General features: G+C 36.2%; 5 protein-coding genes and 1 long non-coding RNA gene across 11 annotated transcripts; 2 read left to right on the top strand and 4 right to left on the bottom strand.

The window, feature by feature from the left end:
* Positions 1–11,628: 11,628 nt before the first annotated feature.
* Positions 11,629–14,621, top strand: LOC109192863 (elongation factor 1-alpha-like). The gene is made up of 3 exons (XM_019343575.1): positions 11,629–11,836; positions 12,863–13,344; positions 13,446–14,621. The coding sequence occupies exons 2-3, from the start codon at positions 12,883–12,885 to the stop codon at positions 14,325–14,327; spliced, it is 1,344 nt and encodes a 447-aa protein (XP_019199120.1). The 5' UTR covers positions 11,629–11,836; positions 12,863–12,882; the 3' UTR covers positions 14,328–14,621.
* Positions 14,622–14,827: 206 nt separating this feature from the next.
* Positions 14,828–18,077, bottom strand: LOC109192865 (protein disulfide-isomerase 5-1). The gene is made up of 4 exons (XM_019343577.1): positions 17,831–18,077; positions 17,091–17,149; positions 16,502–16,677; positions 14,828–15,105 (listed from the first exon to the last, which is right to left on the bottom strand). The coding sequence occupies exons 1-4, from the start codon at positions 17,936–17,938 to the stop codon at positions 15,008–15,010; spliced, it is 441 nt and encodes a 146-aa protein (XP_019199122.1). The 5' UTR covers positions 17,939–18,077; the 3' UTR covers positions 14,828–15,007.
* A 6,767-nt stretch (positions 18,078–24,844) lies between these two features.
* Positions 24,845–40,022, top strand: LOC109192859 (E3 SUMO-protein ligase SIZ1-like). 6 transcript variants are annotated; one of them, XM_019343568.1, is made up of 18 exons: positions 24,845–24,952; positions 25,106–25,172; positions 25,963–26,043; positions 26,581–26,623; positions 26,739–26,805; positions 29,334–29,565; positions 30,513–30,649; positions 30,924–30,992; positions 34,354–34,441; positions 34,517–34,592; positions 35,103–35,176; positions 35,621–35,728; positions 36,046–36,204; positions 37,131–37,235; positions 37,372–37,452; positions 37,534–38,734; positions 39,092–39,516; positions 39,613–40,022. In XM_019343568.1, the coding sequence occupies exons 1-17, from the start codon at positions 24,927–24,929 to the stop codon at positions 39,235–39,237; spliced, it is 2,760 nt and encodes a 919-aa protein (XP_019199113.1). In that variant the 5' UTR covers positions 24,845–24,926; the 3' UTR covers positions 39,238–39,516; positions 39,613–40,022. The 6 variants fall into 6 exon arrangements, with proteins under 6 accessions (XP_019199113.1, XP_019199111.1, XP_019199112.1 ...); XM_019343566.1 differs by having other exon boundaries at positions 26,733–26,805; XM_019343567.1 differs by having other exon boundaries at positions 24,855–24,952; positions 25,112–25,172; positions 26,733–26,805.
* Positions 38,731–39,080, bottom strand: LOC109192866. Its single transcript, XR_002056161.1, has 3 exons — positions 38,896–39,080; positions 38,818–38,825; positions 38,731–38,764 (listed from the first exon to the last, which is right to left on the bottom strand). It is a non-coding gene; the product is annotated as an uncharacterized LOC109192866 (long non-coding RNA).
* Positions 39,998–44,566, bottom strand: LOC109192860. The gene is made up of 7 exons (XM_019343572.1): positions 44,230–44,566; positions 43,393–43,448; positions 42,433–43,307; positions 41,989–42,184; positions 41,706–41,891; positions 40,490–40,860; positions 39,998–40,349 (listed from the first exon to the last, which is right to left on the bottom strand). The coding sequence occupies exons 1-7, from the start codon at positions 44,415–44,417 to the stop codon at positions 40,209–40,211; spliced, it is 2,013 nt and encodes a 670-aa protein (XP_019199117.1). The 5' UTR covers positions 44,418–44,566; the 3' UTR covers positions 39,998–40,208.
* Positions 44,567–50,010: 5,444 nt separating this feature from the next.
* On the bottom strand, positions 50,011–55,644 carry LOC109193152 (auxin response factor 4-like). The gene is made up of 12 exons (XM_019343992.1): positions 54,768–55,644; positions 54,479–54,535; positions 54,065–54,262; positions 53,865–53,949; positions 53,641–53,731; positions 53,344–53,508; positions 52,799–52,918; positions 52,635–52,710; positions 52,264–52,426; positions 51,421–52,148; positions 51,142–51,332; positions 50,011–50,494 (listed from the first exon to the last, which is right to left on the bottom strand). Exons 1-12 carry the CDS (start codon positions 55,134–55,136, stop codon positions 50,302–50,304), a joined length of 2,436 nt encoding a protein of 811 aa, XP_019199537.1. The 5' UTR covers positions 55,137–55,644; the 3' UTR covers positions 50,011–50,301.
* Between the last annotated feature and the right edge of the window lie 7,896 nt (positions 55,645–63,540).

The following is a 63,540-nucleotide window of genomic DNA, read 5'->3' as shown; positions in this document are numbered from 1 at the left end:
TGATAAAAATTGCATAGTCAATGTACTAAATTAATACTTTTAAAAGTCTGATACTAAAATTAACAAAATCCCTATTGTCATATGACCCAAATTGTAATTTTCTCTAATGAAGTTGCTCGACTAATGGTTAAACTGTCAGTGTAAACAAAAGAGGTGCCTTTAAACTTATTTGAAGTGTATTACTTTTCAGAAACCAAGGCGATGGGTTAAGTGGTTGTCTTTGGCGGAGTATTGACACAACATTAACTTCCATTGCTCCCTGAAAGCTATTTGATGTAAACACATCAGAGAATTGAATGAAGTATTTTGCTATAGGTTGGGGATTGGGCATTTGGGCCTATCTAAAGTTTGCATCCTTATATTTAATAGTCAAGTACCAATGACGGTTAACTTATAAATTTTATAAAATATATAGTTTATTTATTTATAACTTTATATTCTGCGTAGTTTATATAAAAAATATACTTTTATGTTATATAATTATATAAAATAATTAACTTGACCATTATTTACTCTCAATTTGTTATAGATTGCTTGACTTCTGATTTGTATTTTAATACGAGTTAATTCCAGCAATGGTCCTCCGACTATTGTGATTTTCCAAAATTGGTCATTGTCTTTTAATTTGGACAGAATAGACCCTTGACTATCAAATTTGTTCCAGCATTAGTCCTTCCGTCAACTTTCAGTTAGTTTGGTGTTAGTGTAGGGACTAAAATGGTCATTTCATTAGCTTCTTTCTTCTTCCTCATTTCCTTAACTCCACTACCGGCGAATGTGCAGAAAATTAAAGAAGAATGACTGTGAGTATCAAAATGGTAAAAAAAAAAAAAAAAAAAAACGGGGCACTGTACTCTCAATGATGGTACTGGTTTATGCCTCATCTCTTCGCCTTTCATCCACCAAAGCCGCCCACCACTGCGTTTCACATTCATCACCTCTGCTCAAATATCTTCTCTTTCGCCGGAAACAATATGGAGACTGCTATTTCACTCTCCATCTTCACCCACTTCCTTTTCTCCTATCTCCTTCCATTGTCTCCGATCACGTCCCTCTATTTCTCTACCTTCCAACCTCCCCGCCACCGTTACCGTTCTCCACCCAGTTTCGCCTCTTTCCGCGTCAAAACTTCCTATACTCGAACATAAACCGCTCATTTCCGCCCTTCCCAAGCCAATTTCGAAAGGCCCATTATCACTTGTCACGTGTTTCTCATCCTCTGGGGATAACATCTCCACCGCCACTGAGCTGAAGCGGGAGCAACAAGGTGCAAAGATGATTCCTTTTATTATTTCTGTTTTTGTTGGGCTGCTGATCTGGTTCTTAGTTCATTGTCGGTCGAGGGATGGGAAGACCGTCGGGATAGAGCACTGCAAGCAGTGCAACTCGTTCAAGACTCGGGCTTTGACGGTGAAGGAGGGGTTGGAGAAAGGCGTTGCCGGCGTAAACGTGGTGGTCAACTCGGAAAAGCCCCGGCGAGGATGCTTCTAGATCCGCGGAGAGAATGGAGAGAAGTTCATCAGCCTTCTGGATATGAAGAGGCCATTTGCACTCATATTGAAGGCTCTCGACATGGATAAGGTTATCTCCGACATCATTGAGAAAATCAATTGATTAAACCAACCCCCCCCCCTAACTCTCTCTCTCTCTCTCTCTCTCTCTCTCTCTCTCTCTCTCTCTCTGCTTCTGGAGATTTGGGGTTTCTCTATTATCAGTTTGGGACTTTTTCAGTTTTTATTTTTTGGAAATCTTTTGCAGTCGAATTCCTAATTTCAGGGTGTTCTTGGCAAGTTTTGGAGAGTGAAGTAGTCTCCATATTGTTTCTGGCGAGAGAGGAGATATTTGAGCAGAGGTGCTGAGTGTGAAAACGGCGGAGCGGTGAGCTTTGGTACGGTGGATGAAAGGCGGAGAGAGGATGCGTAAAGCAGGACAATCATTGAGAGTGTAGTATTTTGTCGCCATGTTGCATTGCTTTGTTTTCCATTTTGACACTCACAGTCTTCTTCTTTAATTTTCTGCACATTCACCTGTAGGCTGTAATGGGCGCTAATGAAAAGAGGAAGAAGAAAACAAGCTAATGAAATGACCATTTTAGCCCTTGAACTAACGCCTAACTAACGGAAGGTTGACGGAAGGACTAATGCTGGAACAGATTTGATAGTCAAGGGTCTATTCTGTCCAAATTAAAAGACAAGGACCAATTTTGGAAAATCACAATAGTCGGAGGACCATTGCTGGAATTAACTCTTTTAATACTACCTAGTTCACTTTGTTATTGCATGATATATAACATAGCTCCAAATCCCATATGGAACGACATATTTCACCCTTACTCATCACTATACATGTGTCACGTACCATCATGCATACATTTTAAGCTTAATTTGATCAGTTTTTATATTCATTATTGCACACAATCGCCCACTTGCACAAATATATTCAAGTATAATATCCAAATTAAGATTCGTTGTTCTTGAATAATAGAGGTCATTGCATGAGACAATAAAAATGATATATATTTTTAGCACCAACTCTATAATTTTAGTAGTGTTAGTGATGTTTGTGTTTGGAATTAGGACATGTAAGCTTTAATTTACATTTTTTGTACTTAATTTGTTACGCTTTGAGCATGTATATGTTATAACTTATAACCTAAAAGGGTTAACGACTTTCATATAAAAAATGACCAATAATATAATTTTGTTAAAAGTTTTTTTTTTTTTTTTTTTTTTTTTTTTTGGTAGAGAAAACGAGGCTAGGCCCCGGGTTAGACAATTCTACGAGTGAAGGTGCCTCCCAATTAAGTCGCGAGTGAGGAGCATATCGAGACCCTCCGGAATGTCATTGAAACATCTAGTGCCCCAATCCTTGCTTTGGGCTAAGTTGGCCAAAAAATCAGCGCATTGATTTCCCTCTCTGAAAATATGATTGAATGTGATTTCCTCAAAATTCTTCACCATATTGATGCAATCCACCAGGAGGGTGCAGTCGGTGTCTTCAATCTCCTTGTTCCCCTGCAACAAGTTTACCACCGACTTGGAGTCCATTTCCACGATAATCTTTCTGAACCACTTCTCAAGACAGAGCCGTTAACCCTCCCTTAGGCCCCACAGTTCTGCCTCGAAGCTCGTTGTGATCCCAATTTTGACCGTGAAGCCCCAAACCATGTTCCCCTCGCCGTCACGAGCCAACCCGCCCGCTGAAGCCATCTTAGGTTTTTTTTTAGGGCTCCATCCATATTAAGTTTAATCCAACCAGGAGGCGGAGGTGACCACTGAACCCAAAAGGTTTCGCAGCAATCACATTCCCGTGCTCCCTCACCGCAGCCGCTTCCTTCGCCTGAACAACTGTCCATCTCTCTGATTCCAAATGAAACCATTGTTTGTTGTTGAAGACCACGTTATTTCTGTATTTCTTCCATCTAGCCCACAAGGTGAAGCAGAAGATGAGAGGCCACTGCGCATTAGGCTGGTTGATGCAGTTGGTCTTGAACCAGTCTTCCAGAGTCCAGTGGGTCGGGAAAGAGGTTAAAAGTTTAGAATAATTCGAGTTAATTCCTTTTTTTTTTTTTTGTCCTAGACTTATTAGCCATTGGGCAGTTTTAATCCTCCATAAAAAATTGCCAATTTGTAACTACATTTATTGGTCGCTGGACACTTTTAGTCCTCTGTCACTTGTGTCGGCTGTTGACCATGAAAATGAAGGGCATTTAGGTTATTTTATGTCTTCTTATTCTAATAGTCAGTTATCTTCGCTGGAAGGTAGAACAAATCTAAGGATTATTGAAAATGCTCTCGGCGAAAACGGTTTCGGATGGCAATCGGAAAACTAATACGACAGCGGTTCGAACGGCGGAGGACCAAGATCTTCTCGAGAGAAGCACAAAAAAATCCAAAACCTCTGGGGATTCGGCCAGCATCCATGTGGAGGAGGTGGCTATGGAAGGAGTGGAAGTTCAAGCAGAGACTACTGGACAACAACACGCTCCAAAGGTGGCGCAATCTTACAGAGACTCAGTGATGGGTAATAATCAACCTGCTGGCAAAGAGGAAGACTGGGTGTCCGACGAAGAAGATGATGATCTGGATGAAGACCCGGAGTGCCCAGTGATCAAGGTCACAAAGGAGGATAAGATCCGCATTCGCAAGCCATGGCGGCAAACACTTATAGTGAAAGTGTTTGGAAGGAAGGTAGGGTACACATACCTTTCAAAACGACTCAATACTCTGTGGAGACCTAAAGGAAGAATGGAAGTAATAGCATTGAATGATGAATACTACCTCGTTCGCTTTAGCTCAATTGATGATTACGAATTTGCTAAATACGGCGGTCCTTGGTCAGTAATGGATCATTACTTGATAGTTCAGGATTGGAGGCCAAATTTCAATCCTAAAACTGACAAAACGGAGAGGGTTCTTGTTTGGGTTAGTTTCCCAGATCTTCCAGTTGAGTACTACGACACGCCGTTTATGGAGAAGATCGGAAGTCAGATTGGGGTGGCCAAATATGTTGATCAGGCGACAAGCATAGCATCCAGAGGAAAATTTGCGAGAATGTGTGTGGAGGTGGATATTACTAAGCCACTTAGATCTAAATTCACCCTCTGCCGGAGAACATGGCCAGTGGAATATGAAGGTATCCATCTCATTTGCTTTAAGTGTGGAATGTATGGGCATTCGGCTGATAAATGCAGCACTGGAGCTATGGCGGATGATGGCGAGGGAGATAGGCAGCATGGCGGTGCAACGTCGGAGTCCGGCGAACGAGTGAACAAGGAAACTGAGCCTTCATTGGTCATTAGACCGGAAATCACGGAGAGGTATGGAGCATGGATGCTGGCACCCAAAAGGCAATACAGACAAAATCTTGGTCAGAAAGGAAAGAACTCCATGAATGGAAACAAGGAAGCTCAAGGGAATCAAGGCTCCAACGGCTATAACAATGCTACGAAAGGAAAGAAGAATGAAATTACTAAAGGTAAAGAGACCATTGACCAATTTGTGGGTTCTGAGTCAAGATTTGAGGTGCTTAGAGTGGAGGAACAGGAGGAGATCTTGGAGCATATGGAGGGGTCCACTGTAATTGGTGGAACAGCAGAGAAAAATGGCCATGCAGACCCTAGTTCGAGCAAAAGAAAGGAGAGAGGGAGAAGACCCAATGTACAGGTTAATGAGAAACAAATTAATAATGGAACCAATATTAAGAAGGCTACTGTTAATACAAATGATAAGGCTCAAACGGGGAAGAATCTGACTACAATCGAACCAAGCCGCAAGTCCAAAAGTAACCAGGCAGCAGCGGAAACCTCTCATACCGTGGCTCGTGGGAACCTTAAGGACAGAACGACGGTTAGTATGTTAATTAATAATGACGAAGAACTTCCCCTTGCACATGGAATGGCGAGTGGGGAAGGTTCCGAACACTATGGTGATCCCCCTGATCCTCTTGAGAATCAAATGGAGGAGGAACCTTGGCATGACTGTCCGGATAGAGATCCTAGTGGTGGTGCCCTGAATGGGGTTTCTGCCTGAGTTTTCTTTCTCTTGTTTTTTTGTGTTGCTCGCCTTTGTCTTGGTTCCCATGATCATTATAACGTGGAATTGCCAAGGGGCGGCCTCTAAGAGGTTCTTGAGAGCCGCCATGTCTATCAAAAGGCAGCATAAACCTGATTGTTTTTGTCTGTTTGAGACTAAGTGTTCAGGTGTTGGGGCGGATGAAACCTGCATCAAGCTTGGATTTGATCAGTGGTTAAGAATTGAAGCTGTGGGTATGAGCGGGGGTATCTGGATACTCTGGAATAATGGTTTCCAGGTTCAAGTTACCAGAACAAATCCACAGTTTGTTTGTATGGATATTAAAGATGGGAACAGAAGACATTGGACTATTGCTTTTGTGTATGGGAGTCCCACTCATGCCCTTAGGCGCAACCTTTGGAAGGATTTGAGAAGGAGCCAGAATCCTACTAATCTCCCTTGGATGGCCATAGGTGATTTTAATTCTGTAGCCAATAGTGAGGAAGTTAACCGCCCCGAAACTTTTAATGACCGTCGATGTAAAGATTTTATTGAATGGATGAATAAAGAAGGTCTAATTGATATAGGCTATAGGGGTTCCCGGTTTACTTGGAGAAGAGGGCTTAATGCTGATAATTTTAAGGCAGCACGGCTTGATCGAGGTGTTTGTTCAGAAGATTGGATTGACTTGTTCCCAAACGCAAGTGTCACGCACTTAAATAACCTTACTTCTGATCATAACCCTCTCAAGTTGAATTTTTCAGAGCACAGGCGCTCAAATACTGCAATAAGATTCCAATTCCGTGCGGTTTGGGCCAAACATAAGCAGTTTGACAACATTATGCACCAAGCATGGAATTCAATGCATGATGGTGACTTTGATGAAAAGTTGATGGTAACTAAAGAAACTCTTACTTACTGGAGCAAAGAAGCAATAGGAGATCTTGAAAAAAGAAGGCGTCACCTTACTGCAAGGCTAAATGGAATACAGAGAGCTAAGAATTATGGGCGTAATGGCGGTTTGATTAAATTAGAAGCCAAGCTTAATAAAGAGTTGGAAGATGTTCTGTACATGGAGGAACTAAATTGGCACCAACGATCTCGGGCTGATTGGATTGCTTCTGGAGACCGTAACACCAAATATTACCACGCCATAACAAAAGTTAGAAAGGCAAATACTTTTGTTGCAGGGCTTAAAACTATGGAGGGGAACTGGATTGAGGACGATCGAAAGATGGTGGAGATGGTGCAAGATCATTTCCAAAAATTTTTTACGGACGAACCAATCTCAGCTGACCTAAGGTATGTGAATTATAATCATGTTAAACTTTCTGATGAAGACCTAAAATATTTTTGCAGGGAGGTCACAAAAGATGAGGTTAGGAAAGCTCTCTTTGAAATGGCTCCGTACAAAGCCCCCGGCCCGGACGGGTTTCAAGCCGGCTTCTACCAGAAGGCATGGAATGTTGTTGGTCAAGATCTCACAGATAAGGTGGTGGAATTCTTTTCAACGGCAAAAATGCCAGAGAATTGGAATGATACCCTAATTGCCTTGATCCCTAAGGTGAAGCATCCGGAGGTCGTTACTCAATTTAGGCCAATAAGCCTGTGTAACGTCAAGTATAAAGTTATGACTAAGGTCATCACTAACAGGCTTAAGGTTTTCATGAATAACATTGTTGGTGAAGAGCAGAGTAGCTTCGTACCAAATCGACAAATTATTGATAATATAGCGGTGTACCAGGAGCTCCTTCACACGATGCGAACCAAAAGAGGGGGAGTCAAAACGATGGTTATGAAAATCGATTTGGAGAAAGCATACGATAGAATTTCCTGGAAATTCCTTCGTGAAACGCTTAAGGAATTGGGTTTGAACGACCACTGGTTGAATATCATCATGGAATGTGTGTGTACGCCGCGTCTTGGAGTTCTTTGGAAAGGTGACCAACTTAACTGGATTATACCTAAGAGAGGACTTCGGCAGGGGGATCCAATATCCCCATATTTGTTTGTCTTGTGCATTGAAAGACTGAGTCGAATGATAAAAAATGAAGTGATCAACAAGAGGTGGAAGGGAGTGAAGTTATCCAGGTATGGCCCTGAACTGTCCCATTTACTTTTTGCTGATGACATGGTTCTTATTGCAGAAGCCTCTGTCGAGCAAATGAAGGTTCTAAAAAATTGTCTACATAATTTTGAAATTATGTCCGGACAAAAGGTGAGCCCCAAAAAATCCCAAATCCATTTTTCCAAGAATGTTGAGACTTGGCTTGCCCAAAAAATAACAGAAGAAGCTGGCTTTGCTAACACGGAGAACCTTGGGCGGTACTTAGGTGTGCCGTCGATTCATGGAAGGGTTACCCTTAATCTTTTTACTTCTCTCATTGAAAAAGTGGATGAAAGAATAGAGGGATGGAAGGGACGCCACTTGACATTAGCAGGGCGTGTGGTTCTGGCTCAAAGCATTCTTTCTGCTATGCCTTATTACATGATGCAGTCAATCATTCTACCGAAAGGAATTTGTGACAATATTGAACAAAAGATCAGGAAGTTCGTTTGGGGTAATGGGATGCACCTAGTAAGCTGGGAGAAGGTTACACGACCAAAAAGTCAAGGGGGTCTAGGGCTTCGAAGACTTCATGAAATGAACCTTGCGTTTTTAACGAAGATGGGTTGGAGACTAGTTACGGAGAGCAGACAGCTTTGGGTGAAAGTCATCATGGAAAAGTACATGCATGGTAAGGACGCCACCCAGGGATTTACGTGGAAACAAGGAGGCTCAAACCTGTGGAAGGGGATTTGCACTGCGAACAACATCCTTCATGAAGGCATTAGAATTATTGACTTCACTCAAGATTTCACAGCAAACCTTCTAGTGGACACCATTCCACTAGAAGACAGATTATACTGGAAGGAGGAGAGCAGCGGGAGATGTTCGGTGGCATCAGCATATGACCTGGCAACCAATAACCCACATCTGGAAACTAACAAGGTGTGGAACATGATCTGGAAATTAAAAATTCCAAAAAAGATAAGTGCTTTCATCTGGACAACCAAACATGGAAGGTTGATGACAAACTCGGAGAGGAAGCGTAGAGGTTTCACCTACGATGCAAGTTGCCCTTGCTGCAATGCTGCGGAGGAGAATATGATTCACTGCCTGCGTGACTGCATTAAAGCCAAGGAATTATGGGAAGTTTTCTTACCTAATGAGTTTAGCAATAAATTCTTTAATTTGGACTTTGATTCTTGGATCAACCTTAATATGACAGGAAAGACGAATAAGTACAAGGTTGGCAAGTGGAACGAACATTTCGCTGTTATAACTTGGTGGCTATGGCGATGGAGATGCAACGCAGTGTTTAAAGATGAAAACTGGGAGAGAGGTGCGAAAGTTATGTGGATCAGACAACAAATCAAAGACGTTCAGAATGCGTTTGAGAGACAACTACTCCCTGGACTTGTGGATAACGAGGAACGTGAGTGGTGCAGACGTCTGGAAGGATGGACTCTTTTCCAAACTGATGCATCCTTTATCTCAGGAGACCTGCTGACAGGATGTGGAGGAGCTCTACGTACGCATACTGGAGACTGGCTAGGTGGTTTCAGCTGCACCACCAGAACGACAAACTCGACAGAGGGTGAGCTCTGGGCTGTTTACATAGGGCTCAAGTGGGCCTGGAATTCAGGGAACAAGAAAATTCAAGTGCTTTGCGACTCGAAGAATGTTGTTGAGTGGCTACAAGGAGGAAACAAACCCAAGGGCGAATGTGGTATCATTGTAGAGCTGTGCAAGCAATGGTTGGCGAGAGAGTGGAGAATTGAGATAAATTATTCCCCACGAGAGCTTAATAGTGTGGCGGATCAGCTGGCCAAGATTGCTCCTCAAAGATCCTGCGACTGGATTGAATTTAATTCCCCTCCCAGTAGCATTGATGCTCTTTTGAGCAATGATCGTGTCTTGCTGTTTACTGAGAGAAGCAGCTAGCTAGCGGGGTATACCCCCTCCCCCTCTCCCTAAAAAAAAAAAATAGTCAGTTATCTTCTTTTGTTGACCGAGGATAGTCAGCTAGCTACATCTATCGTCTCTATTTCTTCAAACACCTTGCGAGCGTGATCCAGGTCCCCGCATTTCGCATATGCATCGAGCAAAGTTCAGCATGATATTAGAGCTGAACCCCAACCAGACAACGCCGACATGGATTTGGGTCGTCTGTAATCGTGCAAGGACACAGGCGCAGGCCTTGAACGTAAAGGAGCAGGGGTAAGGGGACGCGTTGAAGTTACCAGGTAAGGGGATGCGCCAGAAGATGAAGACATCTTATTGGAAGCTGCCGCCAGAAAAGATATTTCTTTACTATTGAGTTTTGGGGGTAAAATTGCGAAACAGAAGCAAAATGAAGAGCTCAAATATCCAGACTACATCAATTAGCCATCGACAGCTGAAACCACCATTGCCACCATCATCTACATACTCCAATTTCTTCGTGAGATTTGCCTATTTTGCACAAAGTTATGCATTGAAGCAAACCTTATTTTTCACAAAGATTTGCCACTAGGCATCCTTGCCGCAACCGCCATAGCTGCCACCGCCGGAGAAGACCTCCACTTCTGCTACTACCACCGCCTCCATAGCCACAACCGCCATAGCTGCCATCTTTGAACGCCTTGGAACTCTAGATGTGAAACCAGACCGAAAAGGTGAATGTTGAGTTCCTTGAAAACAGAGGTTTCCGAGACAAAAACATTCCTCTTCTTCATCCAGAATATGAGAATGCCGCATTTTGGAAAAGTGGTCTAGCAACATACTCTCTCTCCACCTGAACATTCCAAGCGTTCTTCCATCTCTCTGGTTCGGCGTACATCAGAGCACTAGATGTGGGGCATATACTGCTTAGATTCACATCGGAGAATGATTGCGAGCAGGTCTTGGTAAAAGAAATCACCTGTTGAAGCCTATATCTGATTAAGGTTTAGATTGAAATTGCGAATGGAGAAGGAGGGACGAGGGGTATTTAGCAGGGGATTGAATACGAACATGCGAGATTTGGGCTTCTATTCTAGGTGCTGCAAATTGTTGAAGCCTTATGTTCGAAGAGCTGCAAATTTGGAGGCTTGTCGAAGGCAGATGAATGCGAGAAAATGTAAGGGATGGGGCGACGGTGGTGTAGACGATAGATGTAATCAGTGGAGCAGGGGAGGCTAGGAGGGGGCTTGAAGAAAAAAATAAGGTTTGAGAAAAAGAACACGTGAAATGACAAAAACATCATTCATTTTAACGGTGAACAAACGAGAAAGTTGACAGAGGACTAAAAGTGTCCAACAACCAATAAGCGTGGCTACAAATTGATAATTTTTTTTATGGAGAACTAAAAGTGTTCAACGCCTAATAAATCTAGGACAAAAAAAAAAAAAATAACTCCAATAATTCAATAACCAAAACTATTTTTTCTTTTCAATTTTTAAAAGGGAAAATTGTAAAAAATGCCCCTATATAATATGCCATTTATCAATGTCACCCCTGAATTATGAGTAGTGTAAATATTGCCCCTCAATTATCAAAATGGTGCACATATAGCCCCTCCCGTAACGGACCTGTGGTTCCCCACCGCTGTCCATCGCTGGTACTTCGAATCAAGAGAGGGAAAAAACAACTAAATTACATATTTACTCCGACTTAACGGTGTCATACACTAACGGGGAACCACATGTCTGTTACGGGAGGGGCTATATGTGCACCGTTTTGATAATTGAGGAGCAACATTTACACCACTCATAATTCAGGGGTGACATTGATAATTGGCATATTATAGAGGGGCGTTTTTTACAATTTTCTCTTTTTAAAATAATTGTATAAGATAAAGGAAAAATGGGTTCACCGTTCATGTTGAAAACGTGGGAAAAAGAGAAAATTACTATAGGCCAAAGAGTTTAAATTGATCAATTAGTGAAATTATAAGGGTTAAATTGAAATTATACCCAAAAGGAAAGGATTAAAAGGAAAAGAAAACATGAAAGAGGAGACCCGCATGATAATTAGTGATAATTATAAGGATGTGATAGCAATTTTAGAGGAATTAATACAAACGAACTGGGAAAGCGGGATACTGTCCAAGCGGCTGACCAAAAAGGCATCGCACCTGTGGATCGTCGATCATTCAATCCAACGGTCCATGAAAAACCCTAATCTCATCTCACCCCCTGAACTTGATTTATAAGCCCCGCATTGCCTCTCTTCATTCTCTCCCTCTTACGGACTCTATATCTTTTCTTGTGCTCTCCAGTCTAGAGTCCTCTCACTCTCTCTTTGCATCTTGATATCGGTATGTGTTTCTGTTATTTGATTTTCACACTTAGCCGTGCTGTTTATAGGTTTTAATTCCATATCGATATGTTTTGATAACTAGATTTATGCTTAATTACTTGAATTAATGTTAATGATGTTGATTTTCTCGCTGTTTTTTAGGTGAAATTCGTGTAATTGCATATCGATATGTTTTTATAACTAGATTTATGCTTAATTACTTGAATTAATGTTAATGATGTTGCTTTTCTCGCTGTTTGTTTGAGGTGAAATTCGTGTAATTGCATATCGATATGTTTTGTTAACTAGATTTGTGATTAGTTATTTAAATTAATGTTAATGACGTTGCTTTTCTCGCTGTTTTTTTAGGTGAAATTCGTAGTTACTGGACTAGATTATACTTTAGCTGATTTGCATGTTACTTTTGTTACTTATCGATAGATCTGCTTAGATTTGGGTTATTTGATGAATTTGCTCTATTGATATCTTCTCTTTGAGGTTCATTTAATTAGCTCTATTGATATCTTCTCTTTGAGGTTCATTTAATTAGCTCTATTGATATCTTCTCTTTGAGGTGATAAGTGTAAAAGATTGTATGGAATCATGTGGTTACCATTTGAAATCTATGTATAATGGTGTTAATGGATTTGTGGCCAGCTTTTAATCGTGTTTAAATTGTTTGTTATAGATATTGATTACTGAATCTAATTTCATCATTAAATTTGAAGCTTTTATTGTTTGATTCCTTAGAGATTTTTGAATATTCATTAATTGAATTTGTTCACTGCGTATAACCTTTCTTTGTGTGTAGCCAAATCTGTTTAGTTGAGCCTTGTTCAGTTATCAATTAACTTTTCTTCATAAATTATTAACTGCTGCAACCTATTCTAGATGCATTATTACTAAAAGTGTTGATTTTATGTGTATTTGACCTTTGAATTTTTTTATAACAGTCACTTAAGTTTTTGTTTTACTTATAATGTTGTATTTCATGTGCATCACCCATTAACATGTTTTTTAAAAATGTTTTTTTTAACCATGGTAGGTTTTGCTAAATAGAACAGAATGGGTAAGGAGAAGGTTCACATTAACATTGTGGTCATTGGCCACGTTGACTCTGGTAAGTCGACCACTACTGGTCACTTGATCTACAAGCTTGGAGGAATTGACAAGCGTGTTATTGAGAGGTTTGAGAAAGAAGCTGCTGAGATGAACAAGAGGTCATTCAAGTATGCTTGGGTGCTTGACAAGCTCAAAGCTGAGAGGGAACGTGGTATCACCATCGATATTGCCTTGTGGAAATTTGAGACCACCAAGTACTACTGCACTGTCATTGATGCCCCTGGACATCGTGACTTTATCAAAAACATGATTACTGGTACCTCACAGGCAGACTGTGCTGTCCTCATCATTGACTCCACCACTGGTGGTTTTGAGGCTGGTATTTCCAAGGATGGACAGACCCGTGAGCATGCTTTGCTTGCTTTCACCCTTGGTGTGAGGCAAATGATTTGCTGCTGTAACAAGGTTAGCTTTAGTTTATCTATGAGTTGGTAACATATGAAATGTATCTACTATCCATTTTATTAAATGATGATATCTAACCTTGTTTACTTTGGTTTCTGCAGATGGATGCCACTACCCCCAAATACTCAAAGGCCAGGTACGATGAAATTGTGAAGGAAGTCTCATCCTACATGAAGAAGGTGGGATACAACCCTGATAAGATTCCATTTGTTCCCATCTCTGGTTTTGAGGGAGACAACATGATTGAGAGGTCAACCAACCTTGACTGGTACAAGGGTCCAACCCTCCTTGAGGCTCTTGATCTGATCCATGAGCCCAAGAGGCCATCTGACAAGCCCCTCCGACTTCCACTTCAGGATGTGTACAAGATCGGTGGTATTGGTACTGTCCCTGTGGGTCGTGTGGAGACTGGTGTCCTGAAGCCGGGTATGGTTGTTACATTTGGACCTTCTGGTCTTACCACTGAAGTTAAGTCTGTTGAAATGCACCACGAAGCCCTTCAGGAGGCACTTCCCGGTGACAATGTTGGGTTCAATGTGAAGAACGTTGCTGTGAAGGATCTTAAGCGTGGTTATGTTGCCTCAAACTCTAAGGATGACCCAGCCAAAGGAGCTGCGAGCTTCACCTCTCAGGTCATCATCATGAACCACCCCGGGCAGATCGGTAATGGATATGCTCCTGTGCTGGACTGCCACACCTCCCACATTGCAGTCAAGTTTGCTGAACTTTTGACCAAGATTGATAGACGGTCTGGTAAGGAGCTGGAGAAGGAGCCCAAGTTCCTGAAGAATGGTGATGCCGGTATGGTGAAGATGCTTCCCACCAAGCCCATGGTTGTTGAAACCTTCTCTGAGTACCCACCACTTGGTCGTTTTGCTGTGAGGGACATGAGACAAACAGTTGCAGTTGGTGTTATCAAGAATGTTGACAAGAAGGATCCAACTGGTGCCAAGGTCACCAAGGCTGCCCAGAAGAAGAAATGAGGATTGTTTGCTTGAAGGGATTTATTTGCTTTTGTTATTTAAAATTTTGTCAGACTTTTATGTTAGTTTTGTATTAGGCTCCAGATGTTCCTCCCATTGTGCCTTTCTTGCCCATTTTGTGGGTTAGTGATGGATTTTAGTGAGTTGGTGTGAATCTCTCCCTACAATGGGCTGTCCATTTGTAGTTTATTTTTAGGCGTGCAATAGTTTTTCAATTTTGTATGAGTTTAAAGTTTGAACTGCTAACTGATTGTGCTTGCTTTTCACATCTTTAAAAATTTCTAGCTTTAATTTGTAACTCTTCCTATGGTTGTGCCTCACAGTCAAATCTTAGCCTCGTGTTTTTCTGTGATCTTCACTGATTCGCTGAATAATACATTATAAAAATTAACCACAACTAATTGTGACTGCAACATCAGAGTAAATTACAAGGTCCAAAAGTATTCATGTCAGATCTCACGGTTCACATTGGTATAGATGGGAATATGGAATTAGAATGCAAAAAATACCGCAGAGAACTAACTGAATTTGATTTAATAAAACGTGATATCTAATCTATTTTAACAAGAAAATCTGTAACCAGAAAAAGAAGCAAAACAAAACTAAAGGCATTATCCAATCAATCTAAAGTGCCATGCTTGGCCTAGAAAATTCTCATCCCCTGTTCTCGTATCCATCAATTATAATTCTTCTTTATCCTCGCCGCTTTCTGCTTTCCTTTCTGCCTTTTCTGCTTCTTCTAATGCAAACAGTTTGAGTGACTCCACATCCCTTTGACCTATTACAACACAACGTGAAGAAGTAGGGCATATATGTAATGTCAGATTTTCTTCTACTCATAAATCCATCAGCACAAGCAAACATAGCAGATAATGTCCAAAATATCATCAAATTCCACAAATACAACAATTCTCAATCATTGGTTTGATCTGAACAACACACTTCTACAATTACCACAATAAGTTTTCATTTATCTTAAGCCTTGACAATTATTCCCTACCCTACAATTTTTGGTCTACCAACCCCTACATGATCAGTAATTAATTAGTTACATAATGACTTATCTTTAGTATTTGGACTCCGGTATTAGCTAACCATGAATTTACTTGAGGTTTTAAGACTTGCATATTTTTGACACAGCTCAGAGCATAACATTCCAATTTCCAAATCCATACCAGTGTAGAAGGCTTTTTTTTTTCATAACATTCGACATTGTATATGCAACTTTTAGGGGGCAAATGTCTCCACTTTTTTAAAGGATGAAGCACAGGTACATTTCCATTGTTTTTTAATTTAAACGTTATCTGGCCAAAATTTTCCAGGAGACAAGGGAGGGGGAGGAAAGTTAGAAATCACATGCATCTTAATTCTTACATATATGTTTTCATTAGATTCTGAAGCAGTAACTAACAGATGGTCAAAGGGTACAGATGGATGAAGGAAGGTAATGTTGAATGGAAGAGGAATGACAAGTGGGTAATTTCTAAAACTAGGGTTTAGGCTGTCATGACGGGTAAAGAATAGGGACCACAGTGAAAATACTCCCACAGAGAAAGCATGAAAATTACCAGTTTTAGCAACATGGCAATGCATACAATTTGCAGTTCTTAATGGTTATAATGGATGCAGAACTCTAGCAAAACATAATTAACTATCTCTGTTAAATCCACAATCTCTGTTGGGCTGGGGTGGTGGTATCAACCCCCGCCCCCGCCCCCGCCCCGCCCCAACCCAAATAGGGTGCCATGAGTTTGGGCTTGGAATTCAGGGTTTTCAGGCTCTACCCAAATAATGCACACCATAAATGACAGAAACAAAAGTAAAAGGTTCTCAACCTCTTGCTGATTACATGGATTTAAGCAGGAGGGAAAAGGCTATAAGAACTAGAATGACATTTCTCTACAATAATTTGCAAAGAACCTGTCCCCTTACTCTATAACACTACGGCAGTAAATATGTGGTCAATGCAAATGACTAATGTCCCATCTCATATAACCCCTCTTAAACAAATAACCATTCTTACTCAAATTGGCACCATACTAACTGAGAAAATAATAAATAAGTCAATTTCTCAGTAAGAACCAACTATAACAATGAAAGAAAGCCTTACAAGCACCCTCAATAGTCAATATAGAAATCTTGATGCAATTAAATGAAAGAAAGCAATTTCTTACCTTGATATTTGGCAACCTCTTCTCCATTGTAAAAGAGCTTGAATGTTGGATAAGAATGGATATCAACCTTTTGACATACAGGTTTATTTGTGCCACAATCAACCTCTCCAATCTCTATCTCATCCTCTCCTTCTGTTGCCTTTCCTACATCTTCCCATAATGTTCCCAAGTTTTTACTGGAAAAGTTAAAAAAAAAAAAAAAAAAAAAAAAAAAAATCAGGTTAAGGCTTACACTAAACCTTCTTTGATGCAGATATATAAGGATGTCTAGGAAAAAAAACTAAAGAGTATTACAATATCATGTGGTCAGGTCTTAAATTACTTATCCTAAAAGAAATCTGCATCCTCCCTTCACATTTGCACTACCCCACAAAAGGTAAGGGGAAAAACTCTATAGTCCAAAGAACCTATTTTAATAAGATTTAATCAGACAACCTAAGGTATCCACTCCATCACATAATGTCCTAAACATTACATTCCTGCTAGCTAATTATTTCAAGAGAATAATGATAACACAGAAGTCACATATCTAATCAGGATAATCTTAAGCACAGATATGAAACAAAGAGATGGAGACTGAAATTCTTACCAGTGCTTGCACCAAGGAACACAAAATTTCACGAACCAAGCAGTATGCTTCTCATTTATCTAAATGATGACACCATTTAAAACATATCAATTAGGGATCAAGAACAACGTAAGTAGAATTAATAAACAATTAAATAATGGCAGTGAGGATACTAACACCACGTACCATGCATCATTCTAAAGAAATGAACAAAAAAAACACTCATAAAAAATAGTTTAAAGCAAATAACTTATATAACACTGCATCCCCATCATTTTAATCATTCAGTTCTACACCTTAAATCTACTCTAAACCAATTCTTAGTACCATGTTGTGTAGCACACAATTGGTGAGTTCATATTCCTTTTTCTCCCCAAGTTGGGAAATCCTACTAGTCTACTACATAGTGATTCCGGAACTGGCTTGGGATGGAGGAATTAGCCATCTAGTATTTTCCCTTTTTCAGCATGATGTAAATCTATATTAAACCATTCCATTTGCTCACTCAAAAAAAGAACTAACAGTTCAACAATCAATAATGGAGAATGTGACACTAATGATTAAATTCTAATTTAAAATCAAAAGAACTAAATATCAAATTTCTCAAAGGAAACTGGCTAAAGCCAAATATGAAAAGCATCTGGAATTAAACCATAAACCCTATCTATTCCTGAAGTAAAACGTTCGATCTTTGACAAATAACAGTACCATCAGCAACTGTATGAACCAAAAAATCAAAATCATAGCTTCTTTATTGTTACCTTATCATTGAAGGTTTCAGCTGTGAGCGTAATGACCTCAGCTTTGGTAATATGCATACAGCTGTAGAGAAGAATTGAAGAAATCAAAAGAATGTAAAAAGATCTCATCACTGCTCTCTTCTATTGGTTCTCAGAATTTCTTCGTTATAGTCTAAGCCGATTGGTGTTGCAGTATTACACGAATTGATGAAGATGGAAGAGGGTGTTTGCGAAGAAAATCAGATCCCCCCAAAACCTCTGAATCCACTGTTAATTACTTTGGACACCCCGTTATTATGTATCAGTGTCAAAAATACCCTCAGCCTCAAAGACACTGCCGGATGGGTTTAGAAACCTGAAAAATGATTTCTGAAAATTGTTTTCGGCTTTCTAATGTTTGGATGTGCTTGGAAAATCAAGTCAATAGAATTCATTTTTCGTTGAATTTTTTTAATAATATTATTAATATTTTTATATTCTAAATTCTAAATAAAACAATTAAAATGTTTAATTATACTATTTTACTTATTTTTCAAATGAACAAAACACATCAAGACAGTTTTTCATAATGCAACCAAACATTGAAAATGAAGCTATTTTCTAAAAAAATAAGTCATTTTTTAGAAGTCATTTCCCAGGTTTCCAAACACACTTATAAATGAAAAGGTTTTAGGGAAAATGACTTATTTTCTAAAAAATCATTTTCTTGATTTTCAAACACATCTACATTTTGGTCTGTTTGCATTTTTGAAATTTTCTAAAAACAATGAATGATTGATTGTGTTAATAATCTAATCTAAAAACATAATATGTGCCAATACAAGTTATGTCCTTGATTTTTGTCCCTTTTTTATATACTAATAAATATATACATTTTGCTTTAATTGTTGTACATTTTATTTGTATTGGACAAAATCACTCTTACACCGTTATAACACCGTTAGTATTTAATATATCCACCAATCTTACTATACATCTACATCTATCATATCTTTTCCTATTTTTAATTATCATTTTATTAAAATTATCATATAACAACTAATTTAATTATAAATTATATTTTAATTAAATATTTATATGAATGTTAAATTATATATATATATATATATATATATATATATATATATATATATATATATATATATATATATATTGTTTTGATCACTACATTATTCAAATATATGATAATTCAAAAAGTAGCATCACTTTAAGGAATTGGCGAAATATAATTTTAAAGTAACTAATTTTTTAAATTTAGTTACTTAACAATATTTTAATATTGGGCATAGGTTTTCGTGCATCGCGCGTACAAAATGCTAGTAAGCAAATAAAAGTCAATAAAAATAATATAACTAAAGGTGTTAATATCACAATAGTAAATAATTAAAGCTCCGTTTGGAAAGCATGAAAATGACTTCTGGAAAATATTTTCTGAAAAATTAGTCATTTTCCAGAAAATATTTTCCTTTCTGGTGTTTGGCTACACAATGGAAAACTGTCTTTATGTGTTTAGTTCATTTTCCAGAAAATGAGTAAGAAAATAAAAAGAATTGAATACTTCAAAATTTTAATTGTTTGATACTTTTGATAAAATTGTTTTCTAAATAGCACTTTTTATATATATACTAGTTTTTTACGCGCATTGCGCGATTGGGATAATGCCTAATGTTTTTTTAAAAATAAATACTTTAAGGTATATCAAGACAAGATTATATTGGAATTGTTCATGCATAGATAATTGAATGTTGAATTTGTGTATTTAAATAGGCAATTCTAAGTTTACACATGCAAGATAATATAGTCAAGATTGATTATAATTGTCGATCAAATACGTGACATAAAGGAGAGCAAATAAAAATTAGGACATAAAATATTAAATATATACTAATATTGAAGAGCTAACTGCTGATTGCCAAACATGGACACTTCAAATATTAAATATATATATATATATATATATATATATATATATATATATATATATATATATATATATATATATATATATATAATAACATTTTAAAAATGTAACTTTTTAATTTTTAAATACAAAAAATTTAATATTATTCATATATTTTTTTTTTAAACTTTGAATTAAAAAAAATATCGCGAATCGGCTCGCGGGGCTCGCCGCCCCATGGCTTTGGTGGCATGAACCCTAGCCTGCAGGTTTGGTGGGCCAACTCGCAAAAAATTAGGCCCGAAAATTTTGCATGTGCATCCCTTGGAAAATGACTTCCAAAAAAAAAAAAAAAAAGGAAAAGTCATTTTTCCCCAAAATATACATATTTTCCTTTGACTAGTGCATCATTTTCCATTGACCACATTTCCCACCCTCTTGCTTTTTTTTTTTTTTGAAATTTTTCCCACCCTCTTGCTAAACACTGAAAACTTTGAAAACATTTTTCGGAACTCCTTTTTCGGGTTTTCAAACGCACCCCAAAAGTGAAATTTGCTCTTACATTTGGGTGTGTTTGGAAATCCGGAAAATGATTTATAGAAATCATTTTCCGGGTTTTTGGTGTTTGGCTAAGCAAGGAAAATAGGAGTCAAAGGAAAATAACTCAAAGTTAATGGAAAATCACCCCACTTTTCCGGAAAATGACTTCCCCTTTTTTTGGGGAAGTCATTTTCCATCTTCATTCAAATGTAGCACTTGCCATCTCCATGCATCCATCAACGCAAGAACAAGCTCCAACAACAAATCCATCACCAGAAAAACTCCACCGGAAACTTCCTCATCACTGGTTCCCGCATCGGAACCAAAGGCTCTGGTTTTCGATGCGAAACCCAGAGAGGTTTCCGATGACTGGTTTCTGCAGTACTGGTTTCCGATGTGGAAACCAGAGAGGTTTCTGCATCAGAAACCTGTGATGGTTTCTGGCTCGCAGCTGGAAACCAAATTCACTGGTTTCCGACTGCAGACAGAAACCAGTGATGAACTGAGATTTTTTTTTTTTTTTTTTGTGAAATAAATTCCTCTGATTTGTGTAGAAATGGAAGTGGTTGTTTTGGGTTCATGTGCTTATTTGTTTTGATTGAATTACTCTATTTTTCTGAATTGCAAGTCAAAAAAAAAAAAAAAAAAAAAACAACAACAACAACTACAGAGCATAACATTTTAGGAAGAAAAAGTGGTAGAAGAACACATCATGGTATAAAATTTTAAAAATGAACTTATCAAATAATATAAAAAGTAAAAAGTAATTGAAGAAATAAAAATAATTGAAGTATACAATTTTGATCATTTTTCTATTTATTTTCTGGAAACTAAACCAAATATACAAAGACAGTTTTCCGTTGTGCAGCCAAACACCGGAAAGGAAAATGTTTTATGAAAAATGACTCATTTTCCAGAAAACATTTTCCTAGTTTCAAACGGACGTTGAACTTTATAAAATAAAATATGACTAAAGTTTAACATAAATATTAGAATACAAATATGACTCATATATGTTTTTGAAAAAAAGTGTAAAATTGGCCCCCTAAGTTAAATGGATAGTGTAATTGGATCCAAAGTGAAAAAAAAAAAAAAAAACTTTATTCAAGTCCTTTAAATCGGTAAAATTGTTCAATTAAGTTCAATTTAACTTGTTTATCATGTTAAATCGATATGGTGTTGACATGTGTCCTTTTTATTTTTTAAAACAAATATTTGTTATTTATTAAAAATTAAAAATAGTATTTATTATAATAAATTAATTAATTAAAAAAAGAACAACCGCCAGCTGTCCGGTGCGTACAACCAGTGGCTGTTTTTTTTAAAACATTTTTAAATTAATTAATTTATTTATAATAAATAATATTTTTAATTTTTAATAAATAAAAAAGAATTGTTTTAAAAATAAAATAAAAATGACTCGTGTCAACACCACATCAATTTAACGTGATAAACAAGTTAAATTGGACTTAATTGAACAATTTTATCAGTTTAGGGGACTTAAATTAAGCTTCTTTCACTTAGGGAACCCGATTGCACCATCGACTTGACTTAGATGGTTAATTTGACACTTTTTCTTATATTTTTTAATGAGTAACTTAATAAATAGACATGTCATATATATGATTTATCTATTTCATTTTATTGAGGATAGTATAGACATATGCTATGGTTGGCAAACATAGCTGAAAAAAGTAGCTGAAAGCTGAAAAAGTATAAGCTACAAACGGAAGAGTTGTTAAACTAGTTTATTATGCTTAAATGTGTTTCGTAAAATTAGTTTTTTGATAAACTGATAAATGTAAAAAGATTAAAAAATACATCTCCATAAAATGTAAATAGTTGTAATTTTAAATAGGTTTGTTTACATATTAAAATTTAACATTTTGAAATGAAACTATTAGCATAATCATGATCTAGCATCCCATAATGAAGTAGCAATATTGTTACGAATCTCCTTCATCTCAATAGAGGTCTCACTTAAATTTTCGTTGATTGACATATTACTAAACTTTTATAAGGAATCAAATTATATGCTTTTTATTTGAGTTAAAGTAATATGAATATGATACCTTGTGGGGGTTTGGGAAAGTTCATTGATAGGGTATTAATTGCAATAAAAAAATACACGTGTATCGTGTGCTGATCATTCCCATCCAACAAATATAAAAGTAAAACGCATTTCAAAGTCATACGCTGTCATAACAGTGAAAGTAGGAATTCCTTTTCTCCCTCCTTATATATCGCACTTGATCAACCTCAAGGATGCACTGCACGCTACTATATGAGTACCATCAATACGACAATACATCTAATACAGTCCTTTAAAAAAAAGTAGTTAAAAAGAATGGTCACATTTTACCTTGAAATATGTGAGAAGAGAAAAATACCAAAAATGATTTAATTGGGAGGGGTAAATGATGTCATTGATTAAAAATAATAAGGATAAAGAACGTTACATAAGATATCGTTTCAAAATAAGCTATTATTTTAAGCTACTAGCGTTTCAAAACATTTTTCATAAAAAATAAAATATCACGGGGGAGGGGGAGGGGGCAAGGAAAATGTTTTCCAACAATCCAAACAAAGGAAAATACAGTTTTCTTCAAATTTAAAGAAAATATTTTCATTGAAAAACATGTTCCATCCAACAAAACACCTCCTAAATGAAGATTCATTGAGTGGGTCTAATGGACATAACGTTCGCTAAACCTAAACTATGTGCATGACAAGTGGACGTTGGACCCATATTAACAACAATTATGTTATGGATATGGGTCTACATTGCAAGGTGTACCCGTATTCAAAATAAACAATTTACATACTGAATGTTCACAATTTAAATTGTGAATATTCAGTATGTAAAATTGTTAATATTCAGTATGTAAATTGTAAACATTCAACATGTAATTTGTGTACTTTTGAACGCGAGTCCACCTTGCAAGGTAGACCCAAGTTCATAGAAAAATTTGCCCCATACTTAGGGACGGAGCCAGGGAGGGGGGGGGGGGGGGGCAGCTGCCCCCTTACCCCAACCCTACCCCATATATAATTTTTGTATGTATATATAGTACATGTGTTAGTGTTAGTATTAGTAAAATAAAACTATTGAATTGAATGCTAATAAGAGTTGATTTAAATTAGTTGGTTGAGCACATGTTGAGTTATGGTAAATGATAAGGGTTCAAATCTTGGCATTAACATAGTTTTAGGCTTCAACAGTTTTTTTGACTCCTTCCCTGGTTTCAACACAGTCACGTTTTTAATAGCTTTTTAATACTTAATACACGCACATATATATAACATTCTTTTATATTAATAATGAGATGTTTTTTTTTAAAATTATCTCTTTTGTTTTAATGTTTCGCCTTTACTGAAAAAAATTTCTAAATTCGTCCCTACTTCTTCGCTCCCCTCAACCGAATTTCTGGCTCCGTCCCGACCCATACTAGACCACGAGATCCTCTTCATGGATGGCAAGCTATGCAACCCAATGAGGATGATATCAATCTTTATACCATGAATCAGGTTTCACAGTGCACTATAGACCATATGTTGCATGTGTATGTGTCTTATATTATGAGTTTTTGAGAAATAAAGTACTTAATTCATTAAGTCATAACATGAAGCGATTACATCAAAGATCGGTGAAATGGTAAACCATTTCTAACAGTCAGACGTAGAAACAATTTTTCTACATATGCAGAAAACTTGATTCGCAAACTATATTACAAATTGGAAGCTGGACTCCTTGAAGGTCATTAAAGCTTCTTTAAATACTATATTATGAGTTTTTGAATCTTGTATTATAAAATTTTGTATCTTAAGAGTATGAAGTATGTACTTGAAACAAATTAATAATTGTGTCTTATGTTATGGATTTTTGTATCTTGTGTTGTGAAATTTTTGTCTATGAACACAAGTTATGTACATAAATCAGATTTGAAAAATAAGAATATATAACATGTACATGTGTCTTGTGTTGTGACTTTTTTGTGATTGTATTATGAAATTCTGTACCTTATGAGTATGAATTATGTACCTCGTTGTTTCAATTCACGGTCCATAATGCTATGTGGTCCATCCATGATATCAATTGCTGGAGGAGAGGTATATTACGAGATAGTCACCTTTGTCACCCCAAATACGATGCTTAGACGGAGGTGTAGCGAAAAATTTGATCAAATCAATAATTCATTTTTTGCGGAAGAGCAACAAGAGGAAGCATGAATTACATTAATTAATAAGATTTTGTGTTGTAAAAATTATGCTTTAAGTACTATCCAATGATGGTGACTCCCTATACAACCGTTATTATATGGTTTAAGTTTATGAAAAATTATGTCACATGTTATATTTATGCATTTTAAAAATATTTTAAATATGGAATATTGTAATTTTTCGTAGCAAAAAATAAAGAATTTCCTACCAAATTCGCGGTTACACTGGCACGACAGCGCTGGCGCAGAAAAAAGTACCTAAGTGGAAAACAGCACGAAATCGGCACGTACGCGTGAGAGCAGAGAATCCAAACCCGGTTTTGTTTGCACAAAATAAACCGGATTTGAGAAATCCATGATACGTCCGTAACAAAGCAAGGCAAATGCGACCCTACCCTCGACCCCGAGTCCGAGTCCCTGAGTCAGAGTCAAATAAAAACCTCAAAATTACCGATTAATGTCCCACAACACCTCCCATTCACTGTAAGTCTTCGCATCGTTACTCTATGCATGTATGTGAATTTGATATGGATTTTGCTCTTTCGTCTTTAAACTCTGTGGATTGATATTGAATTTTGATCAGATCAATTATTTGTTTGGGAGTTGATTTTTGTTGCTTGATTAGTTCATCTTTAGCTGCAGAAAACCATTCATTTCTCGGCAGGAGGGAGGTGTGAACATGGATTTGGTAGGAAGCTGCAAGGTAATCAGCTCTGGTTTAACACCTTATTTTTTTTTTTTGAATTATTATTTTCAATAATTTTTTTAGGTGAATTTTAATTTCGCTACCTGTTTGTGAATTTTAGACTCTTGACTTTGTGATGTGGATCGTGGTGCTTTACTTTGAGCAGAGCAGAAACAATTTAAAGTGAATTTTGGGCCTTGTGGAATTGCTTAGTATTGGGAGTTTTCTTGATTTTGCATGTATTCGTCCAAACAAATCTATTTTATCATATGGCAGATATAGTTATTTCTGTATTAGTACAGCAGAGCAGAATTTTGTATGAGACTATGAGTGGTTGATCATAATGCTCCAGATATGATGATATGCTCATAACAGTTTGTTATTGAATTTACATTTCTTTATATTTTAGAATTTGTGGTGAATCATAGTTTGTTTTATTTTTATTTTATTTTTTAATTAGGACTGCAAATAGATGTAGTCATGGTTTTGGAAGTGAGATGGAATGCTATTGCTTCATCTTTTAACTCAAACATTCTTTTCTTTAATGGAGTACTTGCTAATTTTTCTTTCCATATCTTTTGTCACCCTCCTTGGGAGGAATATTATTTAAATAAGTTTATTTTATTTGATTATGGTTAGGCTTGTTTCAAAAAAAAGAGTGAAAGCTATTTGAATTGTAAATGGTAAATTGGAAATGATATTGGGGTAGAATGACTACTTTAATGAAGAAATGCTTCAATTCCTGGGATTTTTTTTGGTTGCTTATAACCTAAAAAGCTACTACTTTGTGTTTAATCATCTCTATTAGGACAAGTTGGCATATTTCCGGATAAAGGAACTCAAGGATGTTCTCACTCAAATTGGTGTATCAAAGCAAGGAAAGAAGCAGGTATGACTCTCTCTTACATTGTGTAGAAAAAGATTGTATATCTACTTTTCCCAATCCTGAAGTGCATTGTATCATTTTCTTTAAATAACTTTGGATGGAGGCTTGTCAGCCTTGTACTACAGACCACTTATATTATTGTTCATTTGTTTGTCTATGTGTTTATGGTAAGAATACTGTACTGAAAACCTATAGTTGATGAGGTTTTCTATGGGAGCCCTTTTTGTAGGGAACCCTCCTTCTATTTGCATTCTATTTTAAGTTTACGTTGCTTTAACTTTTAGGAGTTAAAAAACTGTGTCATGGTGCCCTCACCAACTATCTTTTCTGTAGTGAGTCTTGCAAACTGTGATATTGAGACCGTACTTATACCATTGCTGGAATAGCCTTCATCCTTCATGAGAGAAACTGGGGTTTATGGTGCACTTACTGTTAAGCTGAAATCTTTGGCATCTCCACCTGTCTGCATCGTTGCCAGTAATGCAACACAACATATGTTACTGCTACTTCATGTCAATAACATCTTTATTTGTTTTGTAGGACCTTGTTGATCGGATATTGACTATCTTGTCTGATGACCGGGGTAAGCTGTCAAGGAAAGTACTTTCTTTTGTACATTAGTGCAAGGAAACTTATACAGGGTGACCTAAGTTGTGTATTTATTCTTTGCTAACGTAACCGACTGGGCTTAGTGTCAGGATCGTGGGCAAAGAAAAATGCTGTTGGCAAGGAACAGGTGGCAAAAATTGTGGATGATATTTACAGGTATGTTATAGTTATTGATGTCTACTTTTAGACTAAAGAACATCAAGGTCTAGTTAAAAAGAAAAAGAAAAAAGTAAAGGCCTAAATGTGAAGATTTTCAGTGGAAGTTATGTGCTTTGTATTTTTAATTTCAGCTTGTGTTTCTGGGCTATGGTCTTGTACACTATCAGTTCTCTAGTGATTGGAGATGAAAAAGTTTTTAAACTAGCTATGTAATATTATTAAATTATAATGATATGACCTATCTAAGAATATTGAATTAAGTATTAGATTATACATTTTGTCTCTTGTTATATTTCTTAATAAAAAGTATTATGAAGTTTGTTAATATTGATTTTTAAAATTATGTAAAAAAAAAGATATGAAATTTTATATTTTCGTTCCAGAGCTTAATAAGTATTTCATTTCTACATTTTTAGGTTGAGTGGGGAGAAGTGTATATTACATAAGCATGATGGGTTAAAATGTTATTGATCCCTATATAACAATGGGGAGTGTGAGGGGTCTGAAATTACCCCTCTTATGTAATGTTATTATATATCTGTTTTTGGCATGTCACATCCCATAATATTCAGGCCCATTTTAGATGGGTTTATTTTCAGCTTAGTTGGGCTTATCTGGTACTATACACACTTAAAAAAAAAAAAACCATTTTTCACTATAAGCCATTTTAGACCTGGTGTGTAAGAGTCCTGCATTATGCATGGCTTCCTTTTTTTTTTTTTTTTTATACTAGAAATGCTTATGTATTATTAATACTTGGGAAAATCTATAAAAAAAGCACTTGAGTTATACAAGATTGTGCAATTAGACCACTAAACTCCAAAAAGCTCCATTTAAACTCTCCAACTCACCAAAAAAGAAAAGGTGCAATTAAGCACTTTTAGCATCAGGTAACCTGTTGACTAGACTCTTTTAGCTTATTTAGTACTGATTTGGCACACCGAGTTAGCTTCTATGTATATTTTAAAGCTGATGTGGTGAATGTTAAATTTTAACAACAATAATACTGTAACTTAAAAAAAAAAATTCTATGAAGAAGAAGAAGAAGAAGAAGCTGTGAAATTTATGGTTGCTGACAACACTGTCGCTTCTACCTTTGATGTTCCTCTTCTCCAATATGAAGCGCTCATAAGTTGAAACTACACACTGGTTTTGCAACAATAGGAGACAAATGACTTATAAAATCTGAATCTGCCTAGGCATCTCATCTATTTTTAAAAAATAGCAAAAAATTCAAGAGGTAATGAAACTGAAACAATTGAAAAACAAAAAAAAAATGCAAACAAAAAGTTTTGGAAATTACTCGACTCAGGTTGCCATGGTAGAGAACATCAGAGAAGCTTAAACTGAAAACGAGAATAACAACCACCTTACTCTGCCTGGTGCCCTGAAGGGTTTCTTCCTTATCTTTGACTGTTGCCAGATGTGTATAGTAGTCTCAGATCTGGTATTTGACTGTTGCCAGATCTGGGAATGACTCGACAGTGGCTCAGGTGAGAACAACAAAATCTGCTATAAAAAATGAAGGAAGATGGCTATAGCTGGAGGAGTCAAGTTTGAAAATCCTAAATTTGAGCAGCATGATGCCAATAGTTATTGAGCTATTTGTTGATGGTGATGTTGGACCTCAATAAATAACAAAGCTTTAGCAGGAGAAACCCATCCATTTCAAGTGCTGTGTTGTTCATCACTGGAAAAATTCAGTGATTTTGGCAAATTGTGAACCATGTTTCATTGTTATTGGACCAAATAAAGTAGCGTTTTTTTTTTTTTTTTTTTTTTTTACCAGATTTTGTTAATGGAAAGCTTGAACCAAGTGAATACCTTCTATTTTTTGTTAATTATTAATATTAAAATTTAAATATATGCCATATTAACCCTAATGGTACAAGTGGATGCAACTCAATGGCTTTTAACCCTTTACCTAATGGTAACCTACTAAAAGCGCTTAATTGTTTTTTTTTTTTTTTTTTTGGTGAGTTGGGGGTCTAAATGGAGCTTTTTAGATTTCAATGGTGTAATTGCACAATCTTGTATAGTTAAGAGCTTATTTGACCCTTTTCCATTAATACTTTGCAATGTTTAATAATGTAAATATGTATGCATTTTTCACAATTCTTCCAATGATTAAACTCTTAGTATTAGTTATTCTATAAATGTTTATTTGGAGATTTTCACAATTCTTCCAATGATCAAACTATTAGTATTAGTTATTCTATAAATGTTTATTTGGAGATTTTCATAATTCTTCCAATGATCAAACTCTTAGTATAAGGTATTCTATAAATGTTTATTTGGAAGTGTAAAAAACGTTGAATCCAAGATATTTTATTAATGATGAAAAGTTACGAAGTATTATTATACTATAAATTATGCCGAGTAGTTGTTAGAATTATAGTGATTGAAGCATTTCTGCCCTTCTATGATACGGAGCTGCAGATAAGTGATGTGTACTCTGAATTATTAATGTTCTTGGTTATACTTCCATATATGGTTACAAAATGATCTTCTCTTTCTGTTTCTAGAAAAATGCAAGTCTCTGGAGCACCTGATCTGGCATCAAAATCGCTAGTCTCTGGAGCACCTGATTTGGCATCAAAATCGCAAGCCTCTGGAGCACCTGATTTGGCATCAAAATCGCAAGGATTCTCAGATAGTAGCAGTGCAAGGTTTAAAGATGAAATAGAAGATTCTTATAAGATGGATAAGATTCAATGTCCCTGTGGAAGTACCTTACAAACAGAATCAATGATTAAGGTACTAGATACTTGTATATTCCCTCCCCGTGTAAGGCTCCATTTGGGAGAGCGGTGATATTATAGTGGTTAGAGTGGTGGTGGTTAGATTAGAGAGGTTAGAGTTGTTAAAGATGTGTTTATTTACAAAAACAGTGGTGGTGGTAAGATTGAAATGATAAATTATCATTATGGATATTTTCATAAATATATTATTAATAATTTTTATTTAAAGTTCTAACAAATAAATAAAAATAAATTCCATTTAATGTATAATATAATAATTTTAACACACTTCTATTCTTTATTTATAATATTTTCGTAAAAATAATTTATTATAATCAATGTAGTTACTGATATATTAATATAATATAATATAATATAATAATTATATATAAAAAAAAACCTAGAAAGAAGCTGACATTGCCCAAGTTTCCCTTTGGGAGCATGAGGCTTCTCTAAAAAAAGAGGAACCTCATGCTCCCAATATCACAAGGGAGGTTGTGTGCGAAAAATCATGGCTTCTCGAAGTAATTTTTTAATAATAAAAAATAATTTAATTAATCAATAGTTGAATGGGCATTTTGGAGATTTTGTCTCCAAAAGGGTCTAGTGGGAATTTGGCCTATGGCTTTTGGGGCGGTGCGGTTGGCCAAATGACCACCCCAAATGGACAGCATCCAAATGAGTTTCTTTTAGCATTTGGAGACTGGAGGAGTGAAACGCTCCCACCGCTCCAAAAGCTGTCCCAAACAGGGCCTAAGCTATACCACATATAAGTATACACATAGATCTGCATACAAAAAAGCTCTTCATTGTATATACATACACACACACATACTCTAAACTGTTTGCTATGACCTTCTTCCCTTAATCTCAGCTTTGGATGTGTATACTTGTGTTGCATATATAGTATTTACATTTGAAGCATTTGTTTCTTTTATCTAGCTTCTCTACTTTCATTTGCAGTGCGAAGATCCCAAATGCCATGTGTGGCAACATATTAGCTGTGTTATCATTCCAGAGAAAGCTGGGGAGAATGGTATTCCACCAATACCACCTGGAACTTTCTATTGTGAACTGTGCAGATTGAGTCGTGCTGACCCGTAAGTGACACCATTTTCTTGGTTCTTCTTTACTCTTGAGATTATCTATTGAATTAATGGACTAGAATTGCTAATAATCCTTATTTAAGTGATGGAAGCCTTAACCTGGAGTTTCTAACTGTAACAATAGTATTTTTGTGTCTGAAGAAACAGATCTTCAAATCATAATCTATTCCTAATACTTCATTTCAATGCTCTTCAAGGATATCTCTCTTACATGCTTGCTTGAAGTTAAAATAATTTTAAATTTCTAAACAAATATTTTTTGGTGCAGCTATTGGGCACCAGTGGCAAATCCTTTACCTCCAGTAAAGCTGACTATTACAGATGTCCCACCTGATGGGTAAATATCTGATGTCCATTGACAATCTCCTAAAGTTTGCTTCTTTTAGATTTATTTGGCTTTATCTTTTTCTTCTTCAGTTGTGATTTATCTTTTCCTTTTTGGTGTACGCAATCTTTTTGGATTACTTTTCTGATTCATAAGGGGATTGGCTACCAGCTTTATAAAGATGATTCATTCTATGTACTTCCTTTATGGATTGTTTTGTAATTTTCAGTGTTAATCATATACAAAGTCTTATTTGATGTTTAAGTTTTGTAATTTTCAGTGTTAATCATATACAAAGTCTTGTTTGATGTTTAAGTTGTATTGCCTACTCACCTAAATAAGTTGGGTTGTAGGTTTGTCTTAGGAAGTGTTGTTTTCTCTCTTTCCCCTCCCCTTGTATTTGGTCTTAAAAATGTTATAGTTATGTGTGACATTATTAAAGGGGGTGTTTGGCAAATAGCTGTTAGTAGATTGGGTTAGCGGGTTTGACTATCTGATAATATTAGTTGGTTGTAGAAAGATGTTTGGTAAATTAACTGTTAGCTGATAGTTGATTACATGCAAAATGACCTTTAAGGGTATAATTTATTTTCTCAAAAAGTTGTTCGAAAAAACTGCTTTGAGCAACTTTTTGAATTTTAATGTTTTGGAGCAATAAGCTGTTTCAAAAAACTAATTAACCAAACACTCATATTGACTGTTTAACCAAGTCAAACAGCTAATAGTGGTCAAACAAGCAAAAATTAGCTGATAAGCTAACTATGTTACCAAACATGACCAATATTTTTGGTGATACTTCCACTGAATTTTATGAACTAGTGACCGGGGGGGGGGGGGGGGGGGGTGTTTTGCATATTCTTTTTGTGGGGTATAGGCAACTTGACTTCAAACTTGCATTTGTTGATTAGAACAAGCATCAAAATGTACAAGGATACATGATAATATGTTAACCTTTTTTTGCTTTATTCATATAAGGTATTTTTTCCATTAAATATCTTTGATATTCTTTTTTTCAGGTAAAACCTTTTAATTTTTTGAAATCCATAAAACCTTTAAATTAATATGCTTTGGTAGTAAGGTTTTCAACTTTTTTCATAGCTTTGGAATATGCTTTGGTAGTAAGGTTTTCAACTTTTTTCATAGCTTTGGAATATGCTTAGAAGAGTTTACATTTATATGTAATATGGGGTACAAAATTGTGTTTTGCTAGGCTGGTTGGGGAAAGTTGACTAAAATAGGAAGATTTTAAAACATTTGGACAAAAATGGTAAACTTTTGGTTTTTGGACAGCCCTAGTAAAATAGCTTTTGGGAAATGCGTTTTTGGTGGACCGGATCAAAAACTCATTCTCCAAAAGCTTTTCTACTTTTGTTTTATTTATTTATTTATGTTTTGGAACATATACCGCAGTCACATTTGTTTAAATAATTTTTTGAATACCATAAACGCAAGTGGGAAATACTTCACCTTGGGAGTTCCGCAGTATTTATAGGGGAGTTTGAGCCCTCTGTGAAGTAAAACGCAACTAGGAATTGCCTTTGGAGTCAAACACAACTCCCTTCCTTTGCTAGCAACTGACCAGCAGCCGTATACGCTACTGGTCGCTTTTTTGTTTTTTGTTTTTTTTTTGTTTTTTTTTTTTTTTTTTTTGTTTTTGTTTTTTGTTTTTGGGTTAAACGCAAAAGGGAATTGCGTTTGTAGTATGTACAACGGTGTACATACTACAAACGCAATTCCCTTTTGCGTTTGGACTTTAAAACAGAAAAAATGACAAATGCAAGTGGGAAATGCGTGTGGCGTGTAAATACGCCACACGCATTTTCCACTTGCCTTTATGGTATTCAAAAAAAAAAAAAAAAAAAAATCCAAACGCATTTACGAAATGCGTTTGGGGTATATGTTCATTTTTTAAAAAAAAAGTAGAAAAGCTTTTGGGAAATGCGTTTTTGATCCAGTCAACACCAAAAACACATTTTCCAAAAGCTTTTTTCCTTGGTTGTCCAAAAACCAAAAGGTTCCCAAAGTTAATTACTTATATTTTCCAAAAGCTTTTTTCCTTGGGTTGTCGACAATTTTAAAATCTTTCTATTTCAGTCAAAAACCCAAAGTTAATTACCTATATTTACATTATTACAAGAGTTGAATAGTTGATCCTTTTAGTAAATGGCTTTGTTCGGTAGAGCTTATTTTAGAGGTTATAGCTTATTTTAAGATACAAATAAGTTATAAGCCCGGCTTAGTAAAACATGGGGAGGTTAAAATAATACAGAGTAGCTTATTTTGAAATGCTACCCCAAGTAGCGTTTTAAGTTAAGCTCCTAGCTTTTTAATTTATTTTTTTCGATTTTTATATTTATTAATTTACAAAAATAACACCATCTACCTTTCATTAATCAAAATCCTAATATCTTATTTTATCTTTTTATGTCTTTTTACACTTATCAGCTAATTCAATAATTAATTTTACCAAACATTTTAATTTCATTAGTTAGCTTATTAGCTACTAGCTTTTCAGTTTTGCAGCTTTCAGCTAGTTTTTTAGTTAGGCGTGCCAAACAGAGCCAATATATGGCCCCCTTTTGATAGTCTCTTTCAAATTGCAACACTTCAAATGTATCTGCCAATATAATGTTTTAGAAACATGTAGGTAATGAGCATTCCTTTTAATCATAAAGGAATGGAATTGAATTCATTTAATCATAAAGCATGCTTCATGCACTGGACTACCCTTTTTCAAAATCATAATGGTAAATGTTAGACAAATTTTGCATTTTTTTTTAATGAATTTATTCATAAAATAAATGACACCAAGACAGTGGTTGGCACTTCGGCTGCTAGCGGGAGCTCAGTCATGACTTGAAATTAAGAATTTACAAGCTCATATTATATCAAAAGATTTGGACTCCAAACAAATTTACTTAATAGGGGGGTGCAACATCAAAATAATTTAATTTAACTGAATATTGCTTTCAAGTAAACTAGGCGGAGGTGATTTTATTGCCAGTTGTAATTAAATATCATCCCCACTCCCTTCCTGTTGAGGGTCTCCAGAAGGAGATGAGTTTGTGGTCAATAGGATTCATGAAATTGCTGTCTTTAACCCTTGTCATATTTGTACTGTAATACTGTCATCTCTTCAGTTTTGGTGTTCTGTTGCCATCTGTTCTCTTTGTTCCCCCCTTTCAATAACTTCTGTGTTCTTAGAGCCTCCATTTGTCAAAAAGAGATTATTCTTTTTAAAACTGTGTTATATGTATTCATTTTGTAGCATTTTCTAGGTTCTTTCTTATTCATATCATGTTTAATTTCTTGTAAATTTTCTTTTGTTCCATCCATTTATCTTGTGTAATTGTGTTACATCTGTAAATCTCAGAACAAACCCAGTGCAGAGTATTGAGAAAACATTTCAACTTACAAGAGCAGATAGAGACTTATTGGCAAAACAGGAGTATGATCTTCAGGTTTACCCACAATTCTGACTGATATTTTCAAACTGAAGTTTATTTGTGTGTTACTCAGAATGGTGTCACTTTCAGGCTTGGTGCATGCTTCTCAATGACACAGTTCACTTTAGGATGCATTGGCCTCTGTATACATCTCTGCAGGTCAATGGTATGCTCTTGCATAGAATCATGTTTGAAGATAGGCCTTTTCAAATTAATTTGAATTTTTCCCTTCAAAAAAAAATTAATTTGAATTTTATTTAGCTTAAGGAAAATTATCTAACTAATATTCATTCTTGAGAATAGGCTTTTTGGTTTACTCTAAATTTACTTTGGGTTAAGGAACATATAATTTGTGCTGGGTAGCATAGTCACTGTCCTATGTGCTACTGTTTCAGTTAACTTTTTGGCTAAGCATCATGTCTCTGTATGATCCAAATGGCTTCAAATGACTAGTTTATGCTGAACCACATCTCTGTACTCTGGGATTTGCTAATCATATTCAATCCAAATTAATTTTTTTTTTATCTAACACATTATAACCTACTTGTCCAAATTTGTTATTTTATCACACACTACATTTTTTTTACCTCTTGTCTACAACTGATTGCTATTAATAGCTTCAACCTTTTTCATTGAGACCTCAAACTGACTTTCTTAAATTACTTGTACCTCACAGGGGTCCCAGTTCGAGCAATAAACAGACCTGGCTCACAATTGTTAGGGGCTAATGGTCGAGATGATGGACCCATAGTGAGTTCTGACACTATGCACTAATTCTTTTATTGTGGCTATTTTTGTATTTATGTTTTTATTTATTTATTTATTTACTCTCATCTTGAGAACATATGCTGCTTATGCATTTATATACTCCTTACTGGGCTAGATGCTAATTGCACATTATAAGTTTAGTTGTACTTATACCCTTTGTAGTTAATTCATCCATGCTCCCTTTCATTTTCTTCCTTTGCTCATAAGAGTCCCACATTGAAAAAAAAAAGAGAGAGAGAATATATGGGTTTATAAGGCCATGGGTTAGGCTAGCTAATTGGTTGGATTCAATCTTTTAGTGTGGTTTGGCCCATGTGCATTATAGCCCAGTTGAGTGATGCTAGCCCAATCTTAGTTTATAACACATTAAAATGCTTTTGTGTGTTCCAATTTGCATTTAATTACTTTTGATTCTATCTGCTCCAGATAACACCATGCACTAGGGATGGTTTTAACAAAATCTCTTTGACGGGTGTTGATTCTCGAGTGTTTTGTTTCGGTGTCAGAATTGTAAAGAGGCGTACTGTCCAACAGGTATTTAGTTGTTGAAAGTGACACTTCTTTTCTCCATTAATTTTCATTTTTAGAAGCTTAAAGCTTTAAATGGAGCATGCACTGTGCTATTCTCCTGAAGGAAAATCTTTATGTTGCTGCAAGTTGTACATGTGCATACTTCTATGTTAGATCTATTATATTACTCTTTCACTTTATCTTCTCACATTTTAATAAGTTTTTGATTGTACAGTACATGTTAAAAAATAACTTACTTCGCATCTAATTTAAAACTTGTAAGATTTGATGTTGGTTTACTATTGCTCCTATCTGATTCTATGTTTATTTGGATCCTCTAGATACTTAACTGTATTCCTAAGGAGTCTGATGGTGAGAGATTTGAAGATGCACTTGCTCGGGTTTGTCGTATTGGTGGTGGGAATGCCACAGAAAATGCTGACAGTGACAGTGATATTGAAATTGTTGCTGACTTTATTCCTTTGAATCTTCGGTGCCCTGTAAGTTATATTTGAAAATTGACATCATGATTTTATAAAAGAACCCTTGGCGCTATTAGAGTCCCTCATACATGGAAAAGATGAAATCATAAATTGTATTATACATCTTTATGTGAAATTTCTTTGCAAAAATAAAATCATGTTTGTATGCTTGTGTATTTGTTCAACATGTTGGGGGTGAGACGGTGACACTTCTTATTCCTTGATTTCATCCACTAATCTGAATGGTGTTTTTGACTAGATGCTCTGTCTATCAACTTCTTTCACCTCTGCTTTTTCTGGGTCTCAATTACCACATTACAATTCTTAAATTTCTGGCAAGATTGTTCATTGTTGGGAATTGGAATTTAGGCAATACAACAAGTTCATATTCTTTTTTTGTCTGGCAGTTGAAGCATTACCATAGAGGGCATCTTTATCCTCCTTTTATAGCATTACCCTAAAGGATAAAAGGAGTAAAGGGTGAAATTGAACATTTTGTAAAATTTGTCATTGTCACTAATGAGATTCTACTCTAGTGAATTTGTTAAGTGCCAATTATTTGATTGTTGATTGTTTGAAGGGTAGGATGATTGGGTCCATTTTAATGGGAGAGACAGTGTTATATGTGTTTATTTTATTTATTTTTAACCTTCTGTTCTCTAATGACCATCACTTTTTAACTTCTGGATTGTGTGAAAAGTCACAAAAGCAAATTTTCATTAAATTAGCATCTTCAATGGGTATTGTTCTTAGTGACTCCACTAGCATACTTGTGATTCTATCCCACTGCTTGTCCTGTTTCTGCTCAACAGTTGAGGAAAAAGAATGTCTTTATTTTCTATTTTTAGAGATTCTCCAGTATCTTGCATGTAGGTTCAATAACTTAATTTAACTGTAATTCCTCAATTTATTTAACATTTTATTTTTTGTATCTGTTGTCTCAGATGAGTGGTTCAAGGATCAAGGTTGCTGGAAGATTCCAGCCCTGTGTTCACAAGGGTTGTTTTGATCTTGAAGTTTTTGTTGAAATGAATCAAAGGACGAGAAAGGCAAGTAGCTATGCATGAGAATCACTTGTTTTGGACTTCTACTATCATTAGTGGATGTCTCCTAGTTTGTGTGTGTGGCTTTTTTCCTTTTTCCTAATGATCTCTTATTATTATGAATGTTGTACATGTGCTTCAGTGGCAATGTCCCCATTGTCTCAAGAATTACTCTCTGGAGCATATTATTATTGACCCATATCTCAATCGAATTACTTCAAAGGTAACATTCACAGCTTTGGGTCTGGTTCCAAAAGTTTTTACCTTAAAAATGCTTGTATAATTTGTTGCTTTTGTGGTGCAGTTGAGGAATTGTGAAGAAGATGTGGCAGACATTGAGGTGAAACCTGATGGTTCCTGGCGGGCTAAGGTGGAAGGTGATATAAACAGTCTTGGAGATCTTGGACAGTGGCACTTACCTAATGGGAATCTCTGCATATCTTCAGATGCAGACTCGATACCAAAGCCTGAAATTCTTAAGCAGGTTAAACAGGATGGCGGTTCTAATGGTCATGGTGGTCTCAGAGTTGGACTGAAGAAAAACCCCAATGGCATTTGGGAAATCAGTAAACCTGATGATGTTCTGACAAACAAAATGCGAGATAATTTTTTCAGAGATCAGGATATCATTCCCATGAGCAGCAGTGGCACTGGAAGTGGCAAAGCAGGTGACGATCGCAGTGTAAATCAGGATGGCATTGGGAACCTTGACTTGCCTACCAACAATAGGATTGACTTTGAATCTGTTTCACTTAATTTCAATAGTGAGTATGGTATTAGTGATAGAAACCCATCTATACCATTGGGGGATGCTGAAGTTATTGTCTTGAGTGATTCAGATGAAGAAAATGAACCACTGATGTATGGAAATGTCCAGGGTAACAACAGGGCAGATGCTGCTAGAGTCTCTTTTCCATTGCAACAACATGGAATTACAGATTCTTATCATGAAGACCCTGCTCTTACTAATGAGGGCAATTCATGCCCCAGTTTGTTTGGTGCTAATAATGATGACTTTGGGATGCATACATGGCCTTTATCGCACAATACCCAGGGAGGTCCGGGCTTTCAATTATTTGGTTCAGATGCAGGTGTCTCAGGTTCCTTAGCTGTTGTGCAGCCTCACTCCATTGATTTTCCCAGTTCCATTGATGGCTATGAGTTTCCAATAGATGGCGCCATAGGATCAGTTGGTGTTGCACCTGAATCTTCTGTTGGCTGTCCTAATGCCAATTTAAATGATGGATTTAATCCAATGTCATTTGCTGGTGCTGATCCCCCTCTTCAGATATTTCTTCCAACTAGACCATCAAATGCATCAATAGACACTAGTACAAGAGATCAACCAGATGTTGCAAATGGTGTTCAAACTGAGGATTGGTTTTCACTTACGCTTGGGAGTGGAGGTATTGGGGCTACAGCTGATTCTGCAGCGACTAATGGGTTAAATTCAGATCAGCAATTGCAACCAAAAGATGGTGGCTTGTATACAATGCCTGATACTGGTACGTCTTTAGATCAGTTGTGTGTGTGTACTTTGCATGCCTGTGCCTCTGCAGATGTACATTGTTATGGTGTTTTCTCACACTATTTTTGCTCTGTGAACATAGGAAGGTTAGATTTACATGTGGCATTATGTGTTAGGATCATAACCAAATGGGTAAACAATGATGCAGGAGCTTAGAATTATGTTGTAGTTTTCTTTTTGAAGTACTATTAAAGTTCATCTCTCATAATTGGCAGAGGGCTATTTGGTGTCTGAAGTTGTTTATCTTGCTGGCTATATATAATGTTGTTTGATCTATAACGTCCGAAGATCCATCTTTGACTGAACTTATTCATTTATCCTGTCTGTTATACAGCTTCACTGCTTCTGGGAATGAATGATAATAAATCCAATAAGATATGCAGAGAAAGATCAGATAGCCCTTTCTCGTTTCCTCGTAAACGCCGTACAGCTACTGCAAGGCCAAGGACATACTTAAATTTTGATTCTGATTCCGAGTAGGGGAGCTGGGACTTGGGAAACAATTGGTCATTTGGTCATTTTCTAAAAGATCAATGTATGGATTGGATGCTGCTGCTGATTCTCCCAAAAACATGTTTGGTGGTCCATATTAACTGCTGTGTGCATATGATAAATGATGAAGGGGCCAATGAACATAGTGTGTCTGTCAGAAGATTGCTAGAGGGTGGTGATGGTCCCTCCCTGTGCATAATGATGTAGAGAAAACCTGACTTGTACGCTTGTCATTTTTGGAGTACCTACCTTTGGAGTCCCAATTTGGTGAGCTCTCTCTCTCTCTATCTGTCTCACAACTAAAAGGAATTTCATTATCTTCTTTTCACCTAGTTTATTTCCTCTCCCTTGGTTTTCTTGCAGGTTACTTTTAATCATGAGTTGCACAGTTGAGAACATCTTTGCCGACTAAATAGTAAATAGAAATAGTGGAACCGCCTCAACCATAATTTACTTTTTTGATCTTTTATTAGATAGATAGATGGATAGTTAGGAGTCCCCCCACCCCACCCATTTCTATTACTGTCATGAATTTTTGTGGTGTCAACAAGGAGAAAGATCAGAGCGCAATGGGAAATGCCAACCGTTGAAGAAACTCTTGCCATTATTTGTTAACCGCTGCACATTAAGCTTTACAAATATACTTTTGCCAGAACTCATAATGCAACCGGCGCCGTAAAAATGGTGCCCTATTTTGTTATTTGATGTATTATTACTTCGAACCAACTCAGACAATGCTCTCTTTGTAAGTTATTATAGAACTTTTCCTTCCCAATATCCTGACGTGCATTGAAACAAGTCAAATTTTAAGATATTAAGATATCAGAAACAAGAGTCTAGTCTGACTTGGCTATTATAAAACAATACAACACTGAACACTCTGGGCATTCATATTTCATATGCGTGCCAGATACTCTATCAAAATCATGGCACTCTTACAACTAATGCCTTTCAGTTTGTCAATCTTCTGGTTCCGGATCTAGAACTGAAAGAATGTCCAATGCTGATGAACCAAGGTGCAAGCCTCGAACTATCCCTCCATAACCAACCTTTATCTTGTAGCAGAGAAGCAATACCGAGTCCCAAACTGCTGTTCTTCCCTGAATTCACGCAAATAGGTAAATTACAAAAAGGTTTAGTGTATTGTAAACCATAAAAGTGCTCAAGCACTGTAAGGTCACCAGAAAAACCTATTCATATGTATAGGGGCTCAAGAACTGTGAGGGAGGGAGACACTTGCCTGTAAAGAGAACTGAGGCTTCTTGTCCCAGAACAAGGCAAATACTGGGGGGCTTTGCTTCCCAACAGCCAATACGCAAGCTCCTGGATGAAGCACTGAGGGGACACCTGAAGCAACAGCTATATACTTTTCTGGAAACCGTTCTTTAGGAGGCAAAACACCCAGAAATAAGGGGTTCTTGCTTGATTGAGATCCAGCATAAGCCGTAGGATCAACATGTAGCATCCACTTAGGGTGTTCTAAGAAAGCACAAAACAAATATAGGAGCAGATGTGAATCTGTAGGAAGGTCACTACTCCACTTCTTGTTTGAATTGTCATAAACTTCACCCAGATACTCATACTTCTTCACACATGTCCCTTCAGCAAGCTCTGTAAAAATTAGACTTTTGATGTCAGGCACCAAGTACTAATATAGGTTTTTTTTAGTTAAGGGAATGAGCACCTTTTGTCCTTGATTTGATCATTTGATGACATACAATAAATTACCCTTAATTTTTCACATTTGAGCAGGCATTAAATGATGATGAAAGATAAAAACCAAAAAATGCATTTTCTTTTTGGAACAAAAAGTAAAATATAATTTTGAAAGAGAAACAAAGAGCCAGTGCCACTGATGGAGGGATAGGGTCATGCAACCAAGAAATTGAATACAGGATAGAGTTGTGGACAAGTACAGAGGTCGCCATTGGGAGACGGAGCTGGCTTCAGGCGAACCAAGTGACAATAAAGTGAGTGGAGAGAGGAAAAAGAAGAGTTTGTTGGGCTTTGGGGGAGGGGAGTTACCAGACAGTGGTCATGGTTGAAGAGGAGATAAAAAAACAAGGGTGGTGGAGCTGGTATTTTGCTAGGATGCTGCACAAAGGTGGATAGGATGGATGGGGGAAAGGGAAGAAGAGAAGTGTAGGCTGAGGTTGCTGTGGCCTGTAGGTTTGACCTTGGGATTAAGGGGAGAGGTAGGGGTGGCAGATGGTGGAGCAGGGTGGCTGGGGGAACATCTAATTTCTGAAATAATAAAAGAAAGAAAAGTAAATCTATTTTTCTTTTGCTTTTCCAAAGGGCTTAATTTATAAAAACTGGAGGTTAACATTGCAATCTAAGAAAACAGAGAATGTTTTATCAACACAACTCAGAAAAATTAATTTTAAAAATTGAACCTTGATCATCTCAAGTCCTGAAAATTACCAGAGACCCTTATAGAGTAATGATCAGATTACCTCGAATTCTCCTTACAGTATAATCTGCACGAACACTACCTTGGGTAAGCAAGCCCTTTCCCCATTCTCCTTTCATCAAAGTAAGAAGCCTCTGATGCTCAGTTATAGCATCGATGCACTCTTGCACAACAGGGATTAAGGTGCTCTGCTGTGGGGATTGTTGCAAATTGCTAGGAGTCAACTTTGCTGAAATGAAAATCCACAAAAGATATCAAAAGATACCAACAAACCAAAAATAGTAATACTATTGACACCATTAAAAAAAAAAGGTGAACCAACTTACACATGCAAGAATCAAGGGTTTGAACAAGACTGGCACGCAGTTGGTGAAGAAGTCCATCTTCATCAAGAGAGAATGAGGATTGCCATTCATTAGTCATCCCAGGTGTGCAGACTATAGTAGTTCCAGCACTTGAGATTTCACTTCCCACTTGACTGACAGTAATTGTTATTCCTAGTTTAGCAGCTGATTGCATGACCTAACATAGTCAAATAAGCATGATTCAGAATCACAGAGATAAGCTGCTGATTGCAGCGAAGGCTTTGCCTTGTCCATTTAGTGAACCCTTGAGTGTGATAAGAGTATCACACCACAATTTACAAGTTCAAAAGCCAAATATGGTTAGCAAATGTTGGTGCATCTCTGCACCCCTTGAACAAGTTCAATGTATCAAGGTATAAAAACAGGAAAAGGATAGAAAGGAGAAAAAGTGATGAGATAGCCCACCTTCACGTGACTAGTATCAATTTTGTTAAGCAAGGGATTGAGAAGCATTGTGGAAAACCACTGCCTAAGATGGTCACGCCATCGTTCAATCTGTGGATATATACCAAGATGTTCAAAAGCTTCAATAGATTCTATCATTGACATGGGAGGAGGTAGATCACCCTCCCCTTTTTTTGGAGGAGTAGTGAACTTTTGTGAACCAGGGGACATCCTAACAGGCCTCAAAGGAGTACTTCTAGGAGTTCCAGAAGTGTTAGCTGAACTGGGCATGTTACCAGGACTGACTACACCAAAACCACTTATCGTGGGTGGTGGGGTGGACAATTTACTTGCCGATTCAGAAATTTTCTCATCAACATCAACCAAAAACTTTTCAAGATCTTCTTCTGTCATTATCTCTTTGTGAAAAGGAGCTCGCTTGTTTGACCAAGGTGAAGTCTGGAGAGAAGGTGGTTGTGAAGATGTAGGGACTAGAATCAGAGATTGGGAAGCAGGAGACTTGGATGGGGTGCTGAAAGTATGTATTTTAGACCCACTACTGGCACTTGATTTTTCACTACTCAGTCTAGCTGAACGGCTTGCACTGGAAATTGGCTGATGAACTGGGACAAGGGCATCTAATGGAGAGGTCATTTTGGACTTGGGAGGTTTCTTTGAAGATTCTACTGTGCCCTGTTCAACCTTTGGTTTAATTCCTAAAAGCCCTAGTTGTCGATTAGTCAGCCGCATCTGTTCCTTTGATCCTTTAGCTGGAGAAGTAATCATCAATTCTGTTGTATTCCTTTTTCTCCAAAGAAGAATAGCCTTAACAAGGGCAAGAAAAGTTCCAATTAAAAAAAAACCGGCAATGCTTTGTATCACTTTGGTAAAAAGACCTGAGCATGAAGTAAAGAAAAGGTCAGACCAATTAATTGCTTAGCTTAACCCAACTAAGAAGAAACTTTAAGCTATGTTACTTACGAGCAGTTTCTTGAGAAGCGTATCCAATTTTCAAACTTTCAACAATTCCATTTTCCCTAAAATTCAAATTCAAATAAAGCCATTAGCTACGCTACCTAAGATAATACAACTAATATAGACAATCCTGTTTCCCAAAGAAATAAAAATTTCAGTACACCATTCAGGAAAATGTGATAGAAATTACATACTTCTTTGGATAGGGATTAGTTGGGAGGGGGGATCATGTAATCACATAAATTAGATTTTTGTCCATATTTAATCATAATACATTTAAGAGTGCAACTATAAATGTGACATTGCAGCAAGCTAGTTGAGCAGAACTATAGCAAAATCATTTCCAGTAACGATGTATCGAACACCTTTTACATAATGAAATTGTAAATATAATACTAACACTTTCACCATGAAAATGCATTACTGATCATTTATAGTTTCCCGACTTTCCCCTCCCTATCTAACTCAAACAGGAATCAAAATCTCCATACTCCCAATTCCAAATCTATTGAGTGATGTTGAAAGACAATACTACAAACAAAGCATTCCTAGAACAAGCTCCAGTTCACAATACACGCCTGATGGAACTGTATTTCTGTAATTCAACATAATAAATGCTCCAAAAAGATTGCACAAATCATAAGAAATAAATAAATGAATGAATAAAGAATAAATTTTCCCATAAAAGCTAAACAGCAAACTTACACACTCCTAAATTGCTACAAAACCCTAATTTAGCGAACTAAGGCACAACAAAAAAGGCAACATCACATACAACACACATGAACAAATAATATTTGGGAGAATGAGAGACACGAACACATTGCACGCGCTGGAGCATACCTAGAGATGACGCTGAGAAGGGCAAAGGCGGAGGCGGAGGAGAGCGATAGGAGGAACAGGAAGGTGGACATGGAGGGGCGGAGGCTATTGGAGGTTAATGCGGCGGAGAGAGCCGGGTTTTGATACACCGTGAACTTCGAGGGCTTAGGTGGCGCCGAGCTCTGCTCTCTTCCTCCTCCACCTTCCATTCCTGAGTCGATAGCTTCACTTGCACAATTGAAAGCTGAAAAAATGGTGGCCTACCGCACAATCGCCATTAATGAGAATGCTATTCGCTTCGGAGTTCGCTTCTACAGCTTTCAGGCTTACCAAAGGAAGAAGAAAAAGAGGGAAAATGTGTTTTTCTTAGTTCCCCAAATCTTTTAAGATAATATCAATGAACCCCTTGTAGTTTGAGATTAATAACAGTTTCCCCTTAAACTTATTTTATATGTAATTTAATCCTAATTCAAAGTTCGAGTTTAATAGAATTAACCGATTAAATCAAAATCATAAGGAAAGGGAAATCCAAACAAACAAAACTCACTACTTTGCAAACACACCCTCCTCGATCACTTGATATCCACGTAGTCATCGGCCAAGAAGAGTTGTATCCTTGTCCAAAGCATGATCAAACATTCAAACTAGGGCTGTAAATGAGTTGATGTAAAGTGTTAGAAAATAATTAAGTTCTATGGCTCAAAATCCATTCCACTCACCATGATGCACCACATGCTGCTGTCCACCCACGTCGCATGCATACAGTAGCCTCCTCATTGCACGTCCCGCCGGAAGTGATGCCTTTCCTCAATGAGCATGCCGTATTTATCTCCTTCTTTCAATTGTATAAATAGCTCATGTTTCTTTGTTATCAAGGCATCAATATTGAATTCATTCTTTCTTCTTTCTTTTTTGTCCCCACGTAGAATACATATATATTTATATATATATTTGTTTTCTTTATACTCTTTTAGAGTTTAATATATATATATATATATATATATATATATATATATATATATATATATATATATATATATATTATATTTTCCCAATTTATTAATTTCCTACTTTTGTCATTTATATATTTTCCTATTATTCAACTTCTATAATTCTCAATTTTCGATTCTTCGCTTCCGCATTATTCCGCTATATTCCTAACAAGTGGTATCAAAGCGGTTTAATTGAGAGTTATTTTCAAAGATGTCAACTGTTACCAAGTTCGATATCGAGAAGTTCGACGGGAAAATTAGCTTTTCTATCTGGAAGGTTCAGATGGAAGCCGTTCTAACCCAGAACGGTTTGAAGAAAGCGCTAGCTGGGAAGAAGAAGAAACCGGCTGCAATGACAGATGAAACTTGGGAAGATTTGGATGACAAGGCACGTTCAACCATTCTTTTGTGCCTGTCTAAAGAGGTTCTACGTGAGGTGTTAAGTGAGACGACTGCGTCAGATTTATGGTCCAAGCTGGATACGCTTTACATGGCCAAAACTCTGGCGAACACGCTACGCCTGAAGGAGCGTCTGTACACAATCCGTATGACGGAAGGTACTTCTATTAAATCTCACTTGGATGAATTCAATTCTATTTTATTGGACTTGGAAAATATTGATGTTATAATTGAAGATGAGGATCGCGCTGTTTTATTGCTTGTCTCTCTCCCTAGATCATACACGCATTTCAAAGAAATTATGTTGTATGGTAATAGTAGTGATACCCTTACTTTCGACAATGTTAAGTCAAACCTATTGTCCAAAGAAAAGTTTGACTTTGAAATTAAGTCTGAGGACAAAGGTGAAGGCTTGACCGTAAGGGGTCATTCACTTGAATCAGGGAGTAGCAATAAAAATTCTAGATCCAAGTCCAAAGGACATAAGTCCAACAAATCCTGTAAGTACTGCAAGAAGCATGGTCATGATGTGACTGAATGCTTCAAGTTGAAAAACAAGCAAGAGAGAGAAAAGAAGTCCGCTGAAGCTAGTGTTGTTGAAAGTGATTCAGAAGGCGATGTTTTGTTATCTGTTAGCTCCGGTTGCAAACGGAGCGAAACCGAGTTGTACATTCCACATGTGTCCCCACAAAGATTGGTTCATTTCTCTGGAACCGGTTGATGGTGGAGTTGTCTTGCTGGGTAATGATACCCAATGCAAGGTTAGTGGAATTGGAAGTGTTCAGATTAAAACTCATGATAACGTTATCAGGACTCTTACCAATGTTCGGTATATTCCTGATTTGAAACGCAATCTGATATCCTTGGGTACCTTGGAAAGTCTGGGGTGCAAGTACATAGCTGAAGGTGGAGTTTTGAAGGTCATAAAAGGCTCTGTTGTTCTCATGAAAGCTTCTCGATCTGGAAGCTTGTACGTGTTGCATGGCAGTACTGTGACAGGTACAGTAGCGGTATCCTCATCGATGTCTGATGCGGATCTCACTCAACTATGGCATATGCGTCTAGGGCATATGAGTGAGAAAGGCATGCATATCCTGAGCAAGAAAGGTCTCCTTGGTGGTTCAGGTACGGGTAAATTACCATTTTGTGAGCATTGTGTTTTTGGGAAACAAAAGAGGGTTAGTTTCTCTACTGCTACACACCGTACCAAAGATGTATTGGAATATATACATTCCGATTTATGGGGACCGACTAAATTCCAGTCTATGGGAGGCTGTAGATATTTTATGTCTATTATTGATGACTTTTCTCGTAAAGTCTGGGTCTATTTCCTGAAACATAAAAATCAAGCATTTTCTATTTTCAAGAAATGGAAAATACTTGTTGAGACTCAGACAGGTAAAAAAGTCAAGAAGCTCAGGACAGACAATGGCTTGGAGTTCTGTGAGTCAGATTTCAATGACTTTTGTGCGGCAAATGGAATTGCCAGGCACAAGACCTTGCCTGGTAAACCCCAGCAGAATGGTGTTGCCGAACGTTTGAACAGGACTCTATTGGAAAGAGCTCGTTGTATGCTCTCTAATGCTGGGTTATGGAAACGGCGTGATTTTTGGGCCGAGGCCGTTTCTACTGCTTGCTATTTGGTAAATAGATCTCCACATTCATCCCTTGATTTCAAAATTCCAGAGGAAGTTTGGTCAGGTAATCCTGTTGACTACTCTATCTTAAGAGTTTTTGGATGTCCTGCTTATGCTCATTCCAGTACGGGTAAATTGAACCCGAGAGCTGTCAAATGCATTTTCCTTGGTTATGCCTCTGAGTCAAAAGGGTATCGTCTATGGTCTCCTGATTCTCGGAAAATCATTCTGAGCCGAGATATCACTTTTGACGAAAATGCACTACTTTCTTCTGGAAAAGTTCCCAGTACAGATGAGACACAGAGTACTGGTGAGAAGGTGGAGTTTGAGTTCAGGCCTATTGATAGTGTTACTACTGCTGATGGTAATACTAAAGATGATGCATCTACTAGTGTCGCACCTCTCGTCGAGCCACTACGAGAGTATTCCATTGCTATGGATCGGCCTAGGAGGACAATCAAGAAACCTGCTAGGTATGCTAGTGATGATGAAACCAACATGGTTGCTAATGCTCTTTCAGTCGCATAGGAAGTTGATGGTGATCCATCCTGCTATTCTAAAGTTTTTCCTATTGCTAAGTTCAACCAGTGCTTGAGTTTAGTCGACTGTTCCAGTTATTAATTTCAAAATGGATTTGATCCAAGGTGGAGATTGTTAGAAAATAATTAAGTTCTATGGCTCAAAATCCATTCCACTCACCATGATGCACCACATGCTGCTGTCCACCCACGTCGCATGCATACAGTAGCCTCCTCATTGCACGTCCCGCCGGAAGTGGTGCCTTTCCTCAATGAGCATGCCGTATTTATCTCCTTCTTTCAATTGTATAAATAGCTCATGTTTCTTTGTTATCAAGGCATCAATATTGAATTCATTCTTTCTTCTTTCTTTTTTGTCCCCACGTAGAATACATATATATTTATATATATATTTGTTTTCTTTATACTCTTTTAGAGTTTAATATATATATATTATATTTTCCCAATTTATTAATTTCCTACTTTTGTCATTTATATATTTTCCTATTATTCAACTTCTATAATTCTCAATTTTCGATTCTTCGCTTCCGCATTATTCCGCTATATTCCTAACATAAAGTTTTTGATCTAAAGTTTTTGATCTATTTGTAGTGTTGTTGTAGACTTATAGTTGATGTGAAATTATTAACTTGTATAGAGTGCTTTGAACTTTGGACATTGATTTGTTTTTTTTATTTTTATTTTTTGCGTTTTTATTATTTTTTGAGTTTTGAAGCATGAATTAAATAGTTTTTATTATTTTTTGAGTTTTGAAGCATGAATTAAATAGGTCAAAATCAAGCCTAAACTCAAACTTGAGCTCAGTTTCGAGTCATGTCGAGTCAAACTTCAGCTCGAGCTCAAACAATCGAGTCACTCGAGCCGAGCTTGAGCTGCTCGAAAATATGACGAGCCGAGCTCGAGCTCGAGCTCCCCTGTTACAAACTGAGCTTGAGCTCGGGCTCGACTCAACTCGTTTACACCCCTAATTCAAACACCTTGATAAGGAATATACTCCGAATTACCGACCCTTATATACCGAGAACTTAATCGGATCGGACTCTATGCATATTGGGGTTTTTTTTTTCGACAGCGCGCCTAAACCAATCCGAACTGGTATTAAGCTTCTTCTTAACTTAATGAGCTTCTGCTTTGAACCCTTTAGGCTCGGTCCTGACCCAAATACTTAACTGGGCCCCGAGCCCAAGCGTCCAATACTTAAAGACGAATATGATAATGACGTTCGAACCGGATACATTGACCCGAAACAATTTACTCTTATCACACTAATTAAATAATGAATTTGTGAAAAATAGAATACGCACTATGCATATTACATAGTAAATTATATGTTTTGGTTAATTCGGTGAATTTTTTAAAGAAAATTATTAATAACTAAAACTTTAAAAGATGTAATATCCAATCCTTTTTTTTTGGGTGATTAGAAAAATCTACAATTGTTGTGCATGAAGAAAACCTCTTCGTCTTAGGCAAATTATATCGTGCACCGCGGTGCATAATCGATTATGCACCGCGCACCAAAACGATGTCGTTTTGTTAAATGAAAATAAACGGCATTCGTTTTTTGCCGTTCCGCACCCTTCCGCAAAAAGTAACTATGTTATTCAATTTCATTTCGTATACACTCAGTTTTGGTTCAACACAACTACAGTTTCATTTTGATATAACTACAGTTTCATTCGATATTTATAAACTCAAATATGTGAAAATATTATTTAATTTTATTTTATATACACTATTTTTTTTTGAATGCTTATTTTATATACACTATAGTTTCATTAAAACACAACTACATGATCATTTTGATATAATTACAGCTTCATTGTACAATATACACTCAAATATGTGAAATGTTATTCAGTTTAATTTTATATACACTGCAGTTTCATTTCACTACAACTACAGTATCATTTTGATATAACTGCATTGTCGGTTTAGATATACTGTAGTGTCAGTTGGTGTTTAATACACCGAACAAGCGGACTCTGTTAACGGTAACGGCGGACCGTTTCTTTACTTAAAGAAACGGCACCGTTTTTGACCGCGGTGCATGTGCACCACGGTCTATGATATAACGACTGTTTGTCTTATGACCCTAGCTACAAAAGACCACAATAAAATAAATTAATCTAAGTTGCATATAACTGTCCAGCTCACACCAAGAAGCCTAAAAGGCCAATCACTTCTTATTTAGTAGGAAAACACTCAAATGCAACATACATAAAGAAACCCTGACTACTGAAAAAAACTGCATCATACGAAATTTTGACATTAGCAGACTAATCACTTCTGCAGATTAAAGATTGCAAGCTTAACAACAACAACAAAAGCTTTCTAGTTCTAGAGACATTCCCATTGTTAGGAATCATTAGTACAAACTCAGGTTATACATATGCTGTCATAAAAAGTCTCCTCCTACTTACATACTTATCATGTGGAGTGAGCAAATTATTGAGCATAATTTCAGGATACAAACTAAGTTAAAGCATCATAGCATTACACGGGAATTAACGACATAAAAAAGCTTCAGATCTTGCTCACTGTTGGAGAAGAATTGGGGTTGGGGAGGCCGACTGAAGATGACTTTGATGCATCCGTTGTGACTGGCGGTGCCTCCTCTAGACAACTTTGTGTGTCGTCGCTTATCCCACCTATGCTCATTTTCTCCACCTCTTCCTGCGTGTATATGTGGATCTTCGAGACAACTTCACAGAACTCGCTGCATCATGCCATCAGAGACAACCAAATCAATTCAATCGTTGTATTGGGAAGAAACATAGAAGAATGAATGTATTGATATATGTTCTCGTATCCTAGGTTTATAGAGGAAACCGGTTTTTATCCTATAAATGATACTTGTGTAAAGGCCAATGGAATTAGAGCTACCACACATTAGGCTAAATATATTTGCCTGTTGGGGGCAACCCCAGTCAAGTTGGTCCAGTTGTTGACTTGGTAACCGCAACGCTACAAGTTCGATTCCCAACGGCAGTGGCCTATTGGCCTTCTTGGCTTGAGCCAGTCAACTATGGGCAACCTAAGCTGATTTAACTCTGGTCCTTTGACATGTGGGTTTATAAGGCGACTAGCTAATTGGTTGAATTCAATCTTTTAGTGTGATTTGGCCCATGGCATTATAGTCCAATTGAGTGATCCTAGCCCAATCTTAGTTTATAACAGCTGGCTAGGGTCACAAGGTGGGATTTACCTAGTGGACACTCTCGAGTAGTGGCTCTGGTTTCCCTTGTCACTCGAAAAAACATATATTTGCTTGCCAGTAGTGATGCTTTTAGATAGCCTAATGAAATTTGGAAGGCATAAGAATGAAATGCTCATTTCATGGAGGGGGAGCGGGGAGGGACTTACTGCCATGGATCGTCCCCAACGACCATCATGTCATTCTCACTGTCGGTGTACAAGATTCTCCATCCTTTGTTAGGATCACGCAGCAGGCCTTCCATTCCAAAGAGCTTCTCTAACTCGATGAGCAGGTCTTCATACCCGTTGAGTCTCGAGAGATCAATAGCCCTTCCAACCAAGCTCCCTTGTTTGTGAACCTTCACGAACGTATCAGATATCAAATACAGAGTTTGAAGTAAACAGCATAATTAGCGTAACGCTCCATCTGTCATTACTGAAGTTTACCTTAGTACAGCTCCTCTTACTAGAACCTTGAGAGCTCAGGGTGGAGGGCTCTTTGGTCAACGAGAAGCCAAATAGCTTACAAGGCCCCCCCGTTCCGCTCAAAGGGTCACTCTTCTCGTCCTTGAAATGGGCCTCGGGGGTTGCCAGTTTGGAAGGCTTTTCGAGGGGGCTCTGCTCACTGGTGAAATTTTGTATTGTACCCTCTTCCCTTCTTTTCCCGTTTTGGATGGATATCGGCTTCAATACATGATTTTCTCTAGGATAATCATTCATGTGTGGAAACATTACGGGATTCTGGCCAGCTCGATAGATCCCATTATAAGGTAAAAAAGTATTATTCCTCATCCCTTGAGAATCAAGATGATAGAAATTGTTCTTAGGGCTCTGATATGCTTGGAAAACATTGCAACCCTGTTCAGGTTTAGCCCAGGAACCGAATTTTACGTCTTTTTTCCCGGCAAAGGATCTCAAAGAGCAAATTTCTTGACCTTGCAAGACCTTTGGAAACCTATTCGATTCCAAAAAGCCTGTGTACATGGCTGGAGGTTGAGTTTGGAAAAGTTCACCGAGTTTCGTCTTTTCAATACCAGCAGGCATAAAATCCCGACGAGGCACAGTTTGCTGTTCAAACTCCGGGTGGCAGTTAATCTTTCCATAGAGAGGCGAGATTAAACCTATGTTTTCTTGACCTTGCAAGACCTTAGAGGATCTTATAGACTCCTCCATGTCTGAAAATCACATTTTTAGAAAGTTAAAAAATACTTAAATTTCCAGTGGAATTACTCGACGAAAATGATAACTTTCCTGATTATTAACAACAAAAAAAAAACAGTAGACCCATACCTGAAAAATGGCTTTCGTGAGGCAGTGCAGGTTGACTGGCCCGCAGTTTCTTCATTCGTGGAGAAGACTGGATGTTCAGTGGCGGTAATGAAACCGAAGAATCAATATCCCATGGAGAAACCCGTTCTTGATGATTACTCATCACATCATCATCCCATCTAACCTGTAACGTTTTATGGAGACACTTGTATCAAGAAGAAAATAAAGTGACTGCAACATTATACAACTGTGGCATAAAAAACGTTCACTTTTAAGTCTCGATACAATCTCTACTCGATCAATAGGGCAATATACTCGGTTTCATTTGGATCATAGAATAGTCGAGTACAAGTATGATTAAGAAGCATTATTATATGGAAAAATCAATATACCATCAAGCATCTCCACTTTGAACCGGGCCATCTATAAGGATCCAAGTCGCTTATTCCCGTCACAATACCGCTGAACCTGTAGTAGACATAAGAATTGCTTCTCTATATCAAAACTCTTCAATGGCAATAATATGTGATATATATTTACTGAGAAATTAAACTACCTTCGTTCGGGAGAATCGTCATAGTCGTATCTCATTTTAAATCTTGTTCCAACCGGGATTCGGTTATTGATGCTCTTCACGTATTTTTGGTAGGGTACAATGAAATCAGCATGGCTTGCCCTGCATCAGCATAATAAGTTCACGTGAGACATATCAAATATCTCCAATGAGAAGGGAGGCTATAACTAAAACCTCGAAACTTTCACTTTTGGTAAGGTTATGTTACATAACATTCCCTAGCCTTGTGCACTATTAGTAACTTTTCATTGAGCTAAGAATAATTATCTAGACCCTTTGGTTTACGGCACCCGTTACCCGAAGGTGCGGTCACTTTGGGTAAAACCCGCCTTGTGACCCTAGCTAGTAAAGGACCAGAAAGAGGTAAACCAGGTTAGGTTTGCACATAGCTAACCGACTCAAACCAAGGAGGCCAATAGATAGCTCCCAAAGGGTAGTCGAACTTGAAACCTTGTGGTTAACAAGCCAATTGTCCGACCAACAGTTATAACAAATACGGGAAATAGAGACAATTGAACGCATAGTACCTCAGGCTATAGAAGACATGGAATGTGCTCTTGCAAGAAACAGCATTTGTCACGGCAGAAAGAACGCTGGAATAAGAAGTCTGATTCTTAATGATTGATTCAGGCAATCCATTTCTCGGTCGAGCAGCTCTTCTTATTCCGAGTCTAAGATCTCCACCTTCTCCCCTGGAAAAACCATCTTCTAATTAACTTATATTTATTCAAATAACTCGGGACAAATATATCAAAACCACTCTAGATTAGCCCATTCGATCAAAACCACCAATATAGGTTGGCTTTTAAGAACAAGATTTGTACCTTAAAAAGAGAACCGCATCCCCTGACACCAGACCCTTTTGGCTCACGAAGATGCTCCACCCGGTGGTGAGCAAATGCCGCCTTGGCTGGCCTGCAAAAGGGGCATTACACCATTAAAATCCCCGAAACTCAATAGCATTCAACACGGTCTAATAAAATAAGCACATTAAACAAATCTTCCAATTTCCATATCGAAGAATATTCCAAGTTTTCAATCTAATAACCTCTATAGATGTGTCGGAATTTCCACTCCACTCCATGCAGGTCCTTAGCAACGAGCTCCTGAGACGGCCTTTGCTCTTTGTAATCCTACAATTCACAGCCCAGTAACAGTTTCATAAGAAATTTCGCTCTTTAATTTCCTAGTACTAGAACGAATGAATGAACATAAGTCACTGATGAAAGTCCAAAACAGAAACCGAACCAATGGTGGGAAACAATCTTCAGCAGCTCGGCGAGGAACTGAAAAGCCTCCATGGGTACTGGTATCAGAGGCCGTAAGGGTTTTGCAGAACATATGAGAGGTCAATTTTACGGGGGCAGCCCCCCCACCACCACCACCACCGTCCTCATCTATCCCCAAATCTCCATGCTCTTTGCCCTCCAAATTCATACCTACTGGCTGTATATATAGATTGCCAACACAGTCATATCCCAAACTAACTACTCCAATTTTCAAACAGTTTAAGGAATTCAGATAAAACTTTCAAAAACCTCCATGAAATAGAAAACCAACCACTTCCTTCCTCTCCAAAACCAATCACAAGAACATAATCATATATATAAAATACTAAAAACCAAAACTTTATACAATTAATTCAACTTAAGACAGCCATACCTCTGGTATAGGCAAAAGTGTCAGCTTTGTGTAGACTTCATCATTTTCCTTATTAGCCTGCAATTCAAGAATCAACACATCAAATCCCCAATTTTTTTCGATAACGAGGAAAACCCACAACCCTTTCGAGCGTGAGTAAACCTGACCCGCCTATGAACCTAACAAAGGACCACAACGAAGTAAACCAGCCTAAATTAGACATAGCTGAATAGAAGTAAATTAAAATCCCCAATTTTAGGAGCAAGTAAAAACACCCAACAAAAGGACTAATTTAAGCAGAAAGACTTACAAGAAGCTGAACATCCTGAACTGAGCAGAAGATCTGGGGGTGGAGGGGAAGGGTGGGCAGGTCCATCTGAAAGGTGGGAGGAAAGGGAGAGGCCTGCTCCAAATGGCCTTGGGGGAAATAGAGAACCACATTCCCTTTCTTGGGCAGGGAGGTGAGAGGGCCAGCACAGGCATGCCAGAGCTCCATGTAGATTGAAGATGGTGGAGCTGAGGAAGAAGAAGAAAAGGCATTTGAGGAGGAGGAGCATGATGAGGAAGTGGAAGTGGAGAGACCACCCCCCTTCTCACACTCTCCATTACAAAATGATGCATTCTTCTGCTTCTTCTCCTCCACCCCCCCACTCACTGCATGGTTCAGATCAATTTCCATGAAAAAAAACCCCAGTTGAGGTCTGCTGTTTTTATCACTATATCATCATAAACTCTCCAGAGGAGAAAACCAAAACCAAAACCAAAAACACCACAAAACAAAGCCTGGAAAAACACTTGAAAGTGGGGGTGGGACTTGGGAGGAAGAGCAATCAAGTGGAAAGTTAGAAAATTGGAAATGAAGTCAAATCGTATATATATATATATAAATATATAAAGGTAGAGTCTTTAAAGCAAGAACAGGAGATTAAGAGGGGAATTGAATACTACAATACTTCTCCCAAGTATAAAAACATCAAGAACTTGTAGTCACGGTATTGCTAGACGGATGAGGAAAGCGAAAGAAAGTTGTATATATGTGTATATATATATATACACATATATATAACAGGGAATTCAAAGCATGATTCCCCTCCCCCATTTTTCGTTCTGAGAAGGGGGAGCAGATGAAACAGGAGACGTAGACAATTGCTAAGGAAGCACAGAAGCTAAAGGCAAATTAAAAGAAAAGGCTTAAATGTGCTTCTGCCCTTTTCAACTTTTATATATATATATATATATATATATATATAATTTTTTTTTTTTTTGGGATGTTTCTCTGTGTGATGTGTCTGTGAGAAAGAGATGAGAGAGAGAGAGAGAGAGAGACCAACAGTGTGTTAAGTGGAGGGGACAAGTTAGGACAGTACAGAACCCACATAACTTAATCCATCCTTCCTCTTTTTGCTTTGCATTAGCTTTTCCACCCTTTATTTCACAAAAAAGAAAAAAACATATATCTGCACAGACATCTATACATTTTACCATTTGCACATATCTACATTCTACATTAATAATGTTTGTATCGGTGGTGGTTGTAGATTACAGTTGCAGACTTGTTCCCTCCCAACAATTAAAAAAAAAAAAACCTACAGTACACTTCATGTAGCTGTACGTACAAGCATTTGATACTTTTGGAACAACCTCCGCTAAGTTTGTCAAGTTATTCACTTGATAATCCGATCAGTATATGTAACCTATGTTGGTTTACCTTCTTGTACTGAATAAATTTATTCTTTATTTCTCTGATTAAAATAAATAAATAAATAAATAAATAATTGGTGCTTTTGCATTAAACATTTATAGCTCTATGTATAATCTTCAACTTGAATATTAATTAGTCTTGACCTCACATACATGGCTAAAAGTATTAGCTTGGCCTTTTCATTTGAATTGATGATTGATGATATTTGGAGTGAGGATGAGAGGTCCTCAATCCATCAAAATCATGAAAGGGATGTTTCCAATTGAATGGAAGCAATGCTCAAACTTTTTTTTTTTTTTTTTTTACCACAACAACAAACAACACTTAACTGCTCTTCCATTTTCTTACAAAACAAGTATACTAACCATATGTATTTGTTTTTTTTTTTTTTAAATAAAGGATGAATAACATTAATAACTACTGAAATAGTTCCGAAGACAACTAGGAAGAATAGACAAACCAAATTGAGAACTAAAGTGCCGTAACTAAAACATGAGAAATATGATTTGCTGATCGCTTAATACGACGAATAAAGTAACAAATTTGGAGACGATTTCTAAATTTATCTAAAATAAAATATAATAAAAGTCAATAATGTCGATTAATACTTAACTAAAATAAAATTTGTGTTTGTAGTATAAGTTACATTAAATGTTTATTTGTTTGTTTTACACATTTACATTTTCTTTTTAATTTTACCATTCACATTTTCCCTTTTGACATTTTTTAAAATTTTTTTTTTTTGAATACTATTAACTCTATTACAAGGTAATATCTATCTGTTCTATACTTTATCACAATCCTCTAACCTTTCCTCAAGGGGAGACACAGAGGTGCCATCTGAGCACAAGGTGGATGACCATTTTTTTTTCTTTGTACAGTTATATCTTATTACCAATTATACATTCAATATTTATCAATAAAATTGTGTCATTACTATGTAAAATGTAAAGACATGCATGCATGATACATATGTGTGTATGTAGTTATATATATATATATATATATATATATATATATATATATATATATATATATATATATATATATATACATACACACACACATATATATATATATATATATATATATATATAGTTTAACTTAATAGAATTTTGAATCAATAAATAATGTGTATCTATTTTAATACAATTTCTCATTTGAAAATTTAACATTTATTTTAAAAAATATAATCTTGCTTTTTCTAAAAGAGTTGAAATTTTCACATTTAAAAATTAAAACCTTTATTTTTTTAGTTTGTATCTTATTTGATGTGGTGCATTATTAACATATTGTAAACAAAACATTTTTTTATTGTATTAATATTAAAACTCTAATTTAAAAATTATCAAAGAAAATTTATTTGCATTTCCTAAAAATGTAATCATTTTGAAACACAATATCTACTACGTTTAATACATTTTTGAAATTTTATGTAAGATAATAATCGTTCTTATCATTAAAAAAAATCATCTCCTAATAGTTACGGAGTATAAGATTTATGTGTTTTTAAAATGCATTTCAATCATATAATTAAATTTATTCTCTTTTTTTTTTTTTTTGTTTATTTGACATTTTTTTTCAATCATACATTGTGCACATTTACAACTAGTTCTCTAAATAAGTCTAACGTACAAGTTCAATTTATTATTTGTCAGAATATATGTTTTAATCAAATATTAAGAGTCGAAATGTATAAAAAAGTGAAGGAAAATGGCACATCGTGGAGCTGTCTATTGACCTTCTTTGTTTGAGTCAGGCAGCTATAGACAATCTATATTGATTTACCGATCTTTGTAATTATTTGTCAGTTGAGATCACAATACAAACTTTATTTAGAGTACACATTTAGATATCAGTTACAAATTTTCTAGTAAATGAAATGAAGGTGTAGTTCAGGCACATGGGGCTAAGTTGTATTTGATGCCTTCCAACTTTATTCTTTTCCACCAATTATAATGTATTAATGGTTTTTTGCTCAAAATGCCACAGACAGATACCTATATTTGTTGATTGCCAAACTAATTAGCTATGCTCGAATAGGTAGAAAGTGAAGGGCGATTAAATGATTTTTTGACCTTGATTGCCAAACTAAGTTATGTACTAATGGGTTTTGCTCAAATGTCATACAAATTTTGGTCATGCAATGCTAATTAAATCATATCGGATATACACAAATTTAAGTGACACCGTTTTACGCGAAACAAATCTCAAATATGTAATACTTTTTAACAAAAATGTAATATTCTTTTATAGGGTAATAGGAATACAATTTTTATAAAATAATAATACTTTTCAAAAAAAAAAATTATCTATCTCATTTTATTTGTCATGTTTACTACTTATTGGTCAAACCAATTTGTTATTCTTTGTTTATTTTCTTTAATAGTTAATTTTTTATGATATTTTTGTTTTGTTTTTAATAATACTTTTTTAATGCAGTTTTTAAATATATAAATTTTATATACTAAACTTAATATTATGAAATTTTGAATAGTAAATAACTTCAATCAAGCATGCTTAATCAAATTAGACACATAAAATATGATGGTAAGAATAATACTTATTGACCAATGATAAAAAAAAAAATCATAAAATATTACATATTCACTTACAAAAATATTTTATATTTAAAATTTGTTTCAACGGTTTTACATAAGGCTAATTAAATTATAAAATGATTAGAGCACGTGTTGTGGGAGAGTTTTAAAGATTACTATGTCAACGTTATTATAAGTTTTCATTGAATAATATTAAATGCACATAAATGTTTACATAATTAATTTACAATGGTCGAAGCTAGGGTTTGTTTAGGTGTCTCCCTCCTTCTTATCAAAAATTTTTTTTTTAAAAAATTACAATAAAATCAATTAAGAATTCACAAGAGTTTAATAATATAAAGAGAATAACAATATAATAACAAATAAATATTTACGTGTAAATAGTAGCTTTTAAATTTCTGTATCATGCATTCATGCATCAACATGAAGGGAAAAAAAAAAAACAAACAAACAAACAAAACATTTTTAACACAAATCATGTGTTCTTTTCACCCACCCAAACGTATCATAATTGAGATCGATGCATCTATTTTGCTATATGCTTACAGCTTATAAGTAAGGTTTGGGTGGTATAAACAAATCAATTAATCAAATACTACAATACCAACAGTCCGACATGCTTCCTCTGTGTGTGTGTTGCCCAGGAGATAACTCAGAACCACTCACAGCCGTCCACGTGTTTAGATCTGACGGATTAGAAACACTAATTTAAAAAAAAAAAAAATGTGATGACATTTTCATAGAACATTGAAGTGCAAGTAAATTGTCTTAAAAGTGCAAGTAACAGTTTCATATAATGCACTTAAGTGCAACAAATAATGTACACTGAGCATCAATATTAAGTGCACCTAACATTAGTAGTTGCAGTGCAATTCTTCACAAGTTCATAGGTTAAAGTTGGTTCTCAGCTGATTAGAAATATATTCCTACTGAAACACAAAGAGGCTCGAACTTACAACTTTTCAAATGAAAGTCCAACCCGGGTACCATTAGACCACATAGTCCTGATATATATATATATATATATATATATATATATATATATATATATATATATAATCTGTTAACTGAATGTGTACATAATATATTAACTAATAATAATTATACATTTGACATGTTGTACATGTACATTATAATAGGAAGAGATGATTTCAATTAATTATGCTTGTTGTGATAATACCACTTGATTCATGAAATCTTGTGCTTGGTCTATAGGTAATATGATGAGAATATGAGTTGATCAAGACTTCATCTTCATAATTTATTGTTTTTGTTGTTATTGTTGGATTACCACCTTGCTAGGATAAGTAGTGCACTTTTAATTTGGAGAGTGCATTTATATATCCACTATACCCATTATGAGTTATGACATATCAAGAAGTTATTATGCATGTTTAATACATCTAAAATAAATGTCTGACAAAAATCAAACAGTCTGCATTTTTGTTCAAAATCAAAAATAAAGTGACAACTAATTTATTTGCAATAACAATATTAAGAATTAAGAATTGTATTACACGAATTAAATTCAATTTGTATAATGATTTTAAGATAACACAAAAATTTAATCAAGGTCTCTCGGTTGAGTCTATCACACAAGATCTTTCTAGTGACAGTTTATCTTTCATGTGTGATTTGCAGATTATTACATACGAATGTGAGAGTATATTCATTGCACACCTTCGTGTATTGACTGCAGATTTTCCTCATCTTCAATAAATAAATAAATAACCGTCCCCAATGCATTCTTCTAGTGAATGAAAAACCTCACTTAAGGCTTGCTTCTAGCGGTAGGATTTGATTCGATTCAAATCACGAACATTGGGGGTTTAAGTTTGGATTGAACCTATTTACGCAGAAATATACAGTTTTATATTGTATCTCGAAGCTAAACTGACTCAATTGAATTCTTCATAGGCCCGGAATAAGTTAATAGGATTCATGATATAGTCCGATGAAATTAGAAAATTTAAATTATCACAAAATTAACCGGGAAGGGGGGGGGGGGGGGGGTGGTAGGCAGCCGGTATCATGGGTGTGTTAGCAGTTAGGACTCAGTGAGTGAGTGAAGGGGCCCACAAGTCCACCACTCCACTCTGGTGTTTACACACAAAACACACACCTCCCCCTCGCTCTCTCAAGTCTCATCACTCTGTCTGCTGTTAAATTGTTACTATCAATCCTTGTTTTGCCTTTGCTTTTTTACTCTTCCTTTCCACGCGTCTCCTTTTCACTTGTTACCAATTTATGCCTTTACATCATTTTTTTTACCCCATAATTTTTTTTTTTTAACCCACAATGTATTACTCCGTATCAATCATTATAAAGATTGATACGATTCAAAACTTTTATAATTTTAAGGAGAGTTAATTACCGTAATGGTCCATTGATTATAATGAAATTATCAATTTAATTTTTGATTATTTTTTTTAACTAATTAAGTCCCTCAACTTTAAAAACCTTAACCAATTTGGTCCTCTGTTTGTTTGACCGTTAGTCAACCGTTAACTTGGGACAAAATTGGTAATTTTGCTATAGTCAAGGGACCATTTTGGTAATTAACTTTAGGGGTGGGTAATTCGGTTTAGTTTTCTCGTACTGAACCGTACCAAATCGAACCGAACTAATTTGGTTCGGTAATATAACGAACAACCGAATGATATTGGATTCTTGTATACCGAATGGTTCGATAAAAAATCGATCCAAATTGTTCGGTAAAAAATTAAACTGAACTGAATACTGTTTGATTTTTTTAAATAATAATAATAATAATAAAATAAATAAATAAATCCAAGTCCCTTACTGTTTGCTCTGCCGTTCAGCTCATATTCTCACGGGTATCTCTCATAAATGTTTTATTTGATTTCTTTATGATTTGCTACCAAAAGTTCTATGTTATGTGTTATGGTGTTTACATAGTCCATATCCAAAGTCTAATATATAACAAAATAGCAATCCCAAAGTTCAAATGGTATTCGGTTCGGTTCGGTTTTTACCGAACAAATTCAGTTCGGTTCGAGTTTTTACCGAACCGTTCGGTATACAAGAATCTATTACCGTTCGGTTGTTCGGTATATTACCGAATCTAACTAGTTTGGTACGGTTCAGTTCAAGAAAACTAAACCGAATTGCCCACCCTTAAAGTTAATTACCAAAATGGTCCATTGACTATAGCAAATTACTAATTTCGTCCCAAGTTAACGGTTGACTAACGATCAAACAAACGGAGGATCAAATTGGTTAAGATTTTTAAAGTCGAGGGACTTAATTGGTCAAAAAAATAGTCAATGACTAAATTGGTAATTTTACTATAGTCAAAGGACCATTTTAGTAATTAACTCTTTTAAAGAGAAAACTATACGTGCATTTCTCGATCTCAAGTTGCCCGAGCTCAGGGATGTATATGATGCTCAACAATGTGAGATTTTTTATATTGTTACACTATGTCAAAATATTATTATCTTCTTGAACCAAACACTCACTAAATAGTCATGTAAATTTTAATCATTGCTCTGATTGCCTGGAAACAAAGATCACTATGTAAGAGCAAGCCTATTAGTATGAATTTTTCGTTGATTTTTTCAAAGGTTAATTATATTAGAGGTTTCTTGTCTTTGATGGTAATTCTAAATTTAATCTCAGACTATTATTTTTATTATTTTATATCTCAGATTATCATTTTTTGGACACTTTTAGTCATTCTTATGACTTTTTCTATTTTTAGTAAGGACATTTTTGTTTCTTCATATTTTTCTTTTGTTATTTTTCCAGTTGCAACCAGTTTAATTGGTTTATGACTTTACTAAAAATCGGTTGAAAATATGGTTACTAAAAATCAGAGGTTACCTAAAGTTCTAAACCAATTAAATCGGTTGAAACCAGAAAAATAACAAAAAAAAAATGAAGAGACAAAAATGACCTTACTAAAAATAGAAAAAGTCATGAAAAGGACTAAAAGTGTCCAAAAAATAATAGCTTGGGATGTAAAATGGCAAAAAGATAGTCTGGGACTAAATTTGGAATTGCCACCAAAGACAATGGACATGTAGTGGAATTAACTCTTTTTTCAAATACAAGTAGGAGAGAGAAGGAAAGAGAGAAGAAGAAAAAATGAGAAAAAAAAAAAGAAAAGAAAAGAAAAGAAAAAACAGTAACCGACAAAAACTTTAAAAAAACAGGTCTTTACGTGCCCAGCTGGACGCACCGGTTTCCCACACGCGAATAAAGGCAGTCTCATTTGTTTTATTTTCTCATCCAATGGACCCACAAAAATTTTGATTTTGCAGGAAGAAAACCCACCAAAATACTCCACTCATTTGTTAAAAAAATCATCTCTTGATTTTTGTAGTGCAAAAAATCACCAAAAACCCCTATTAGGGTTGCTCTAAACCTCGGGGCAACACTACTCTTGCAAAGACAAACTGCTTTTAAGACGATGATTTATTTCACAATATAGTGTTCATGTTTCATATTATCAACTTTATTTTGAATGAACAAGTTGTTGGCTTTACATGGGGAAGCTGGACGGTGGGCCAATACAACCGTAAAACAAGTTCAAAAAAAGAAATAAGAAAACAATTTGACAAAATAATTACAAGAAAATTGAATTCAGAACCCTTTTCAGTGTGTCATAGAGAGTATTTATACAAGATTTCATGCCTTAAAAGGAAAGAAGAAGAATGAACAAATTTGATCTTAAGAAAATTTCCTAAACTGCAACACCTCTTTCCTAATGTTGAAAAGGGAAACCGACACCCGTTTGAGCGTACCAGCTCGACCGCCTTTCCGAGGCAAGCCGCCTAGCCCACACACACCCCACC

Source organism: Ipomoea nil, unplaced genomic scaffold (assembly GCF_001879475.1).
Source record: "Ipomoea nil cultivar Tokyo-kokei standard unplaced genomic scaffold, Asagao_1.1 scaffold1834, whole genome shotgun sequence".
Classification (NCBI taxonomy): domain Eukaryota; kingdom Viridiplantae; phylum Streptophyta; class Magnoliopsida; order Solanales; family Convolvulaceae; genus Ipomoea; species Ipomoea nil.
This window is presented reverse-complemented; position numbering and strand designations above follow the sequence as displayed.

Coding starts and splice junctions, on each gene's coding strand:
- LOC109192863 (XM_019343575.1), top strand. CDS start 12,883: ATGGGTAAGGAGAAGGTTCACATTAACATTGTGGTCATTGGCCACGTT. Junction 13,345..13,445: donor TGATTTGCTGCTGTAACAAG/GTTAGCTTTAGT, acceptor TGGTTTCTGCAG/ATGGATGCCACTACCCCCAA.
- LOC109192865 (XM_019343577.1), bottom strand. CDS start 17,938: ATGAGATCTTTTTACATTCTTTTGATTTCTTCAATTCTTCTCTACAGC. Junction 17,150..17,830: donor CTGAAACCTTCAATGATAAG/GTAACAATAAAG, acceptor GTCATCATTTAG/ATAAATGAGAAGCATACTGC. Junction 16,678..17,090: donor GTTCCTTGGTGCAAGCACTG/GTAAGAATTTCA, acceptor TAACTTTTCCAG/TAAAAACTTGGGAACATTAT.
- LOC109192859 (XM_019343566.1), top strand. CDS start 24,927: ATGTCCCACAACACCTCCCATTCACT. Junction 26,806..29,333: donor ATTGTGGATGATATTTACAG/GTATGTTATAGT, acceptor TTCTGTTTCTAG/AAAAATGCAAGTCTCTGGAG. Junction 29,566..30,512: donor AAACAGAATCAATGATTAAG/GTACTAGATACT, acceptor TTTCATTTGCAG/TGCGAAGATCCCAAATGCCA.
- LOC109192860 (XM_019343572.1), bottom strand. CDS start 44,417: ATGGAAGGTGGAGGAGGAAGAGAGCAGAGCTCGGCGCCACCTAAGCCC. Junction 41,892..41,988: donor AACCCTTGATTCTTGCATGT/GTAAGTTGGTTC, acceptor TTTTCATTTCAG/CAAAGTTGACTCCTAGCAAT. Junction 40,350..40,489: donor AGCCTCAGTTCTCTTTACAG/GCAAGTGTCTCC, acceptor GCGTGAATTCAG/GGAAGAACAGCAGTTTGGGA.
- LOC109193152 (XM_019343992.1), bottom strand. CDS start 55,136: ATGGAAATTGATCTGAACCATGCAGTGAGTGGGGGGGTGGAGGAGAAG. Junction 52,919..53,343: donor CATGTCTTCTATAGCCTGAG/GTACTATGCGTT, acceptor ATGCTGATGCAG/GGCAAGCCATGCTGATTTCA. Junction 52,711..52,798: donor GACGATTCTCCCGAACGAAG/GTAGTTTAATTT, acceptor TGTCTACTACAG/GTTCAGCGGTATTGTGACGG.